Source organism: Oncorhynchus kisutch, unplaced genomic scaffold, assembly GCF_002021735.2.
Source record: "Oncorhynchus kisutch isolate 150728-3 unplaced genomic scaffold, Okis_V2 Okis01b-Okis20b_hom, whole genome shotgun sequence".
Taxonomy (NCBI): Eukaryota; Metazoa; Chordata; class Actinopteri; order Salmoniformes; family Salmonidae; genus Oncorhynchus; species Oncorhynchus kisutch.
The window spans coordinates 4,595,736-4,658,223 of record NW_022261978.1 but is presented as its reverse complement, the minus strand read 5'-3'; the positions used below and the strand labels follow the sequence as shown (position 1 = coordinate 4,658,223).

At 43.5% G+C, this 62,488-nt stretch overlaps 5 protein-coding genes across 8 annotated transcripts in view; 4 read left to right on the top strand and 1 right to left on the bottom strand.

The window, feature by feature from the left end:
* The first annotated feature begins 2,340 nt into the window (after window positions 1–2,340).
* On the top strand, window positions 2,341–14,867 carry LOC109884331 (afadin- and alpha-actinin-binding protein). 2 transcript variants are annotated; one of them, XM_031811632.1, is made up of 12 exons: window positions 2,341–3,859; window positions 4,943–5,205; window positions 6,267–6,335; window positions 6,431–6,554; window positions 8,423–8,492; window positions 8,663–8,783; window positions 10,467–10,620; window positions 10,769–10,872; window positions 11,803–11,964; window positions 12,326–12,437; window positions 14,104–14,287; window positions 14,630–14,867. In XM_031811632.1, exons 1-12 carry the CDS (start codon window positions 3,796–3,798, stop codon window positions 14,727–14,729), a joined length of 1,527 nt encoding a protein of 508 aa, XP_031667492.1. In that variant the 5' UTR covers window positions 2,341–3,795; the 3' UTR covers window positions 14,730–14,867. The 2 variants fall into 2 exon arrangements, with proteins under 2 accessions (XP_031667492.1, XP_031667493.1); XM_031811633.1 differs by having other exon boundaries at window positions 3,473–3,859; window positions 14,113–14,287.
* A 357-nt stretch (window positions 14,868–15,224) lies between these two features.
* LOC109884332 (nanos homolog 3-like) lies at window positions 15,225–17,086 on the top strand. The gene has a single exon (XM_031810988.1). It carries the CDS (start codon window positions 15,400–15,402, stop codon window positions 16,048–16,050), a length of 651 nt encoding a protein of 216 aa, XP_031666848.1. The 5' UTR covers window positions 15,225–15,399; the 3' UTR covers window positions 16,051–17,086.
* Window positions 17,087–26,305: 9,219 nt separating this feature from the next.
* LOC116358795 (nanos homolog 1-like) lies at window positions 26,306–27,286 on the top strand. The gene has a single exon (XM_031810982.1). It carries the CDS (start codon window positions 26,342–26,344, stop codon window positions 26,945–26,947), a length of 606 nt encoding a protein of 201 aa, XP_031666842.1. The 5' UTR covers window positions 26,306–26,341; the 3' UTR covers window positions 26,948–27,286.
* Window positions 27,287–46,310: 19,024 nt separating this feature from the next.
* Window positions 46,311–47,553, top strand: LOC116358993 (putative uncharacterized protein DDB_G0290521). 2 transcript variants are annotated; one of them, XM_031811571.1, is made up of 2 exons: window positions 46,311–47,200; window positions 47,255–47,553. In XM_031811571.1, exons 1-2 carry the CDS (start codon window positions 46,415–46,417, stop codon window positions 47,447–47,449), a joined length of 981 nt encoding a protein of 326 aa, XP_031667431.1. In that variant the 5' UTR covers window positions 46,311–46,414; the 3' UTR covers window positions 47,450–47,553. The 2 variants fall into 2 exon arrangements, with proteins under 2 accessions (XP_031667431.1, XP_031667430.1); XM_031811570.1 differs by having other exon boundaries at window positions 46,311–47,553.
* Window positions 47,554–54,199: 6,646 nt separating this feature from the next.
* LOC109884333 (uncharacterized) overlaps window positions 54,200–62,488 on the bottom strand; it is a 10,565-nt gene continuing 2,276 nt past the window's right edge. For both annotated transcript variants that reach the window (XM_031811224.1, XM_031811222.1), the window contains exons 4-7: window positions 61,821–62,488; window positions 61,634–61,746; window positions 55,968–56,054; window positions 54,200–54,782 (exon numbers count right to left, since the gene is read on the bottom strand). The exon at window positions 61,821–62,488 is cut by the window's right edge and continues 788 nt beyond it. In XM_031811224.1, the coding sequence (XP_031667084.1) occupies window positions 61,972–62,488 (517 nt within the window). In that variant the 3' untranslated portion in view covers window positions 54,200–54,782; window positions 55,968–56,054; window positions 61,634–61,746; window positions 61,821–61,971. The remainder of the gene's footprint in view (window positions 54,783–55,967; window positions 56,055–61,633; window positions 61,747–61,820) is intronic.

Sequence of the window (62,488 nt, the reverse complement as noted above, 5' to 3'; positions counted from 1 at the left end):
CATGTTGGTGGTTCCCCTCTAATCGGGGACTTAGTTAGCCCTGGGACACCATGTGGGTGGTTCCCTTCAAATCAGGGACTGAGTTAGATCTGGGACACCATGTGGGTGGTTCCCCTCTAATCGGGGACTGAGTTAGACCTGGGACACCATGTGGGTGGTTCCCCTCTAATCAGGGACTGAGTTAGACCTTGGACACCATGTGGGTGGTTCCCCTCTAATCAGGGACTGAGTTTGACCTGGGACACCATGTGGGTGGTTCCCCTCTAATCAGGGACTGAGTTAGCTCTGGGACACCATGTGGGTGGTTCCCCTCTAATCAGGGACTGAGTTAGACCTGGGACATCATGTGGGTGGTTCCCCTCTAATCGGGGACTTAGTTAGCCCTGGGACACCATGTGGGTGGTTCCCCTCTAATCGGGGAGTGAGTTAGCCCTGGGACACCATGTGGGTGGTTCCCCTATAATCAGGGACTGAGTTAGACCTGGGACACCATGTGGGTGGTTCCCCTCTAATCAGGGACGGAGTTAGATCTGGGACACCATGTGGGTGGTTCCCCTCTAATCAGGGACTGAGTTAGACCTTGGACACCATGTGGGTGGTTCCCCTCTAATCAGGGACTGAGTTAGATCTGGGACACCATGTGGGTGGTTCCCCTCTAATCAGGGATTGAGTTAGACCTGGGACACCATGTGGGTGGTTCCCCTCTAATCAGGGACTGAGTTAGACCTGGGACACCATGTGGGTGGTTCCCCTCTAATCAGGGACTGAGTTAGATCTGGGACACCATGTGGGTGGTTCCCCTCTAATCAGGGACTGAGTTAGACCTGGGACACCAAGTGGGTGGTTCCCCTCTAATCAGGGACTGAGTTAGACCTGGGACACCATGTGGGTGGTTCCCCTCTAATCGGGGACTTAGTTAGCCCTGGGACACCATGTGGGTGGTTCCCCTCTAATCGGGGACTGAGTTAGACCTGGGACACCATGTGGGTGGTTCCCCTCTAATCGGGGACTGAGTTAGACCTGGGACACCATGTGGGTGGTTCCCCTCTAATCAGGGACTGAGTTAGACCTGGGACACCATGTGGGTGGTTTCCCTCTAATCAGGGACTGAGTTAGACCTGGGACACCATGTGGGTGGTTCCCCTCTAATCAGGGACTGAGTTAGATCTGGGACACCATGTGGGTGGTTCCCTTCTAATCAGGGACTGAGTTAGACCTGGGACACCATGTGGGTGGTTCCCCTCTAATCTGGGACTGAGTTAGACCTTGGACACCATGTGGGTGGTTCCTCTCTAATCGGGGACTGAGTTAGATCTGGGACACCATGTGGGTGGTTCCCCTCTAATCAGGGACTGAGTTAGACCTGGGACACCATGTGGGTGGTTCCCCTCTAATCAGGGACTTAGTTAGCCCTGGGACACCATGTGGGTGGGTCCCCTCTAATCAGGGACTGAGTTAGATCTGGGACACCATGTGGGTGGTTCCCCTCTAATCAGGGACTGAGTTAGACCTGGGACACCATGTGGGTGGTTACCCTCTAATCGGGGACTGAGTTAGATCTGGGACACCATGTGGGTGGTACCCCTCTAATCAGGGACTGAGTTAGATCTGGGACACCATGTGAGTGGTTCCTCTCTAATCATGGACTGAGTTAGACCTGGGACACCAAGTGGGTGGTTCCCCTCTAATCGGGGACTGAGTTCGACCTGGGACACCATGTGGGTGGTTCCCCTCTAATCGGGGACTGAGTTAGACCTGGGACACCATGTGGGTGGTTCCCCTCTAATCAGGGACTGAGTTAGACCTGGGACACCATGTGGGTGGTTCCCCTCTAATCAGGGACTGAGTTAGACCTGGGACACCATGTTGGTGGTTCCCCTCTAATCGGGGACTTAGTTAGCCCTGGGACACCATGTGGGTGGTTCCCTTCAAATCAGGGACTGAGTTAGATCTGGGACACCATGTGGGTGGTTCCCCTCTAATCGGGGACTGAGTTAGACCTGGGACACCATGTGGGTGGTTCCCCTCTAATCAGGGACTGAGTTAGACCTTGGACACCATGTGGGTGGTTCCCCTCTAATCAGGGACTGAGTTTGACCTGGGACACCATGTGGGTGGTTCCCCTCTAATCAGGGACTGAGTTAGACCTGGGACACCATGTTGGTGGTTCCCCTCTAATCGGGGACTTAGTTAGCCCTGGGACACCATGTGGGTGGTTCCCTTCAAATCAGGGACTGAGTTAGATCTGGGACACCATGTGGGTGGTTCCCCTCTAATCGGGGACTGAGTTAGACCTGGGACACCATGTGGGTGGTTCCCCTCTAATCAGGGACTGAGTTAGACCTTGGACACCATGTGGGTGGTTCCCCTCTAATCAGGGACTGAGTTTGACCTGGGACACCATGTGGGTGGTTCCCCTCTAATCGGGGACAGAGTTAGCCCTGGGACATCATGTGGGCGCAATTCATTATTAGGTAGAACAGAAAACCATCAGGCTCCTCGTAGGGTAAGAGTTGAATACGTCTGCCCTAGAATATAAAGCAGGGTGCCGAACTCAATTCCTGGAGGGCAGAGTGTCTGCTGCTTTTCACTCCTCCCTTGTACTTTACTGCCCTCCAGGATTTGAGTTTTTGTCATCCTTGATATAGATAATCAACATTTACATTACACACTATTATAGGCCTACATCTTTTTATTCCAAGACATTTTAAATGGATTGTCAGTAATCAAAATGGCTACCATTTCTCCAATCCTTTTACACATATAGGTCGTGTTCCCCTGATCAGATGTTGCATGCATCAACCAATGGTTGCGAGCTATGTCATCGACTGTGCTCGGGTACCAGATTGCTATAACGTGGTTAGCTGATAAGCATTGTATTCTGTAGTGTTAAGAATTCCCTTCAGTTCAACTAAGGGGCATGGCTCAAACCATGAAAAACAGCCCCAGACCATTATTCCTCCATCAAACATTACAGTTGTCACTCTGCATTCAGGCAGCGTTCTCCTGGCATCCGGCAAACCCAGATTTGACCTGAGAGAGCTTTACACCTCTCCAGCCGACGCTTGGCATTGTGTACTCGGCCATTGGAACCCATTTCATGAAGCTCCCGACGAACAGTTATTGTGCTGACGATGCTTCCAGGGACAGCTTGGAACTCGTTCGCGTTGCAACCGAGGACAGACGATTTTCACGCACTTCAACACTCAGGGGTCTCGTTCTGTGAGCTTGTGTGGCCTACCACTTCGTGGCTGAGTCGCTGTTGTTCCTAGAGGTTTCCACTTCACAATAACAGCACACGCAGCTCTAGCAGAGCAGAAATTTGACGAACTGACTTGTTGGAAAGGAGGCATCCTGTGTGGAAAGTCACTGAGCTCTTCGGTAAAGGCCATTCTACTGCCAATGTTAAGCTATGGAGATTGCATGGCTGTGTGCTCAATTGTATACACCGGTCAGCAACCGGTGTGGCTGAAATAGCCAAATCCACTAATTTGGGTGTCCACATACTTTTGTATAGCGTACGTAAAATACCTATCCAGGCATTGTAAGATCTGTTATGCGTCGGCAACGTCTGAGCCGAGGAACGCGACCAAACAGTATGAAAAAAGAGTGGCGTGAGCATGTCAATCAATGAGGTTATTGATTAGCTGAAATGCTAGCACCTGGTTGCACTTGCCAGCTGGTAATTAAAGATGGCTGCCAAGTGAAGTAACAAACCTCTGTGCTCAGGTAGGTCGGCCAACACAACACACACACCTGAATACCTGTTAAGCTCGTTACCATTCGTTAACACAGATGGCGTCTAGATGTGGGCAGGGACGGGCAGCAGGGTCCCAGAGGAGACGACAGGAGAGCTCAGGTAAATCTTTATATTAACTCACACCTGCTGTTCCTCTTCTAGAATATTAGCTCAGACGTATTGTGGAGCTCCTGCACCTACATATAAACAGTACTGTCACCCATAATGAGAACCGGAACCTATTTCAGTCCAAGTCCACTGTCTATACCTCTTTCCCTCATCTCACTGGAAATGATTGGGAGTCCCACAGGGCGGTGCTCATTGGCCCAGCGTCGTCTGGGTTTGGCAGGTGGAGGCCATCATTGTAAATAATTGTTTGTTCTTAACTGACTTGCCTAGTTAAATAAAAAATTATCTCTTACCACCTCTGCCCCTCCCTCTCTCTACTCATACCTGCCCCTCCCTCTCTCTACTCATACCTGCCCCTCCCTCTCTCTACTCATACCTGCCCCTCCCTCTCTCTACTCATACCTGCCCCTCCCTCTCTCTACTCATACCACCCCCTCCCTCCCTCTACTCATACCACCCCCTCCCTCTCTCTACTCATACCACCCCTTCCCTCTCTCTACTCATACCACCCCTTCCCTCTCTCTACTCATACCACCCCTTCCCTCTCTCTACTCATACCACCCCTTCCCTCTCTCTACTCATACCACCCCCTCTCTACTCATTCCACCCCCTCTCTACTCATACCACCATCCAACCCCCTCCCTCTCTCTACTCGTACCACCCCCTCCCCCTCTCTACTCATACCACCATCCAACCCCCCTCTCTCTCTACTCATACCACCATCCAACCCCCTCCCTCTCTCTACTCGTACCACCCCCTCTCTACTCATACCACCATCCAACCCCCTCCCTCTCTCTACTCGTACCACCCCCTCCCCCTCTCTACTCATACCACCATCCAACCCCCCTCCCTCTCTCTACTCATACCCCCCCCTCCCTCTCTCTACTCATACCACCCCCTCCCTCTCTCTACTCATACCACCCCCTCTCTACTCATACCACCATCCAACCCCCTCCCTCTCTCTACTCGTACCACCCCCTCCCCCTCTCTACTCATACCACCATCCAACCCCCTTCCCTCTCTCTACTCATACCACCATCCATCCCCCTCCCTCTCCTCTCTCTCTGTCTCCAGACCTCCAGGACACATACCTCCTCCATGGGGAGCCCAGCCTTGCTCTCAGTAACCTGTCTCTCCATGCCTCCTGGTGGTCTGGCAGGGACGAGCACAGAGAGACAGGGCCCTCTCTTGGCAGGGACGAGCACAGAGAGACAGGGCCCTCTCTTGGCAGGGACGAGCACAGAGAGACAGGGCCCTCTCTTGGCAGGGACGAGCACAGAGAGACAGGGCCCTCTCTTGGCAGGGACGAGCACAGAGAGACAGGGCCCTCCCTTGGGGTAAGCTTGTGCGTGTGGTGTGTACTTAACAAATGAACATTGTGGGTTTGAGAGTCAGTCAGGTGAGAATGTGAGTGACAGAATAGTGTGTTTTATTGTGTTAGCAACTCATGCCAGCAGCATAGCACCCTGCATCCCTGGCTTCCCTGCATAGCACCCTGCATCCCTGGCTTCCCTGCATAGCACCCTGCATCCCTGGCTTCCCTGCATAGCACCCTGCATCCCTGGCTTCCCTGCATAGCACCCTGCATCCCTGGCTTCCCTGCATAGCACCCTGCATCCCTGGCTTCCCTGCATAGCACCCTGCATCCCTGGCTTCCCTGCATAGCACCCTGCATCCCTGGCTTCCCAGCATAGCACCCTGCATCCCTGGCTTCCCAGCATAGCACCCTGCATCCCTGGCTTCCCTGCATAGCACCCTGCATCCCTGGCTTCCCTGCATAGCACCCTGCATCCCTGGCTTCCCTGCATAGCACCCTGCATCCCTGGCTTCCCTGCATAGCACCCTGCATCCCTGGCTTCCCTGCATAGCACCCTGCATCCCTGGCTTCCCTGCATAGCACCCTGCATCCCTGGCTTCCCTGCATAGCACCCTGCATCCCTGGCTTCCCTGCATAGCACCCTGCATCCCTGGCTTCTCAAGCATCTGGTCCCTGGATGGGAGACCAGATGCTGCTGAAGTGGTGTTGGAGGACCAATAGGCCCCACTCTTTCTTCTGGTCTAAAAAAATATCCCAATTCCCCAGGGCAGTGATAGGGGACATTGCCCTGTGCTGTCTTTCGGATGGGATGTATGTACCTCGGCCTAAACATCAGCGCCAATCAAGGCAAGAAGATCCCATGGGACTCATCGTAAGAGTAGAGGTTTTAACCCTGGTGCCCTGGCTAAATTCCCAATCTGGCCCTCATACCATCATGGCCCCCCTAATCATCCCCAGTTTAGAAAGGGCTCATTCATACCCCCCTCCATTCCCCAGGTCATTGCTGTAAATGAGAATGTGATCTCTTAACTTACCTGGTAAAATATGGGTTGATTAAAAAATATAGTGTTTTGTTCACAGGAGCAACTGGTTGAGAGAAATCAGCACGTTGCCAGACTACAGGATGCACTGAGACGCGAGAGAGAGAAGGTGTGTCTCATGTATCATGAGTTTGATGGAAAATATCAACCATGTTGATGAATAACCATTTCCCTCTTTATCTATTTCACACACACACTCTGAAGGGTTCCAGCCTGCAGTGTCGGTGTAATCAGCAGGGGTCAGAGTTGAGGCGTAGAGAGCAGCACAGCGCCAGACTGAAGGAGAGACTAACCCAACTTGCAGAGAGACACAGAGAGAGAGGCGCCTGTAAGGATCTCTGTCTAACCATCTCTCCTACACTTAATGTGCCCTCTCATATTCTATCCCACTCCAGCTTTCTCTCTAAATGTCTCCTAATCTTAAACCCACACACCATTCTGCCACTCTCCTTCTACCTACCTATTGTAATGACCTCTGCACAGAGGGAGAGGGCTTCAAGGGCCTCTGTATTTGGGTGGGGGAGGCTGTGAAACTCTCCTGCTGTTGTTGGGCTCATGAGCTTTGACACCTCACGTCACACCTCAGTGCTAATTGAAGTTGCTAGCAACCAAGGTAACCTTAGCATTCAGTCCTTTATAAATAAATTACAGTAGTATATTAAACTTTTTCTTATTGGCTTGAAGGATCTTCAACTTTTTTTTAAATTTTTGCCTAAAATGACCCAAATGTAACTGGCTGTAGCTCAGGTCCTGAAGGATTTGCATATTCCTGATACCAACTGAAAGGAAACGCTTTGTGGACATGTGGAATGAATGTAGGAGAATATAACACATTAGATCTGGTAAAAGGTAATACAATGGATAATTTTTTTTTTTTTTTTTACTAGCTTTGAAATGCAAGAGAAAGGCCATAATGTATTATTCCAGCCCAGGTGCAATTTAGATTATGGCCACTAGATGGCAGCGGTGTATGTAAAGTTTGACTGATCCAATGAATCATTGAATTTCTGTTCAAAATGTTGTATCAAGACTGCCCAAATGTACCTAATTTGTTTAACAACTTTTCCAGTTCAAAAATGTGCACTCTTCTCACAATACCATGGTATTCTTTCACTGTCTTAGCAACTGTAAAGTGGACAGTGCAGTTAGATTAACAAGAATTTAAGCTTTCAGCCAATATCAGATATGTCCTGGGAAATGTTCTTGTTACTTACAACCTCATGCTAATTGCATTAGCCTACGTTAGCTCAACTGTCCTGCGGGGGACCCACCAATCCTGTAGAGGTTAATTAAGAGGTTTTTAAAGTAACTTCAAACTAAACATGATTAGCTCTCTCTCAATTCAATTGAAGGGGCTTTATTGGCATGGAAAACATGTTCACATGTGAAATAGATACAGTACAGTAAACATTACACTCACAAGTTAGACATTTCAAAAGGGAAAATAAACGCCTCTTCTGAATTTTGATAATTGGCGGGTATCAACCTAATTCTGCTCTGCATACATTTTATTTGGTGTTTGACGTTGTACACGGAGGGTATTTTTGCAGAATTCTGCATGCAGAATCTCAATTTTGCGTTTGTCCCATTTTGTGAATTCTTGGTTGGCGAGCGGACCCCAGACCTCACAAGCATAAAAGGCAATGGGTTTTATAACTGAATCCAGTATTCTTTGCCAGATCCTAATTGGTATGTCGAATTGAGTTTCTTTTGATGGCATAAAGGCCCTTGCCTTGTCTCTCAGGTTGTTCACAGCTTTGTGGAAGTTACCTGTGGCGCTGATGTTTAGGCCAAGGTATGTATAGTTGTCTGTGTGCTCCAGGACAACGGGGTCTAGATGGAATTTATATTTGTGGTCCTGGCAACTGGACTTTTTTTGGAACACCGTTATTTTTGTCTTACTGAGATTTACTGGCAGGGCCCAGGTCTGGCAGGGCCCAGGTCTGGAAGGGCCCAGGTATGGCAGGGCCCAGGTCTGGCAGAATCTGTGCAGAAGATCTAGGTGCTGCTGTAGGCCCTCCTTGGTTGGTGACAGAAGCACCAGGTCATCAGCAAACAGTTGACGTTTGACTTTGGATTCTAGTAGGGTGAGGCCGGGTGCTGCAGACTGTTCTAGTGCCCTCGCCAATTTGTTGATGGATATGTTGAAGAGGGCGGGGCTTAACTGCATCCTTGTCTCTCTCCCTCTTTCTGTAGCCATGGAGCTGTTGAACCCGGTGCCCAGAGGTCAGGTGAAGAGGGACAGACCAGCCAGGACCAACGGAAGGTAGAGGGAGTCCAAAATGGCACCCTATTCCCTTTATAGTGCACTACTGTTGACTACTGGGGCTGTGGACTCCGGTTGGAACCCCATAGATCACCTATTCTGATCCAGGAAATTGAGACGCAGGCTTCTGTTCCAGCCCAGCACTAATGCACCTGATTTACCCCCAACAGGAAGGAGGAGGCAGCGCTACGTGTGATGCTGGAGCGGCGAGAGGCGGAGTTAAGGGAGGCCATGAAGCTCCGACACAAACTCACCACGCTACTGCACGCGCTCAGAGCAGACATGGAACGGGTTAGACGGCTCCTATAGCTCAGAGCAGGGTGACGGTGGCCCTAGACACTGTTTTGCATTTCCTCCACTAATGATTTAAGGTTATGATTGGGGGAGGGGATGCTGGTCCAAGACCTGTACCTAGGGGAACCCCTCCCGGTGTGTTTCCTGGTCCTAGGGAGAGGTTTCCACCAAAGGGGTGCCTTAGTACGAACACATCCTGGTTCCCAGGACCAAATGGCGGGGCGGGGTCTTGGGGTGGGGGAAGGGGCACGGTCTTGGGAAGGGGCTACAGAAGGGGCGGGTCTTGGGGTGGAGGAAGGGGCTACGGAAGGGGCGGGGACTTGGGGTGGAGGATGGGGCAGGGTCTTGGGATGGAAGGAAGGGGCTACGGAAGGGGCAGGGTCTTGGGAGGAAGGAAGGGGCTACGGAAGGGGCAGGGTCTTGGGGTGGGAGGAAGGGGCTACGGAAGGGGCGGGGTCTTGGGGTGGAGGACGGGGCAGGGTCTTGGGGAGGAAGGAAGGGGCTACGGAAGGGGCAGGGTCTTGGGGTGGAGGACGGGGCAGGGTCTTGGGGAGGAAGGAAGGGGCTACGGAAGGGGCAGGGTCTTGGGGTGGAGGAAGGGGCACGGTCTTGGGGAAGGGGCTACGGAAGGGGCGGGGCCTTGGGGTGGAGGACGGGGCTACAGAAGGGGCAGGGTCTTGGGGTGGGAGGAAGGGGCTACAGAAGGGGCAGGGTCTTTGGGTGGAGGAAGGGGCTATGGAGGGGCGGGGTCTTGGGGTGGAGGAAGGGGATATGGAAGGGGCGGGGTCTTGGGGTGGAGGAAGGGACTACGGAAGGGGCAGGGACTTTGGGTGGAGGACGGGGCAGGGTCTTGGGGTGGAAGGAAGGGGCTACGGAAGGGGCAGGGTCTTGGGGTGGAGGACGGGGCACGGTCTTGGGGAGGAAGGAAGGGGCTATGGAAGGGGTGGGTCTTGGGGTGGAGGAAGGGGCAGGGACTTGGGGTGGAGGACAGGGCAGGGTCTTGGGGTGGAAGGAAGGGGCTACAGAAGGGGCAGGGTCTTGGGGTGGGAGGAAGGGGCAGGGTCTTGGGGTGGAGGACAGGGCAGGGTCTTAGGGTGGAAGGAAGGGGCTACGGAAGGGGCAGGGTCTTGGGGTGGAGGAAGGGGCGGGGTCTTGGGGTGGAGGAAGTGGCTATGGAAGGGGCAGGGTCTTGGGGTGGAGGAAGGGGCAGGGTCTTGGGGTGGGAGGAAGGGGCAGGGTCTTGGGGTGGAGGGCAGGGTCAAGGTCTTGGGGTGGAGGGCAGGGTCTTGGGGTGGGAGGCAGGGTCTTGGGGTGGAGGACGGGGCAGGGTCTTGGGGTGGAGGACGGGGCAGGGTCTTGGGGTGGGAGGACGGGGCAGGGTCTTGGGGTGGGAGGACGGGGCAGGGTCTTGGGGTGGGAGGACGGGGCAGGGTCTTGGGGTGGAGGACGGGGCTACTGAAGGGAAGTGAAACTTGGGCACGGTCAGCAGGGGAGTACATTTTGGAACATTCAGCTATAAACATGTTATGTAGAACTAACATGCCTCTCGATGCTGGAATCATGTCAGCTCTATTCATGGCATTTCCATCTGCAATATTTGGCAACTGAACCCAACCCTGGGTATGGTGAGAGGATTGAGCTGATTGGCCGAAAGCTACTACTTTGTCACTTTTCCCACAGACCCTATTGGACACTGTGGGTGACCAGGAAGAGGACCCAGACAGCGCCAAGATGCTGGTCCAGTCAGAGGAGGCCCTGGGCGAACATGTGACAGGGGGTGTGTTCCAGGGATGGAAGAGTGTGCAGAGGAGACTAGGGGACCTCCTGAGTCAGGGTGAGAGGGGATGAAGCGGCACCGTGTTCCCTACGTAGTGCACCACTTATGAACATAGGGCCATTTTGGACGGACACAGCGACTTGTAGGAGATAAACATGGATGTTTTTATGACTAAAGAAATATTCAGTGGTTTTTGTGTGTATAGGTCACGTGGCTGTGGGGACTGACCAGGATAAGCTCTTGGCCCAGCTAGAGACAGAGTTGGATCAGAGTCAACAGTTGGTCAAACTGCAGCAGCATCTACTACAGGTGGACTATACCCGCTACAATGTTACGGCTCGTTACTGAAGAAACCGACACGCTACAATGTTATCGCTAGTTACTAAAGAAACCGACCCGCTACAATGTTACGGCTCGTTACTAAAGAAACCGACACACCCTACAATGTTATGGCTCCTTACTATAGAAACCGACACGGGCTAAAATGTTATGGCTAATTACTATAGAAACCGACACACGCTAAAATGTTGCGGCTAATTACTATAGAAACCGACACGCGCTAAAATGTTGTGGCTAATTACTATAGAAACCGACACGCGCTACAATGTTACAGCTAGTTACTAAAGAAACCGACACGGGCTACAATGTTATGGCTAGTTACTATAGAAACCGATACACGCTACAATGTTGCGGCTAATTACTATAGAAACCGACACGCGCTACAATGTTACAGCTAGTTACTAAAGAAACCGACACGCGCTACAATGTTATGGCTAGTTACTATAGAAACCGATACACGCTACAATGTTGCGGCTAATTACTATAGAAACCGACACGCGCTACAATGTTACAGCTAGTTACTAAAGAAACCGACACGCGCTACAATGTTACGGCTCGTTACTAAAGAAACCGACACACACTGGCGTTCATAGAAACACACGTATGTGACCAACTGGGTTCAAACCTGTGAAACACAGGAATGTTAATCCGCTGAGCTAGTCTAGGCATTAATTTGGCAGCTAAGGCAAGAGTCTCGGGGTGGGAGAAGGGGGCGGGGTCTTGGGGTGGGAGGAGGGGCTTTGAAATTTTCGACAAAGTTACATAGTTATCTTTCTCTCCGGTTCTCCATGTCATCCCCCTTCTTCCATGCCCTCTCTCTCCCCACACCCCTCTTTCTCCTCTCCTCCATCTCTACCTACCTTCCCTCCCCATTTCCCCATGTAATCTCCCCCTCCCCAGGACAGTGTGATCACTCCGGTCCCGGCCGCTCTGACAGACTGCTACTTCCTGGAAGAGTGGGAGCGGCTTCAGGACAGCTGGGCGGAGCTAGAACACCAGAAGCGGAGCTTCCATAGGGAGAGACGGGCCTTCACCGACGCCGCCATCCGATTGGGCCACGAGGTGAGGGACGGGAGAGACAGGAAAGGGGGAGGGAGTGAAAACGGACTCCTTGGATTGAAAGAAACATTAGAGGGATGGGTGGTTGGGGAAAGAGGGAAACCAAGTCAGTTGTACAACTGAATGCAGTCACCTGAAATGTGTCTTCCGCATTTAACACAACCCCTCTTAGTAACGTGTTTGACTGTGGTTATTTTATTACGTACTTAGTGTCTCAAATCAATTCAAATTTGTATTGGTCACATACATGGTTAGCAGATGTTATTGCAAGTGTAGTGAAATGCTTGTAATACATTAGAAAAAATGTGTGGTGTGTGTGTGTGTGTGTGTGTGTGTGTGTGTGTGTGTGTGTGTGTGTGTGTAGAGACGTGAGTTTGAGCAGCAGAGGGCCTGTGTGGTGAAGCAGCAGTATCTGTTTGACTCTCCGTTGGGGAGGACGTTGCAGCGTCACAACAGGAGAGAGAGCACCGTCCTCAGTGAGTCAGCATAAATCTTGTTCTATACGTCTACTGTATATACATGACATGACCAGAAGTATGTGAACACCTGTTGGTCAAACATCTCATTCCAAAATCATGGGCATTAAAATGGAGTTGGTCCCCCTCCAGTCTTCTGGGAAGGCTTTCCAATAGATGTTGGAACATTGCTGCAGGGACTTACTTCCATTCACCCATGAGCATTAGTGAGGTCGGGCTCTGTTGGACAATTAGGCCTGGCTCATAGTCATAAATTTTCCCTAAGGTGTTCAATGAGGTTAAGGTCAGGGCTCTGAGCAGGCCAATCAAGTTCTTCCACACTGATCTCGGCAAACCATTTCTGTATGGACCTTACTTTGTGCACAGGGGCATTGTCATGCTGAAACAGGAAAGGGCCTTCCCCAAACTGTTGCCACAAAGTTGGAATTGAAGAATCGTCTAGAATGTCATTGTATGCTGTAGCATTAAGATTTCCCTTCACTGGAACTAAGGCACCTAGGCCGAACCATGAAAAACAGCCCCAGAACATTATTCCTCCTCCACCAAACTTTACAGTTGGCCCTATACATTGGGGCTGGTAGCGTTCTCCTGGCATCCTCCAAACCCAGATTCGTCTGTCGGACTGCCAGATGGTGAAGCGTGATTCATCACTCTAGAGAAGGCGTTTCCACTGCTCCAGAGTCCAATGGCAGTGAGCTTTACCCCACTGTGTATGGTGATCCGAAGCTTGTGTGCGGCTGCTCGGCCATGGAAACCCACTTCATGAAGCTCCTGACGAACAGTTATTGTGTTGATGTTGCTTCTAGAGGCAGTTTGGAACTTATTAGTGACTGTTGCAACCGAGGACAGACTATTTTTACTCGCTACGTGCCTCAGCACTCGGTGGTCCCGTTCTGTGAGCTTGCGTGGCCTACCACTTTGCGGCTGAGCCGTTGTTGCTCCTAGATGTTTCCACTTCACAATAACGGCACTTAGTTGACAGGAGCAGCTCTGGCAGAGCAGAAATTTGATGGACTGACTTGTTGGAAAGGTGGCATCAAATCACTGTGCCATGTTGAAAGTCAGTTGGGCCATTCTACTGCCAATGTTTGTCTATGGAGATTGCATGGCTGTGTGCTCAATTTTATACAGCTGTCAGCAACGAACGTGGCGTAAAAAGCCGAAGCTACTAATTTGAAGGGGTGTCCACATACTTTTGTCATGTAGTGTATATTGGGGATTCCCGAGTGGCGCAGGGGTCTAAGGCACTGCATCTCAGGGCTGATGCGTCACTACAGACACCCTGGTTTGATTCCAGGCTGTATCACAACCGGCCGTGATTGGGAGTCCCATAGGATGGCGCACAATTGTCCCAGCGCTGTCCGGGTTTGGCCGCGGTAGGCCGTCCATTGTAAATAAGAATTTGTTCTTATCTGACTTGCCTAGTTAAATTTAAAATATTGGCCATATACCACCCATGGTACATGTCTGATATACCATGGCTTTCAGCCAATCAGTATTTAGGCTCCAACTACCCAGTTTATAATCAACAATGAACACTACATACTGCTAGATATCTGCAAAAGCGTTACTAGTTTGTTTTCAACTATAGGTATTGCTTTACTAATGGGTTTTACTATAGCATTGTATTTTAGTCACTTCAGGGGATTCCTGTGTGCACTCGCAGATCTCTCAGATTCTGATCACATGATCTTGTCCGGCTGCCGGCCGGCCACGCCCTCCTCTGCCGAGTCTGGGATCATACCCTGGTTAGGGTCATCGGGGTCTCTGCAGGTTCATGGCAAGGTCAAAGTTCACACGCCCAGCACCCCAGAGCTCTACTCTGCCCTCCAACTGCCCTACAGCTGCAGGTCAGGCCCAGACATGTCCTGGCTCAGTTCCAAATGGCCCCCTATTCCCTATTTGTTGCTCTGTTATTGACCAGGGCCTGGTCAGAAGTAGGCCACTATATAGGGAATGGGGTGTCATTTAAGATGTGGACCTAGTTACTAAACTGTTAAATCCATCCAGTCTTTCATCTTTCTTCAGTAAGATATTTTATTAATCACCCCCAAAGGGAAAATCATTATTGGTGATTGAGGTAATCACAGATCTTATATGATTACAGATGGATTTTTGTTGTAGATTGGTGTGTGTGATATATATAGAAATAAATTCTGCCATTACCCCGCCCTGTCCCTCCAACTCTGCAGGTCCAGTGAGAGTGATGCCCAGTCAGAGTGCTGGGATGTGGGGGCAGAGAGGCTCCAGTTTGCCCCCCCTGGTCCTCACCTGGACGGGTCATTTCAGTAGTATTGCTGTTTATATGTCGTTTCCATTGTGTGTTTTTTTATAATTTTGTCTGTTTCAGTTGTATGTCGTTTCTATTGTGTTTTATGAAATCGTTTTTCAATGTGATTAATAAAGATGAATTGTTTGACACGTTCCTTCTCTACTACTGTTCACTGGAATGACTCGATGAGCCAGGAGAAATGCTACAATAACGTAATGGTGGTAGTAGTGAACAGCGAGGAAGTCGAAGCAGTTTTGAATTTTAACAGAGAAAGAAGGCGACCCGCTAAGTGATATTTTATTAAAATAGGCTATTATAAAACATCTTCTTATAACTAAGAATTATAATCTAAATCCTATCAATTTAGACCCTAGAATAGATTAAACAGTTATATTTGAAGTTTTTAATATTGTTGAGGTGTAAAATTGTATCCCAAATAGTTGATCTTCTAAAATGGGCAATTTAGCTGTTGTCAGTTTGAAACGATTTGATTGGCTGTTGTCGCGTGCCACGGACTCCGCACTGCTGGCGCACGACACCATCTGATTGGCTGCTTTCCAAAACACGGAAAAGCCCAAAGATGCATGTTGTCAAGCTTGTCTTCAGTCGAGTTCTCAATTAATTGAAGTTTAGACACCGCTTTCTTTATTCTGGCACATTCTGATTGTCAGACACTAGTCTGTTGGGAATATGAACGCTATGATTTGTCAACTCCAACAGCTACCGTGTTACATGGAGTCCGAAAACAGGAGATTCCAACCCTGGCGGGACTACATGAAGCTAGCGGACGCAGTGCGGGAGATGCAGTTAGGGAACTTCACATCAGAACCGTCAACCGTTGAGGGTCATGACTCCGGGATATGCTCGACTATGGTGGAATTTGAAGAATTTCCGCCACGAGCCTTGCTGTTCCCGATAACACCCGTGCCGACACAACCCTTATGGCACGAAATGGAACCCCTGGATTCCGAAATCGTCCCCTTGCATAAACACGCTACTTTACGTCCGAGCAGCACCAAGGGTCCCGAGCCCCCTACAGCAGCGTCCAGATCCTTCGCGGGCACCCGGGGCCAGAAGGAGAGAATGAAGGCGACCCGCTCTAAGACGCCGGAGGAGGTGTCATCACCTGAGCGCAAGATCTGCAGCTTCTGCAAACACAACGGGGAGTCTGAATCTGTGTTTGGGTCCCACAGTCTAAAGGACCAGGATGGGGACGTGGTATGCCCGTACCTGCGGCAATATATCTGCCCTCTCTGCGGGGCCACCAAGGCCAAAGCCCACACCAAGCGCTTCTGTCCCCAAGTCGAAACCACCTACAGCTCGGTCTATGTCAAGTCATAGAAGCGCTAGCTCTGGTCCAGGCCGTTACTGCGCTACCCTCTAAGACCTACTAACATAGTCAACTTGTTGTTGCGAGATGGGTGGGACCAGAGCTAGAGAGGCGCTGGAGAGACTTCAGGCTGTTGTTGTGCAGACTTTCTTGAGCGTCTCTAGCGCACTGTATGCGGACAATTGTAAGAGGATTTACGAGTGGATATTCAGCTGAGACGCAGTTTGGAACAGGCTGACAAGTTTGTAGACTGTGTAATAGGCTGACTAGTTTGTAGAATGTGTAATAGGCTGACTAGTTTGTAGACTGTGTAATAGGCTGACTAGTTTGTAGAATGTGTAATTTCCTGTTAGTCGTGTGATTTTTATTATTTATTTCCTTGACTTTTTCTTGTTTGTTTTCAACCTGTCGCGTATTTTTATGTATTTATGACGTGTGATTATTTGCATTTATTTTCTACACATTTTGGGGTTTGAGTTGTTTTCTTTAAAGTGTAAATGTCTCTGTCTGTCTGTGACCAAACTAACTACGTCTTTACATGTTGGTATGAGATTTTGTAAAACCTCAACCTCTTAATGTGTCGCCTACTGAACCGCCCTTATCAACAAACTCTCATTGCAGAATTCGACGTTTTTCCACGTTTCTCCCTGCTACTTTGGGGAGGAAAAAACGAAAGTGTTGTTTTCCTGACTTTAAAACGACATGCTCTAATTAATCTAACTGTACATCTGCAAGTCTACAGGCCTAAAATAACTATTATAAGAAAATGACTATTGACAAGACAACTGCTATTTTATGATGTGGTGTGCAGAGCTACTTTGTGTTTCTCATTTACCATGCTAGCTACTATTAAGAACTGTTATACTTGAATTACTTTAATAGATCTAGAAGTGTTCTTTTTTTTTTTTTTTTTCAACCTCGATGCATCTTACATTGGCTGTACAGGACTTTAATGTCTGTCACTTTACAGAACTGCTCTACCCCATGTTGAATAGTATGTTTGTTTATTATGATACATGTCTTCTATAATAATAACAATAATATCTGCATTGGCTACTCCTGTGTGTCTTAATTATCAGCGAGGTGTCCCTAAAAAGGTGTCCCTGTCTGCACATCATGTTGGTGTCCCACATGGCATTGTATTTCTTAAATAGTGCCCTACTTTTGATCAGGGGCCATAGGGCTGTGGTGAAAAGTAGTGCACTAAATAGGGCTGTGGTCTAAAGTAGTGCACTATATAGGGCTGTGGTCTAAAGTAGTGCACTATATAGGCCTGTGGTCTAAAGTAGTGCACTATATAGGTCTGTGGTCTAAAGTCGTGCACTAAATAGGGCTATGGTCTAAAGTAGTGCACTATACAGGGTTGTGGTCTAAAGTAGTGCACTATGTAGGGCTGTGGTCTAAAGTAGTGCACTATATAGGGCTGTGGTCTAAAGTAGTGCACTATACAGGGCTGTGGTCTAAAGTAGTGCACTATACAGGGCTGTGGTCTAAAGTAGTGCACTATGTAGGGCTGTGGTCTAAAGTAGTGCACTATGTAGGGCTGTGGTCTAAAGTAGTGCACTATATAGGGCTATGGTCTAAAGTAGTGCACTATATAGGGCTGTGGTCTAAAGTAGTGCACTATGTAGGGCTGTGGTCTAAAGTAGTGCACTATATAGGGCTATGGTCTAAAGTAGTGCACTATATAGGGCTGTGGTCTAAAGTAGTGCACTATATAGGGCATTGTCTACAGGTGGACTTTAGGTCTTAGTGTTAAAGGTGATATTTATGCTGGTAATCTTTAGACTGGTTAGTTATTCAAAAGGCAATCGCACATGTGAGCTGTCTTTGTTGCAGATGCCTGGTAACAGTTGAATAAGAGAACATAATAAACCTGCCACTGCTCTTCATTAAGCTTTAAGCTTCGAGGCCTTGCTCAGAGATGTTTTTCATTTGCACCCTTATTTAGACATTGCTCCGCCCACATCCGTTCAATGCATCGAATGGGATTGGAGTAGAGGGAACACAGGCGTATGTTACCACATATAACAATGTGCATTTCATCAGTATTCTAATAAAATGTGTATATAAAGTATTAAAAGATACTGTAAAACCACAACGATGACATGACCCGTCAAGTAAGTTTTTATAAATCATTGCGTACTGTGCAGGATAAACCGTCAGAGTAATATGAAGTGGAGGCATTAACTCATGTTCACATTTACAGCATCATATGCATTTAATTATTAAGACCTTTAGGCAATATTGTCTGGAGAGGGAAAATCCCAAAACATTTATCTTTTACAAAGAGTATTATTTCTATCACCTCCCCTGTCTGATATCTTGACTTTCTCTATGCCACCAGATCTTAAGGTCACGGGAGAAGAGCTGTCAGTCTGTATGGCATTACTCAATGACACTGACCCCAATCTCAAATTCACTATGGAATGTGACACTAAACGTGTTCATTACCTCGATATGTGGATTGAGAAATCAAACGGAACCCTGTTGACAACTCTGTATAGAAAATAAATGCCTGTTCATGTTATGTTGAAAACTTCAAATGACTCTGATGCTATTTCTTGCACTCTACCCGACGATTTATGAAAACTTACTTCCACGTCCTCGTTGTGGTTCTACAGTCATGTTTAATACCTTTAACGTCCTCGTTGTGGTTCTACAGTCATGTTTAATACCTTTAACGTCCTCGTTGTGGTTCTACAGTCATGTTTAATACCTTTAACGTCCTCGTTGTGGTTCTACAGTCATGTTTAATACCTTTAACGTCCTCGTTGTGGTTCTACAGTCATGTTTAATACCTTTAACGTCCTCGTTGTGGTTCTACAGTCATGTTTAATACCTTCCACGTCCTCGTTGTGGTTCTACAGTCATGTTTAATACCTTTAACGTCCTCGTTGTGGTTCTACAGTCATGTTTAATACCTTTAACGTCCTCGTTGTGGTTCTACAGTCATGTTTAATACCTTTAACGTCCTCGTTGTGGTTCTACAGTCATGTTTAATACCTTTAACGTCCTCGTTGTGGTTCTACAGTCATGTTTAATACCTTTAACGTCCTCGTTGTGGTTCTACAGTCATGTTTAATACCTTTAACGTCCTCGTTGTGGTTCTACAGTCATGTTTAATACCTTTAACGTCCTCGTTGTGGTTCTACAGTCATGTTTAATACCTTCCACGTCCTCGTTGTGGTTCTACAGTCATGTTTAATACCTTTAACGTCCTCGTTGTGGTTCTACAGTCATGTTTAATACCTTTAACGTCCTCGTTGTGGTTCTACAGTCATGTTTAATACCTTCCACGTCCTCGTTGTGGTTCTACAGTCATGTTTAATACCTTTAACGTCCTCGTTGTGGTTCTACAGTCATGTTTAATACCTTCCACGTCCTCGTTGTGGTTCTACAGTCATGTTTAATACCTTTAACGTCCTCGTTGTGGTTCTACAGTCATGTTTAATACCTTTAACGTCCTCGTTGTGGTTCTACAGTCATGTTTAATACCTTTAACGTCCTCGTTGTGGTTCTACAGTCATGTTTAATACCTTTAACGTCCTCGTTGTGGTTCTACAGTCATGTTTAATACCTTTAACGTCCTCGTTGTGGTTCTACAGTCATGTTTAATACCTTTAACGTCCTCGTTGTGGTTCTACAGTCATGTTTAATACCTTCCACGTCCTCGTTGTGGTTCTACAGTCATGTTTAATACCTTTAACGTCCTCGTTGTGGTTCTACAGTCATGTTTAATACCTTTAACGTCCTCGTTGTGGTTCTACAGTCATGTTTAATACCTTCCACGTCCTCGTTGTGGTTCTACAGTCATGTTTAATACCTTTAACGTCCTCGTTGTGGTTCTACAGTCATGTTTAATACCGTCCTCGTTGTGGTTCTACAGTCATGTTTAATACCTTTAACGTCCTCGTTGTGGTTCTACAGTCATGTTTAATACCTTCCACGTCCTCGTTGTGGTTCTACAGTCATGTTTAATACCTTTAACGTCCTCGTTGTGGTTCTACAGTCATGTTTAATACCTTTAACGTCCTCGTTGTGGTTCTACAGTCATGTTTAATACCTTTAACGTCCTCGTTGTGGTTCTACAGTCATGTTTAATACCTTTAACGTCCTCGTTGTGGTTCTACAGTCATGTTTAATACCTTTAACGTCCTCGTTGTGGTTCTACAGTCATGTTTAATACCTTTAACGTCCTCGTTGTGGTTCTACAGTCATGTTTAATACCTTCCACGTCCTCGTTGTGGTTCTACAGTCATGTTTAATACCTTTAACGTCCTCGTTGTGGTTCTACAGTCATGTTTAATACCTTTAACGTCCTCGTTGTGGTTCTACAGTCATGTTTAATACCTTCCACGTCCTCGTTGTGGTTCTACAGTCATGTTTAATACCTTTAACGTCCTCGTTGTGGTTCTACAGTCATGTTTAATACCTTTAACGTCCTCGTTGTGGTTCTACAGTCATGTTTAATACCTTTAACGTCCTCGTTGTGGTTCTACAGTCATGTTTAATACCTTTAACGTCCTCGTTGTGGTTCTACAGTCATGTTTAATACCTTTAACGTCCTCGTTGTGGTTCTACAGTCATGTTTAATACCTTTAAAGTACACATTTTATTAGAATACTGATGAAATACACATTGTTATGTTTGGTAACATACGCCTGTGTTCCCTGTACTCCAACCCCATTCGATGCATTGAACGGATGTGGGCGGAGCAATGTCTAAATAAGGATGCAAATTATAAACAGCTCTGATGAAGCTCTGGAAGAGCAGTGATACTATCAAGAGCGGTGTGAGGGTTTCTTCTGTCTTCTTCATCTCAGACTGGTTAGTTATTAATGCCGCATGTTTCATAGAGACACGACTGAGATGAGGAGATGTACAATAACCAAAGATTCACCTTAGTGGTAATTTATTTTATAACACATTCTACAAAACACAGTAACTACATACTGTTCCAAACTGATGTCCTCAGCATTAGGAAAGGCAGAGGAGAAGAAAATAACCCTTAAACCGGGTGGTACCTTTTTTTATGCCAATAAAGCTACCACCCGGTTACTCAACCCTGTACCTTAGAGACTGCTGCACTATATACATAGACATGGAATCACTGGCCACTTTAATAATGGAACACTAGTCATTTTAATAATGTTTACATACTGCTTTACTCATATCATATTCTACTGTATTCTATTCTACTGTATTCTTTCTACTGTATTCTATTCTACTGTATTCTATTCTACTGTATTCTATTCTACTGTATTTTAGTCAATGCCACTCCGACATTGCTCATCCTAATAGTTATATATTTCTTAATTATATTATTTTACTTTTAGATTTGTGTGTTTTGTTGTGAATAGTTAGATACTACTGCAGTGCTGGAGCTAGGAACACAGGCATTTCACTACACCCACAATAACATCTGCTAAATATGTGAATGTGACACGATAAAACTTGATTTGATTTATAGACCGGCTTTATTATTATAACGTTGTGTCCATATAACTTGACAAACATTCAGTTCTCATCTGGGTTGATACTTTGGATCATTGTTCTCAAACTGATCTGGAGTATTCAAGTCAAAACATAAACATAAAATAACTTCAAGTGAGCCTCCGCTATGTGAAGACTATTACCCATGAGCCTTTGGGGGCGTTGGGATGATGGTTCGGTGTGTTTCCCCAATTTAATTTCCCTTTTGTAGTTGAACTATTTGCACATCATTACAACACTGTATAGAGACATCATATGACAATTGAAATGTATTTATTATTTTGAAATGTTGTGTAATGTTTACTGTTCATTTTTTATTTCACTTGAAACATTGAATTGAGAGAGAGAAGAGATGGAGGAGGGCTTGGAGAGATTAGAACCTCATCCCCTGTTCTCCTCCTCTCCTGTGTTAACTAAGGAGAGTTTTTTATCTGTGTGTCCATCTGAGCAGACAGCCATCTAGCCAATCAGAGCTCAGAGATCTGTGGGGCGGATCAGGCTGACTTCTAAAGTTCATTAGGTCAAATGTCATCACTAGGAGAAAGTGGTGAAGCAGTAGAAGGATGGAGGGAGAAGAGACGAAGACTCACTTTAGGTAGGAGAGTTCTCTGATCGCCTGATCCACAGACCAGTTCTGTAGCGTCTTCATGCCCTTCCTCTTTCTCCTCTTCCTCTTTCTCACTAGTTAAGGGGAAGAGAGAGACAGAGAATGGCACCATTCCCTATATAATGCACTACTTTCGACCAGGGCCACATGTGCACTATATGGGGAATACGGGTTCATCGTAGGCTTCAAAACAAGCCAATACAAAGTTATAAAATAGTGTACTGATTCTAGGAAGATGGATAAATGTATCTGACCAGTAATGTTACTGAAACCAGATGAAATATCTAGATCAGTGGTTATCGCTGGGTACTGCAGGTGGTATATCTAGATCAGTGGTTATCGCTGGGTACTGCAGGTGGTATATCTAGATCAGTGGTTATCGTTGGGTACTACAGGTGGTATATCTAGATCAGTGGTTATCGCTGGGTACTGCAGGTGGTATATCTAGATCAGTGGTTATCGCTGGGTACTGCAGGTGGTATATCTAGATCAGTGGTTATCGCTGGGTACTACAGGTGGTATATCTAGATCAGTGGTTATCGCTGGGTACTGCAGGTGGTATATCTAGATCAGTGGTTATCGCTGGGTACTGCAGGTGGTATATCTAGATCAGTGGTTATCGCTGGGTACTACAGGTGGTATATCTAGATCAGTGGTTATCGCTGGGTACTACAGGTGGTATATCTAGATCAGTGGTTATCGCTGGGTACTACAGGTGGTATATCTAGATCAGTGGTTATCGCTGGGTACTACAGGTGGTATATCTAGATCAGTGGTTATCGCTGGGTACTACAGGTGGTATATCTAATATCTAGATCAGTGGTTATCGCTGGGTACTACAGGTGGTATATCTAGATCAGTGGTTATCGCTGGGTACTGCAGGTGGTATATCTAGATCAGTGGTTATCGCTGGGTACTGCAGGTGGTATATCTAGATCAGTGGTTATCGCTGGGTACTACAGGTGGTATATCTAGATCAGTGGTTATCGCTGGGTACTGCAGGTGGTATATCTAGATCAGTGGTTATCGCTGGGTACTGCAGGTGGTATATCTAGATCAGTGGTTATCGCTGGGTACTGCAGGTGGTATATCTAGATCAGTGCTTATCACTGGGTACTACAGGTGGTATATCTAGATCAGTAGTTATCACTGGGTACTACAGGTGGTATATCTAGATCAGTGGTTATCGCTGGGTACTGCAGGTGGTATATCTAGATCAGTGGTTATCGCTGGGTACTACAGGTGGTATATCTAGATCAGTGGTTATCGCTGGGTACTGCAGGTGGTATATCTAGATCAGTGGTTATCGCTGGGTACTGCAGGTGGTATATCTAGATCAGTGGTTATCGCTGGGTACTACAGGTGGTATATCTAGATCAGTGGTTATCGCTGGGTACTACAGGTGGTATATCTAGATCAGTGGTTATCGCTGGGTACTACAGGTGGTATATCTAGATCAGTGGTTATCGCTGGGTACTACAGGTGGTATATCTAGATCAGTGGTTATCGCTGGGTACTACAGGTGGTATATCTAATATCTAGATCAGTGGTTATCGCTGGGTACTACAGGTGGTATATCTAGATCAGTGGTTATCGCTGGGTACTGCAGGTGGTATATCTAGATCAGTGGTTATCGCTGGGTACTGCAGGTGGTATATCTAGATCAGTGGTTATCGCTGGGTACTACAGGTGGTATATCTAGATCAGTGGTTATCGCTGGGTACTGCAGGTGGTATATCTAGATCAGTGGTTATCGCTGGGTACTGCAGGTGGTATATCTAGATCAGTGGTTATCGCTGGGTACTGCAGGTGGTATATCTAGATCAGTGCTTATCACTGGGTACTACAGGTGGTATATCTAGATCAGTAGTTATCACTGGGTACTACAGGTGGTATATCTAGATCAGTGCTTATCGCTGGGTACTACAGGTGGTATATCTAGATCAGTGGTTATCGCTGGGTACTGCAGGTGGTATATCTAGATCAGTGGTTATCGCTGGGTACTACAGGTGGTATATCTAGATCAGTGGTTATCGCTGGGTACTGCAGGTGGTATATCTAGATCAGTGGTTATCGCTGGGTACTACAGGTGGTATATCTAGATCAGTGGTTATCGCTGGGTACTGCAGGTGGTATATCTAGATCAGTGGTTATCGCTGGGTACTGCAGGTGGTATATCTAGATCAGTGCTTATCGCTGGGTACTACAGGTGGTATATCTAGATCAGTAGTTATCACTGGGTACTACAGGTGGTATATCTAGATCAGTGGTTATCGCTGGGTACTACAGGTGGTATATCTAGATCAGTGGTTATCGCTGGGTACTGCAGGTGGTATATCTAGATCAGTGGTTATCACTGGGTACTACAGGTGGTATATCTAGATCAGTGGTTATCGCTGGGTACTACAGGTGGTATATCTAGATCAGTGGTTATCGCTGGGTACTACAGGTGGTATATCTAGATCAGTGGTTATCGCTGGGTACTGCAGGTGGTATATCTAGATCAGTGGTTATCGCTGGGTACTGCAGGTGGTATATCTAGATCAGTGGTTATCGCTGGGTACTGCAGGTGGTATATCTAGATCAGTGGTTATCGCTGGGTACTGCAGGTGGTATATCTAGATCAGTGGTTATCGCTGGGTACTGCAGGTGGTATATCTAGATCAGTGGTTATCACTGGGTACTGCAGGTGGTATATCTAGATCAGTGGTTATCGGTGGGTACTGCAGGTGGTATATCTAGATCAGTGGTTATCGCTGGGTACTGCAGGTGGTATATCTAGATCAGTGGTTATCACTGGGTACTGCAGGTGGTATATCTAGATCAGTGGTTATCGCTGGGTACTGCAGGTGGTATATCTAGATCAGTGGTTATCGCTGGGTACTACAGGTGGTATATCTAGATCAGTGGTTATCGCTGAGTACTGCAGGTGGTATATCTAGATCAGTGGTTATCGCTGGATACTGCAGGTGGTATATCTAGATCAGTGGTTATCGTTGGGTACTACAGGTGGTATATCTAGATCAGTGGTTATCGCTGGGTACTACAGGTGGTATATCTAGATCAGTGGTTATCGCTGGGTACTGCAGGTGGTATATCTAGATCAGTGGTTATCGCTGGGTACTGCAGGTGGTATATCTAGATCAGTGGTTATCGCTGGGTACTACAGGTGGTATATCTAGATCAGTGGTTATCGCTGGGTACTACAGGTGGTATATCTAGATCAGTGGTTATCGCTGGGTACTACAGGTGGTATATCTAGATCAGTGGTTATCGCTGGGTACTGCAGGTGGTATATCTAGATCAGTGGTTATCACTGGGTACTGCAGGTGGTATATCTAGATCAGTGGTTATCGCTGGGTACTACAGGTGGTATATCTAGATCAGTGGTTATCACTGGGTACTGCAGGTGGCCGCAATTTCTGGGGGGATAAAAAACAACAATCTTCCACAAATAATAACAGTTGAGGTTACTGAGCTCTTCAGTAAGGCCATTCTTTATTTTGTTTTACTTTTTACCCCCTTTTCTTCCCAATTTCGTGACATCCAATTGGTAGTTACAGTCTTACCCCATCGCTGCAACTCCAGTACCGACTCCGGAGAGGCGAGGTTCGAGAGCCATGCGTCCTCCGAAACATTACCCGCCAACCTCTCCTTCGCCCCCATTCCCTCCACCCATCCCTCCAACTCCGCAGTACCAATACTAATGATTACTGGAATGACTCGATGAGCCAGGAGAAATGCTACAATAACTTAATGGTGGTAGTAGTGAACAGCGAGGAAGTCGAAGCAGTTTTGAATTTTAACAGAGAAAGAAGGCGACCCGCTAAGTGATATTTTATTAAAATAGGCTATTATAAAACATCTTCTTATAACTAAGAATTATAATCTAAGTCCTAACAATTTAGACCCTAGAATAGATTAAACAGTTATATTTGAAGTTTTTTAATATTGTTGAGGTGTAAAATTGTATCCCAAATAGTTGATCTTCTAAAATGACCAATTTCGCAGTTGTCCGTTTGAAACCATTTGATTGGCTGTTGTCACCTCCCACCGCCTCCGCACAACACCATTTGATTGGCTGCTTTCCAAAACGCGGACAGGTCAAAACGTGCGTATTGTCCAACTTGCACTCAGTTTAGTTCTCAATTCATTGAACCATGGCATCGTTTAGTTATCAACTCCAACACCTACCGAAAATGGAGTCCGAAAATAAGAGTTTCCAACCGTGGCGGGACTACATGAAGCTAGCGGACGCAGTGCGGGAGATGAAGTTAGGGAACTTCACATCAGAACCGTCAACTGTTGACGGTCATCACTCCAGTATATGCGCGACCATGGTGGAATTTGAACAGTTCCCGTCGCGAGCCTTGCTGTCACCGATAGCACCGGTGGCGACACCACCTCTACGGCACGAAAAGGAACCCCTGAATTCCAAAAGTGTCCCCTTGCGTAAAGCCGCTCCTTTACATCCGAGCAGCAGCGAGGGTCCCACGACTCCTACAGCAGCGTCCAGACTCTCCGTGGGGACCCGGGTTCAGAGGGAGAGAAAGAAGGCGACCCGCTCCAAGATGCCGGAGGGAGCGCCATCACCTGAGCGCCTGTCCTGCAGCTTCTGCAAACACAACGGGGAGTCTGAATCTGTGTTTGGGTCCCACAGTCTAAAGGACCAGGATGGGGCCGTGGTGTGCCCGTACCTGCGGCAGTATGTCTGTCCTCTCTGCGGGGCCACCGGGGCTCAAGCCCACACCAAGCGCTTCTGTCCCCGGGTGGAAACCACCTACAACTCTGTCTATGTCAAGTGATAGAAGCGCTAACTCTGGTCCAGGCCGTTACTGCGCTACCCTCTAGACCTACTAACATAGTCAACTTGTTGTTGCGAGATGGGTGGGACCAGAGCTAGAGAAGCGCTGGAGAGACTTCAGGCTGTTGTTTTGCAGACTTTCTTTGATCGTCTCTAGCGCACTGTATGCGGACAATTGTAAGAGGATTTAGGTGTGGATATTTAGTTTAGACGTCGTTTGGAATAGCCTGACTAGTTTGTAGACTGTGTAATAGCCTGACTAGTTTGTAGAATGTGTCATAGCCTGACTAGTTTGTAGAATGTGTCATAGCCTGACTAGTTTGTAGAATGTGTCATAGCCTGTTTATCGTGTGATTTGATTTATTTATTTATTAACTTTTTCTCGTGTGTTTTCAACTTTTTTCACTTATTTCAATGTATTTATGACGTGTGGTTTTTCATTATTTGCATGCCCGTGCACTTGTTTTCTGGTTTAACTTTAAAGTGTAAATGTCTCTGTCTGTCTGTGACCAAACTAACTACGTATTTATATGTTGGTGTGAGATTTTGTAAAATCTCCCAACCTCTGATACCGTGTCGGACGAATAAACCGACCTTATCAACAAACTCTCACTGCAGAATTAGACGTATATCCACGTTTCTCCCTGCTACTTTGGGGAGGGAAAAAAACCTGGATTCCAAAATTGTTCCCTTGTGTAAAGACGCTCCTTTACATCCGAGCAGCAGCAAGGGTCCCAAGACCCCTACAGCAGCCTCCAGACCCTCCGTGGGCACCCGGGTCCAGAGGGAGAGAAAGAAGGCGACCCGCTCCAAGACACCGGAAGGAGCGCCAGTCCTGCAGCTTCTGCAAACACAACGGGCAAAACTCAACGTTTCTCCCTGCTACTTCGGGGAGGAAAAAACGGAAGTGTTGTCTTGTTTTGAGACTTGTTTTCCTGACTTTAAAACGACATGCTCTAATCTAACTGTACATCTGCAGGTCTACAGGCCTAAAATAACCATTATAAGAACATTGCTATTGACATCAAGACAACTTCTGTTTTATGACGTGGTGTGCAGAGCTACTTTTGTGTCATTGTAATTTGCCGTGCTAGCTACTATTTTAGTGTTATACTTGTTTTTTAAAGATCTAGAGGTGTGGCTTTTTGTTTGTTTTTGAACTTTTATAACTTACCAGTCTAAAACAGATTAGGGCACTATTTAGGAAATACAATGCCATTTGGGACACAAACATGATGTGCAGACAGGGACAACTTTTTAGGGACACCTCGCTGATAATTAAGACACACAGGAGTAGCCAATGCAGATATTATTGTTAGTATTATATAAGACATGTATAATAATAAACAAACATACTATTTAAACATAAGGTTCTGTAAAGTGAGATTAGATTTAACATTAAAGTCGTATACAGCCAATCAAATTACATCACATTTTATTCGTCACATGCGCCAAATGCAACAGGTGTAGGTAGATCTTACCGTGATTTAATTACTTACAAGCCCTTAACTAAATAGGCAGTTTAAGAAATATAGTTAAGAAAATATTTACTAAATAAAAGAAACAATCAAATAAAAAGTAACAGAATACAATAACAATAAATGAGGCTATATACAGGGGATACCGGTACCGAGTCAATGTGCGGGGGTACAGGTTCAGTCAAGGTCATTTGTACATGTAGGTAGGGGTGAAGTGTCTATGCATTGATAATAAACAGCGAGTAGCAGAAGTGTAAACACAAAGGGCGGAGGGTGTGTGACTGTAAATAGTCCGGGTGGCCACGTGATTCATTGTTCAGCAGTCTTATGACTCGGGTGTAGGAGCTGTTATGGAACCTTTTGGACCTAGACTTGGCGCTCTGGTATCGCTTGCAGTGGCATGATTTGGATGCTTCAACCATTTGATGGGCCTTCCTCTCCAATCTAAGCATCATACACTGTTTCATAGAGACACGACTGACATGAGGAGATGTACAATAACCAAAGATTCACCTTAGTGATCATTTATTTTAAAATAAAGTACTTTCGTGAAATACTTGAAAGTACTACTTAAGTATTAAGTAGTTTTGGGGGTATCTGTACTTTACTTGGGCTTACGAGCGGCGCAGCGGTCTAAGGCGCTTGAAGCGTCACTACAGACACCTTGGTTCGAATCTCAACCGGTCGTGATTGGGACTCCCATAGGGTATTGCACAATTGGCCCAGCGTCGTCCGGGTTTGGCTGTCATTGTAAATACGAATTTGTTCTTAATTGACATCCCTAATCAAATGAAGGTTTTTACTTCACTACATTCCTAAAGAAAATGGTGTACTTTTTACTCCGTAGATTTTCCCTGATACCCAAAACTATTCTTCAGATTTTGAATGCTTATCGGGACACGACAGTTGTGAATTCACACACTTATCAAGAGAACATCCCTACGTGCTTCTACACCTGCATTGCTTGCTGTTTGGGGTTTTAGGCTGGGTTTCTGTACAGCACTTTGAGATATCAGCTGATGTACGAAGGGCTATATAAATAAATTTGATTTGATTTGATTAACTGCATCTGATCTGGCCGACTCACTAAACACATGCTTCGTTTGTAAATGATGTCTGAGTATTGGAGTGTCAAATCAAATTGTATTTGTCACATACACATGGGTAGCAGATGTTAATGCGACTGTAGCGAAATGTTTGTCGTGTTCCTGGCTTTCTGTGAGTTAATAAAGAACAACAAAAAGGTGCCATCTGGTTTGCTTTACTTTTTTACTTTTGATACCTAAGTATATCTTAGCAATTACATTTACTTTAGATACTTAAGTATATTTTAAACCATTTACTATTAGACTTTTACTCAAGTGGTATTTTACCGGGTGACATTCAATTATACTTGAGTCATTTTATATTAAGGTATCTTTTACTCAAGTATGAGAGGTGGGTGCTTTTTCCACCACTGGTTCAAGTCGGAAAAACCCTAACTCTGGTCCAGGCCGTTGGTACACTACCCCAGGCCTGAGGATACTTGTTGCGAGATGGGTGGGACCGGAGCTAGAGACGCGCTGAAGAGACTGTTCAGGCTGTTGTGTTGGCGACTTCCTTTAGCGTCTCTAACATACTGTATGCGGACAATTGTAAGAGGGTTTAGGAGTGGATATTTAGCTTAGAAGTCGTTTGGAACAGGCTGACTAGTTTTGTAGACTATGATGTGGTGGCAGTTAATCATCCATGTCATCTACAAGACCCTGCTAGGTAAAGTCCCCCCTTATCTCAGCTCGCTGGTCACCATAGCATCTCCCACCTGTAGCACACGCTCCAGCAGGTATATCTCTCTAGTCACCCCCAAGACCAATTCTTTCTTTGGCCGCCTCTCCTTCCAGTTCTCTGCTGCCAATGACTGGAACGAACTACAAAAATCTCTGAAACTGGAAACACTTATCTCCCTCACTAGCTTTAAGCACCAACTGTCAGAGCAGCTCACAGATTACTGCACCTGTACATAGCCCACCTAAAATTTAGCCCAAACAACTACCTCTTTCCCAACTGTATTTAATTTTTATTTATTTATTTATTTTGCTCCTTTGCACCCCATTATTTTTTTATTTCTACTTTGCACATTCTTCCATTGCAAAACTACCATTCCAGTATTTTACTTGCTATATTGTATTTACTTTGCCATCATGGCCTTTTTTGCCTTTACCTCCCTTCTCACCTCATTTGCTCACATTGTATATAGACTTGTTTATACTGCATTATTGACTGTATGTTTGTTTTTACTCCATGTGTAACTCTGTGTCGTTTTATCTGTCGAACTGCTTTGCTTTATCTTGGCCAGGTCGCAATTGTAAATGAGAACTTGTTCTCAACTTGCCTACCTGGTTAAATAAAGGTGTTCTCAACTTGCCTACCTGGTTAAATAAAGGTAAAATAAATAAATAAATAAAAATCCACCCTCAATGAGTTGAATCAGCTGAGTTTGTCCGGGGCTTCAACAACAATATGTGCTGTTGGGGGACTGGAGTTGGGAAACACTGATGTAAAGAAACAGACACCGTTTCAATGTTGTCAACAGGCAATCTTTTACTCCGAAATGAACAAACTAAGTAGGGCAGCACAAGACACACAACCAGCTTTCTGGATCAGCCCAGTCCTTCTAGAATGCTCCACAGATGGACAATCATCAAACCATTGTTGTTTAGGCTCCAATGACAATATGAGTCTCGTACCCTGAAATGGGCCATTAATCATCATTATCATTCTGTAAATCAAGGTTAGTGACCCAACCCTGGCCGTCTCCCGTGAATTGATGTGTGCTCAATTGCCTTGAGTGGTTTGCTATTATTCTGTAAATTGATTGTAAATAAATTGTAAATGGTCACTCAAAACCGGTTCAGGCCAATTTCACAACACAATCTCACATTCAATTCGTGCGTTTACATAATGTATTTCAGCAGATGTCGTGCGTTTTTTTGTGGCTTAATTCGTGAGAAAATACAATATTTTAAACACGACAGCCTATATTTATATTTCTGCATTATTGAACGTTATGAATATACCTTAATGTTGTATTTATTGCATCCCGTTTTATAAATGGAGTTTGTATTGCTATATATACTGTTTTCGATTTTTCTGAGCAGACATTCTGATCAGAATTTCTGAGAAAAGACACAAATTTATGTGCGACTTAATCCGTGGGGAAAACATTTGTATTAATACCACTGCTGTTTTCTATGCTTGATTTCGTTTAATACTTTGGGATACTGGTGCACTTGTTGTAGTCAGAAAGACCCTTTTTTTCGTGAAGGCAACAGTACACGATATTCTTCATAACGCATTTCATATTTCGTGGAGCCTAAATCACACAATGTTCTTCATAATGCATTTAATACAAGTTAAACAGGTTAATGTAAAATAATGAATTATGTTGGTTGACACTTATGGCTCTTACAAGGCCGTATCATTACGATTATTACGGTGTCAATCATGTTAGCAAGTCAGAAGTGTTCGTTTCCTAGCACCTACTAGCACTTGACTGCTGTATTATGCTGGCTTCATATTCTCCTGGGACACTAGAAAATTTGAAGTCGTAACTCCGACATGATTGTGTTCAAGTTATTTTCAAGTTGGAACAATTAATAAACCAATAGATTGCCAACAACATTTTCTCTGTTTCCCACTTGTAATTCCAATTTTGAGGGTTATTCAAGTGAAACTTCCCAGTCGGAACTAGGAATTTCCGATAACTCCGATTAGTATGTGTGATCGACAACAGTAGGGGCTGGTTCGCGGTGTGTCCAGCCCCAAAACGCATTCCCGACCATTGCGGACTGAGTTTCAGTATCCTGCTTTGTGTCCGTTCAGTCAACTAGTAGAATTATTGTCTGTGACGTAAGTGTGATGATTATCATTAAGGTTCTGGTCGTCTGAGACACCAGCAAATAGGCTATACAATAAACAAGATAACTTTAGTACTAAGAAACTAAAGTCATATTAATTAAACAATAAAATAATATATATATATACAATTATCATATGTTTGGTTGCTTTGAGACTGAGTCGTGTCTACACAATATTATTTACAACAAGCGGTTCCAATCCTTTTCAAGTAGACTAAATCTGTCTGCAAGTTGTATGTTATGGGTGATCTTTTCCATTAAATACAGTTCTTTGAGTCTACCTCTCCACTCTTCCGTAGTATGAATGTCCTCCTTTAACCAATGCTCTATAATTAACAATGTCTACACTGTATTTCTGATCAATTTGATGTTATTTTAATGTACAAAAAAATGTGCTTTTCTTTCAGAAGCAACATTTCTAAATGACCCCAAAATTTTGAATGGTAGTGTAATAACTTATCTAGGATCAGCTTTCTCTCCCCAAGCCGACCAGAAAATGATGGAAAACTGACCCAAGATCAGTGCTGTACATGGGCAACTTTCAACCCAACGTAATGCAGAGCGCGTTCCAGCTCGTCAACACAATCGGCTGCAGGGGAGGCAACTTTCTGCCTTGTTCTGCATATCAAATAAATCACATTTTATTGGTCCATATTTAACAGATGTTATGGGTCCATATTTAGCAGATGTTATTGGTCCATACACATATTTAACAGATGTTATTGGTCCATATTTAACATATGTTATTGGTCCATATTTAACATATGTTATTGGTCCATACACATATTTATCAGATGGTATTGCGGGTGTAGCGAAATGCTTGTGTTCCTCGCTCCAACAGTGCAGTAATATCTAACAATTCACAACAAAACACACAAATCGAAGTAAAATAATGTACTTAAGAAATATGTACACATTAGAACAATGCCGGGAGTGACATTTTCAAAAAATACTGTAGTATAGAATACAGCATATACATATGAGATGAGTAAAGCAGCATGTCAACATTATTACAGTGACTAGTGGCCCATTATTGAAGTGGCCAGTGATTCTAAGTCTATGTATATGGGGCAGCAGCCTCTAAGGTGCAGGGTTGAGTAACCGGGTGGGAGCCGACTAGTGATGGCTATTTACCAGTCTGATGGCCTTAAGATAGAAGCTATTTTTTTGTCTCTCGGTCCCAGCTTTGATGCACCTGTACTGACCTCGCCTTCTGGATGATAGCGGGGTGAACAGGCCGTGGTTGATGTGGTTGATGTTCTTGATGATCTTTTTGTCCTTCCTGTAACATCGGGTGCTGTAGGTGTCCTGGAGGGCAGGTAGTTTGCCCCTGGTGATGTGTTGGGCAGACAACACTACCCTCTGGAGAGTCTTGTGGTTGAGGGAAGTGCACTTGCCTAATCAGGTGGTGATACAGCCCGACAGGATGCTCTCAGGGCGGGGTTCAGACACAGGGCCACGAGCTTAATGATGAGCATGGAGGGTACTATGGTGTTGAATGCTGAGCTATAGTCAATGAACAGCATTCTTACATAGGTATTTCTCTTGTCCAGATGGGATAGGGCAGTGTGCAGTGTGATGGCGATTGCATCGTCTGTGGACCAATTGGGGTGGTATGCAAAATGTAGGGGGTCTAGGGTGTCAGGTAAGGTAGAGGTGATATAATCCTTAACTAGCCTTTCAAAGCAAAGTGAGTATCCTCAAAGCGGAGGTCCCTGTCTGCACATCATGTTTGTGTCCCAAATGGCATTGTATTTCATAAATAGTGCCCTACTTTTGATCAGGGGCCATAGGGCTGTGGTGAAAAGTAGTGCACTATATAGGCCTGTGGTCTAAAGTAGTGCACCATATAGGACTGTGGTCTAAAGTAGTGCACCATATAGGACTGTGGTCTAAAGTAGTGCACTATATAGGGCTGTGGTCGAAAGTAGTGCACTATATAGGGCTGTGGTCTGAAGTAGTGCACTATATAGGTCTGTGGTCTAAAGTAGTGCACTATATAGGACTGTGGTCTAAAGTAGTGCACCATATAGGACTGTGGTCTAAAGTAGTGCACTATATAGGGCTGTGGTCTAAAGTAGTGCACTATATAGGCCTGTGGTCTAAAGTAGTGCACTATTTATTTATTTATTTATTTATTTATTTATTTATTTATTTTACCTTTATTTAACCAGGTAGGCAAGTTGAGAACAAGTTCTCATTTACAATTGCGACCTGGCCAAGATAAAGCAAAGCAGTTCGACAGATAAAACGACACAGAGTTACACATGGAGTAAAAACAAACATACAGTCAATAATGCAGTATAAACAAGTCTATATACAATGTGAGCAAATGAGGTGAGAAGGGAGGTAAAGGCAAAAAAGGCCATGATGGCAAAGTAAATACAATATAGCAAGTAAAATACTGGAATGGTAGTTTTGCAATGGAAGAATGTGCAAAGTAGAAATAAAAAATAATGGGGTGCAAAGGAGCAAAATAAATTAATTAATTAAAATTAAATACAGTTGGGAAAGAGGTAGTTGTTTGGGCTAAATTATAGGTGGGCTATGTACAGGTGCAGTAATCTGTGAGCTGCTCTGACAGTTGGTGCTTAAAGCTAGTGAGGGAGATAAGTGTTTCCAGTTTCAGAGATTTTTGTAGTTCGTTCCAGTCATTGGCAGCAGAGAACTGGAAGGAGAGGCGGCCAAAGAAAGAATTGGTTTTGGGGGTGACTAGAGAGATATACCTGCTGGAGCGTGTGCTACAGGTGGGAGATGCTATGGTGACCAGCGAGCTGAGATAAGGGGGGACTTTACCTAGCAGGGTCTTGTAGATGACATGGAGCCAGTGGGTTTGGCGACGAGTATGAAGCGAGGGCCAGCCAACGAGAGCGTACAGGTCGCAATGGTGGGTAGTATATGGGGCTTTGGTGATAAAACGGATTGCACTGTGATAGACTGCATCCAATTTGTTGAGTAGGGTATTGGAGGCTATTTTGTAAATGACATCGCCAAAGTCGAGGATTGGTAGGATGGTCAGTTTTACAAGGGTATGTTTGGCAGCATGAGTGAAGGATGCTTTGTTGCGAAATAGGAAGCCAATTCTAGATTTAACTTTGGATTGGAGATGTTTGATATGGGTCTGGAAGGAGAGTTTACAGTCTAACCAGACACCTAAGTATTTGTAGTTGTCCACGTATTCTAAGTCAGAGCCGTCCAGAGTAGTGATGTTGGACAGGCGGGTAGGTGCAGGTAGCGATCGGTTGAAGAGCATGCATTTAGTTTTACTTGTATTTAAGAGCAATTGGAGGCCACGGAAGGAGAGTTGTATGGCATTGAAGCTTGCCTGGAGGGTTGTTAACACAGTGTCCAAAGAAGGGCCGGAAGTATACAGAATGGTGTCGTCTGCGTAGAGGTGGATCAGGGACTCACCAGCAGCAAGAGCGACCTCATTGATGTATACAGAGAAGAGAGTCGGTCCAAGAATTGAACCCTGTGGCACCCCCATAGAGACTGCCAGAGGTCCGGACAGCAGACCCTCCGATTTGACACACTGAACTCTATCAGAGAAGTAGTTGGTGAACCAGGCGAGGCAATCATTTGAGAAACCAAGGCTGTCGAGTCTGCCGATGAGGATATGGTGATTGACAGAGTCGAAAGCCTTGGCCAGATCAATGAATACGGCTGCACAGTAATGTTTCTTATCGATGGCGGTTAAGATATCGTTTAGGACCTTGAGCGTGGCTGAGGTGCACCCATGACCAGCTCTGAAACCGGATTGCATAGCAGAGAAGGTATGGTGAGATTCGAAATGGTCGGTAATCTGTTTGTTGACTTGGCTTTCGAAGACCTTAGAAAGGCACGGTAGGATAGATATAGGTCTGTAGCAGTTTGGGTCAAGAGTGTCCCCCCCTTTGAAGAGGGGGATGACCGCAGCTGCTTTCCAATCTTTGGGAATCTCAGACGACACGAAAGAGAGGTTGAACAGGCTAGTAATAGGGGTGGCAACAATTTCGGCAGATAATTTTAGAAAGAAAGGGTCCAGATTGTCTAGCCCGGCTGATTTGTAGGGGTCCAGATTTTGCAGCTCTTTCAGAACATCAGCTGAATGGATTTGGGAGAAGGAGAAATGGGGAAGGCTTGGGCGAGTTGCTGTTGGGGGTGCAGTGCTGTTGTCCGGGGTAGGAGTAGCCAGGTGGAAAGCATGGCCAGCCGTAGAGAAATGCTTATTGAAATTCTCAATTATGGTGGATTTATCAGTGGTGACAGTGTTTCCTATCTTCAGTGCAGTGGGCTATACAGGGCTGTGGTCTAAAGTAGTGCACTATATAGGTCTGTAGTCTAAAGTAGTGCACTATACAGGGCTGTGGTCTAAAGTAGTGCACTATACAGGGCTGTGGTCTAAAGTAGTGCACTATACAGGGCTGTGGTCTAAAGTAGTGCACTATATAGGACTGTGGTCTAAAGTAGTGCACTATATAGGGCATTGTCTACAGGTGGACTTTAGGTCTTAGTGGTAAAGGTGATCTTTATGCTGGGAATCTTTAGACTGGTTAGTTATTAAAGCCACATGTTTCATAGAGACACGACTGAGATGAGGAGATGAACAATAACCAAAGATTCGCCTTAGTGGTCATTTATTTTTATAGCACATTCTACAAAACACAGTAACTACATACTGTTCCAAACTGATGTCCTCAGCATTAGGAAAGGCAGAGGAGAAGAAAATAACCCTTAAGTTATACTCTTACACCGGGTGGTAGCTTTTTTATGCCAGTTAAACTGCACGTTAGAGGCTGCTGCACTATATATACAGACATGGAATCACTGGCCACTTTAATAATGGAACATGAATCACTTTAATAATGGAACTCTAGTCACTTTAATAATGGAACTCTAGTCACTTTAATAATGGAACTCTAGTCACTTTAATAATTTAAACTCTAATCACTTTAATAATGGAACTCTAGTCACTTTAATAATGGAACATGAATCACTTTAATAATGGAACATGAATCACTTTAATAATTTAAACTCTAGTCACTTTAATAATGGAACTCTAGTCACTTTAATAATGGAACTCTAGTCACTTTAATAATGGAACATGAATCACTTGAATCAATACTGTCTCAGCCTCCAGTATTTATGCTGCAGTAGTTTGTGTCGGGGGGCTGGGGTCAGTTTGTTATATCTGGAGTACTTCTCCTGTCCTATTCGGTGTCCTGTGTGAATCTAAGTGTGCGTTCTCTAATTCTCTCCTTCTCTCTTTCTTTCACTCTCTCGGAGGACCTGAGCCCTAGGACCATGCCCCAGGACTACCTGACATGATGACTCCTTGCTGTCCCCAGTCCACCTGGCCATGCTGCTGTTCCAGTTTCAACTGACCTGAGCCCTAGGACCATGCCCCAGGACTACCTGACATGATGACTCCTTGCTGTCCCCAGTCCACCTGGCCATGCTGCTGCTCCAGTTTCAACTTCCACCTGACTGTGCTGCTGCTCCAGTTTCAACTGTTCTGCCTTATTATTATTCGACCATGCTGGTCATTTATGAACATTTGAACATCTTGGCCATGTTCTGTTATAATCTCCACCCGGCACAGCCAGAAGAGGACTGGCCACCCCACATAGCCTGGTTCCTCTCTAGGTTTCTTCCTAGGTATTGGCCTTTCTAGGGAGTTTTTCATAGCCACCGTGCTTCTACACCTGCATTGCTTGCTGTTTGGGGTTTTAGGCTGGGTTTCTGTACAGCACTTTGAGATATCAGCTGATGTACGAAGGGCTATATAAATAAATTTGATTTGATTTGATTTGATCACTTTAATAATGGAACTCTAGTCACTTTAATAATTTAAACTCTAGTCACTTTAATAATGGAAAATTAATCACTTTAATAATGGAACTCTAGTCACTTTAATAATGGAACATTATTCACTTTAATAATGGAACTCTAGTCACTTTAATAATGGAACTCTAGTCACTTTAATAATGGAACATGAATCACTTTAATAATTTAAACTCTAGTCACTTTAATAATGGAACTCTAGTCACTTTAATAATGGAACTCTAGTCACTTTAATAATGGAACTCTAATCACTTTAATAATGGAACTCTAGTCACTTTAATAATGGAACTCTAGTCACTTTAATAATGGAACTCTAGTCACTTTAATAATGGAACTCTAGTCACTTTAATAATGGAACTCTAGTCACTTTAATAATGGAACATGAATCACTTTAATAATGGAACATGAATAACTTTAATAATGGAACATGAATCACTTTAATAATGGAACAATCACTTTAATAATGGAACATGAATCACTTTAATAATGGAACATGAATCACTTTAATAATGGAACATTAATCACTTTAATAATGGAACATTAATCACTTTAATAATGGAACTCTAGTCACTTTAATAATTTAAACTCTAGTCACTTTAATAATGGAACTCTAGTCACTTTAATAATGGAACATGAATCACTTTAATAATGGAACATTAATCACTTTAATAATGGAACTCTAGTCACTTTAATAATGGAACATTAATCACTTTAATAATGAAACTCTAGTCACTTTAATAATTTAAACTCTAGTCACTTTAATAATGGAACTCTAGTCACTTTAATAATGGAACATGAATCACTTTAATAATGGAACATGAATCACTTTAATAATGGAACTCTAGTCACTTTACTAATTTAAACTCTAGTCACTTTAATAATGGAACTCTAGTCACTTTAATAATGGAACTCTAGTCACTTTAATAATGGAACATTAATCACTTTAATAATGGAACTCTAGTCACTTTAATAATGGAACATTAATCACTTTAATAATGGAAAATGAATCACTTTAATAATGGAACTCTAGTCACTTTAATAATTTAAACTCTAGTCACTTTAATAATGGAACTCTAGTCACTTTAATAATGGAACATGAATCACTTTAATAATGGAACATGAATCACTTTAATAATGGAACATTATTCACTTTAATAATGGAACATGAATCACTTTAATAATGGGACATGAATCACTTTAATAATGGAACTCTAGTCACTTTAATAATTTAAACTCTAGTCACTTTAATAATGGAACTCTAGTCACTTTAATAATGGAACTCTAATCACTTTAATAATGGAACATGAATCACTTTAATAATGGAACAATCACTTTAATAATGGAACATGAATCACTTTAATAATGGAACATGAATCACTTTAATAATGGAACATGAATCACTTTAATAATGGAACTCTAGTCACTTTAATAATTTAAACTCTAGTCACTTTAATAATGGAACTCTAGTCACTTTAATAATGGAAAATGAATCACTTTAATAATGGAACTCTAGTCACTTTAATAATTTAAACTCTAGTCACTTTAATAATGGAACTCTAGTCACTTTAATAATGAAACTCTAGTCACTTTAATAATGGAACATGAATCACTTTAATAATGGAACATGAATCACTTTAATAATGGAACATGAATCACTTTAATAATGGAACATGAATCACTTTAATAATGGAACATGAATCACTTTAATAATGGAACTCTAGTCACTTTAATAATGGAAAATGAATCACTTTAATAATGGAACTCTAGTCACTTTAATAATTTAAACTCTAGTCACTTTAATAAGGGAACTCTAGTCACTTTAATAATGGAACTCTAGTCACTTTAATAATGGAACATGAATCACTTTAATAATGGAACATGAATCACTTTAATAATGGAACATGAATCACTTTAATAATGGAACATGAATCACTTTAATAATGGAACTCTAGTCACTTTAATAATTTAAACTCTAGTCACTTTAATAATGGAACTCTAGTCACTTTAATAATGGAACTCTAGTCACTTTAATAATGGAACATGAATCACTTTAATAATGGAACAATCACTTTAATAATGGAACATGAATCACTTTAATAATGGAACATGAATCACTTTAATAATGGAACATGAATCACTTTAATAATGGAACTCTAGTCACTTTAATAATTTAAACTCTAGTCACTTTAATAATGGAACTCTAGTCACTTTAATAATGGAAAATGAATCACTTTAATAATGGAACTCTAGTCACTTTAATAATTTAAACTCTAGTCACTTTAATAATGGAACTCTAGTCACTTTAATAATGAAACTCTAGTCACTTTAATAATGGAACATGAATCACTTTAATAATGGAACATGAATCACTTTAATAATGGAACATGAATCACTTTAATAATGGAACATGAATCACTTTAATAATGGAACATGAATCACTTTAATAATGGAACTCTAGTCACTTTAATAATGGAAAATGAATCACTTTAATAATGGAACTCTAGTCACTTTAATAATTTAAACTCTAGTCACTTTAATAAGGGAACTCTAGTCACTTTAATAATGGAACTCTAGTCACTTTAATAATGGAACATGAATCACTTTAATAATGGAACATGAATCACTTTAATAATGGAACATGAATCACTTTAATAATGGAACATGAATCACTTTAATAATGGAACTCTAGTCACTTTAATAATTTAAACTCTAGTCACTTTAATAATGGAACTCTAGTCACTTTAATAATGGAACTCTAGTCACTTTAATAATGGAACATGAATCACTTTAATAATGGAACATGAATCACTTTAATAATGGAACTCTAGTCACTTTAATAATGGAACATGAATCACTTTAATAATGGAACATGAATCACTTTAATAATGGAACTCTAGTCACTTTAATCATTTAAACTCTAGTCACTTTAATAATGGAACTCTAGTCACTTTAATAATGGAACTCTAGTCACTTTAATAATGGAACATTAATCACTTTAATAATGGAACATTAATCACTTTAATAATGGAACTCTAGTCACTTTAATAATGGAACATTAATCACTTTAATAATGGAACTCTAGTCACTTTAATAATGGAACTCTAGTCACTTTAATAATGGAACATGAATCACTTTAATAATGGAACATGAATCACTTTAATAATGGAACATGAATCACTTTAATAATTTAAACTCTAGTCACTTTAATAATGGAACTCTAGTCACTTTAATAATGGAACATGAATCACTTTAATAATGGAACATGAATCACTTTAATAATGGAACATGAATCACTTTAATAATGGAACATGAATCACTTTAATAATGGAACTCTAGTCACTTTAATAATTTAAACTCTAGTCACTTTAATAATGGAACTCTAGTCACTTTAATAATGGAACTCTAGTCACTTTAATAATGGAACATGAATCACTTTAATAATGGAACATGAATCACTTTAATAATGGAACTCTAGTCACTTTAATAATGGAACATGAATCACTTTAATAATGGAACATGAATCACTTTAATAATGGAACTCTAGTCACTTTAATCATTTAAACTCTAGTCACTTTAATAATGGAACTCTAGTCACTTTAATAATGGAACTCTAGTCACTTTAATAATGGAACATTAATCACTTTAATAATGGAACATTAATCACTTTAATAATGGAACTCTAGTCACTTTAATAATGGAACATTAATCACTTTAATAATGGAACTCTAGTCACTTTAATAATGGAACTCTAGTCACTTTAATAATGGAACATGAATCACTTTAATAATGGAACATGAATCACTTTAATAATGGAACATGAATCACTTTAATAATTTAAACTCTAGTCACTTTAATAATGGAACTCTAGTCACTTTAATAATGGAACTCTAGTCACTTTAATAATGGAACATTAATCACTTTAATAATGGAACATTAATCACTTTAATAATGGAACTCTAGTCACTTTAATAATGGAACATGAATCACTTTAATAATGGAACTCTAGTCACTTTAATAATTTAAACTCTAGTCACTTTAATAATGGAACATTAATCACTTTAATAATGGAACATTAATCACTTTAATAATGGAACTCTAGTCACTTTAATAATGGAACATTAATCACTTTAATAATGGAACTCTAGTCACTTTAATAATGGAACTGTAGTCACTTTAATAATGGAACATGAATCACTTTAATAATGGAACTCTAGTCACTTTAATAATGGAACTCTAGTCACTTTAATAATGGAACTCTAATCACTTTAATAATGGAACATGAATCACTTTAATAATGGAACAATCACTTTAATAATGGAACATGAATCACTTTAATAATGGAACATGAATCACTTTAATAATGGAACATGAATCACTTTAATAATGGAACTCTAGTCACTTTAATAATTTAAACTCTAGTCACTTTAATAATGGAACTCTAGTCACTTTAATAATGGAAAATGAATCACTTTAATAATGGAACTCTAGTCACTTTAATAATTTAAACTCTAGTCACTTTAATAATGGAACTCTAGTCACTTTAATAATGAAACTCTAGTCACTTTAATAATGGAACATGAATCACTTTAATAATGGAACATGAATCACTTTAATAATGGAACATGAATCACTTTAATAATGGAACATGAATCACTTTAATAATGGAACATGAATCACTTTAATAATGGAACTCTAGTCACTTTAATAATGGAAAATGAATCACTTTAATAATGGAACTCTAGTCACTTTAATAATTTAAACTCTAGTCACTTTAATAATGGAACTCTAGTCACTTTAATAATGGAACTCTAGTCACTTTAATAATGGAACATGAATCACTTTAATAATGGAACATGAATCACTTTAATAATGGAACATGAATCACTTTAATAATGGAACATGAATCACTTTAATAATGGAACTCTAGTCACTTTAATAATTTAAACTCTAGTCACTTTAATAATGGAACTCTAGTCACTTTAATAATGGAACTCTAGTCACTTTAATAATGGAACATGAATCACTTTAATAATGGAACATGAATCACTTTAATAATGGAACTCTAGTCACTTTAATAATGGAACATGAATCACTTTAATAATGGAACATGAATCACTTTAATAATGGAACTCTAGTCACTTTAATCATTTAAACTCTAGTCACTTTAATAATGGAACTCTAGTCACTTTAATAATGGAACTCTAGTCACTTTAATAATGGAACATTAATCACTTTAATAATGGAACATTAATCACTTTAATAATGGAACTCTAGTCACTTTAATAATGGAACATTAATCACTTTAATAATGGAACTCTAGTCACTTTAATAATGGAACTCTAGTCACTTTAATAATGGAACATGAATCACTTTAATAATGGAACATGAATCACTTTAATAATGGAACATGAATCACTTTAATAATTTAAACTCTAGTCACTTTAATAATGGAACTCTAGTCACTTTAATAATGGAACTCTAGTCACTTTAATAATGGAACATTAATCACTTTAATAATGGAACATTAATCACTTTAATAATGGAACTCTAGTCACTTTAATAATGGAACATGAATCACTTTAATAATGGAACTCTAGTCACTTTAATAATGGAACATTAATCACTTTAATAATGGAACATTAATCACTTTAATAATGGAACTCTAGTCACTTTAATAATGGAACATTAATCACTTTAATAATGGAACTCTAGTCACTTTAATAATGGAACTGTAGTCACTTTAATAATGGAACATGAATCACTTTAATAATGGAACTCTAGTCACTTTAATAATGGAACTCTAGTCACTTTAATAATGGAACTCTAGTCACCTTAATAATGGAACATGAATCACATTAATAATGGAACATGAATCACTTTAATAATGGAACATGAATCACTTTAATAATGGAACATGAATCACTTTAATAATGGAACAAGAATCACTTTAATAATGGAACATGAATCACTTTAATAATGGAACATGAATCACTTTAATAATGGAACATGAATCACTTTAATAATGGAACAAGAATCACTTTAATAATGGAACATGAATCACTTTAATAATGGAACATGAATCACTTTAATAATGGAACATGAATCACTTTAATAATGGAACTCTAGTCACTTTAATAATGGAACATTAATCACTTTAATAATGGAACATTAATCACTTTAATAATGGAACTCTAGTCACTTTAATAATGGAACATGAATCACTTTAATAATGTTTTCATGCTGCTTTACTCATTTCATGTATATACTATACAGCGTAGCCTAGTGGTTAGAGCTGACAAGGTACAAATCTATCGTTTCTGACCCTGAACAAGGCAGTTCCACTGTTCCTAGGCCGTCATTGAAAATAAGAATTGGTTCTTAACTGACTTGCCTAGTTTAATAAATTAAAAAAATGATATTCTACTGTATGTAAGTCAATCCCCGAGCTGACAAGGTACACATCTGTCGTTCTGCCCCTGAACAGGCAGTTAACCCACTGTTCCTAGGCCGTCATTGAAAATAAGAATTTGTTCTTAACTGACTTTCCTAGTAAAATAAAGGTACACATTTTTTTTTACAAAAAAGCCTATTTTTTAAATATATTTCATAATTTCATACTTTTAGATTTGTGTGTATTGTTGTGAATAGTTAGATACTACTGCACTGTTGGAGCTAGGAACACAGGCATTTCGCTACACCCACAATAACATCTGCTAAATATGTGTAAATAAAAATAAAATGTGATATACAGACCTGCATTATTATTATAACGTTGGGCCCATATAACTTCACATACTTTCAGTTCACATCTGGCTTGATACTTTGGATGGGAATGTGGTGTCATTTATCACGCAGACCTAGTTACTAATCTGTTTAAATCCTTCCTTCTTTGTCATCTTTCTTCAATTCGAGTGATTTTAACGTAACTTTATTAAATCATCCCCAAAGGGAAAATCGTTATTGGTGATTGAGGTAATCATTGATCTTATATGATAACAGAAGGACTTTTGTGTAGATTGTTGCGTGTGTATTTATTTGACTGTAACTAAATTCCTCCATCTCCCCATTCCTCTGATGCCGGTATTCCCCTCCGTCCCCCATCCCTCTCTCCAAACCCCGATTACCCCAACTCCCGTCCCTGCCTGGACGGGTCATTTCAGTAGGATGCCTGTTTATGTAGTTTCCATTGTATGTTTTATAATATTGTCTGTTTAAGTTGTTGTTCCTTTGTCATTTCCATTGTGTTATAAAATCGTTTTGGTAGTAGTGAACAGCAAGGACGTCGAAGCATAGTAAACAGCAAGGACGTCGAAGCATAGTAAACAGCAAGGACGTCGAAGCATAGTGAACAGCAAGGACGTCGAAGCATAGTAAACAGCAAGGACGTCGAAGCATAGTAAACAGCAAGGACGTCGAAGCATAGTAAACAGCAAGGACGTCGAAGCATAGTAAACAGCAAGGACGTCGAAGCATAGTAAACAGCAAGGACGTCGAAGCATAGTAAACAGCAAGGACGTCGAAGCATAGTAAACAGCAAGGACGTCGAAGCATAGTAAACAGCAAGGACGTCGAAGCATAGTAAACAGCAAGGACGTCGAAGCATAGTAAACAGCAAGGACGTCGAAGCATAGTAAACAGCAAGGAAGTTCACTGTATATAGACTTTTTTCTATTATGTTATTGACTGTACGCTTGTTTATTCCATGTGTAACTCTGTGTTGTTGTTTGTGTCGCACTGCTTTGCTTTATCTTGACCAGGTTACAGTTGTAAATGAGAACTTGTTCTCAACTGGCCAATCTGGTTAAATAAAGATGAAATAAAATAATATTAAAAAAAGAAAAAAGCAGTTTTGAATTTAACGGTTATTTTACTGATATTTTCTTATTAAAATAGGCTATTATCAAACAGCTTCCTATAACTAAGAATTAGAAGTCCTATCAATTTAGACCCTAGAATAGATTAAACAGTTATATTTGACGTTTTTAATATTGTTGAGGTGTAAAATTGTATCCCAAATAGTTGATCGTCTAAAATGACCAATTCAGCAGTTGTCCGTTTGAAACCATTTGATTGGCTGTTGTCAGGTTCCACGGACTCCGCACAACGCCATGTGGTTGGCTGGTAAACAAAACACGGACAGGTTAAAAGGTGAACGTTGTCAAATTTGCCTTCAGTTGAGTTGTCAGTTCAGACCCAACGTTCTTTATTCTGGTACATTCTGATCGTTATCAGACACTAGTCTGTTGGGCTATAAAAAATACAAGCGGGAGAATGAACGCTATGATTTGTCAACTCCAAGACCTACCGCCTTACATGGAGTCCGAAAACAAGAGTTTCGAACCGTGGCGTGACTACCTGAAGTTAGCTGACCTAGTGCGTGAGATGCAGTTAGGTAGGTTCACCCCGGAACCGTCAACCGTTGAGGGTCATGACTCCGGGATATGGTCGACCATGGTGGAATTTGAAGAGTTTCCGCCGCGAGCCTTGCTGTTACCGATAACACCCGTGGCGACACCACCCCTATGGCACGAAATGGAACCCCTGGATTCCGAAATCGTCCTCTTGTTTGAAGACGCTCCTTTATCGCCGAGCAGCACCGAGGGTTCCGAGCCCCCTACAGCACCGTCCAGATCCCCCGCTGGCACCTGGGACCAGAGTGGGAGAAACACGCCGGAGGAGGTGCCATCACCCGAGCGCACCTGGGACCAGAGTGGGAGAAACACGCCGGAGGAGGTGCCATCACCCCAGCGCACCTGGGACCAGAGCGGGAGAAACACGCCGGAGGAGGTGCCATCACCCGGGCGCACCTGGGACCAGAGTGGGAGAAACACGCCGGAGGAGGTGCCATCACCCGAGCGCACCTGGGACCAGAGTGGGAGAAACACGCCGGAGGAGGTGCCATCACCCGAGCGCACCTGGGACCAGAGTGGGAGAAACACGCCGGAGGAGGTGCCATCACCCGAGCGCACCTGGGACCAGAGTGGGAGAAACACGCCGGAGGAGGTGCCATCACCCCAGCGCACCTGGGACCAGAGTGGGAGAAACACGCCGGAGGAGGTGCCATCACCCCAGCGCACCTGGGACCAGAGTGGGAGAAACACGCCGGAGGAGGTGCCATCACCCGAGCGCAAGTTCTGCAGCTTCTGCAAATACAACGGGCAGCCTGAGTCGGTGTTTCTGTCCCACAGCATCAAGAACCAGGATGGGGACATGATGTGCCGGTACCTGCAGCTAAGTCTTTGCCCTCTCTGCGGGGTCACCGGGGCCCAAGCCGCCACCAAGCACCATTGTCCACCATTGGTGTAAAGTAAATTACTTCTTAAGTAGTTTTTGGGGTATCTGTCCATTAATTGGGCTTCACAGTGGCACAGCGGTCTAAGGCACTGCAACTCAGTGTTTGAGGCGTCACTACAGACACCTTGTTTCGAATCCAGGTTGTATCTTAACCGGCCGTGATTGGGATTCCCATAGGGTATCGCACAATTGGCCCAGCGTCGTCCTGGTTTGGCCGTCATTGTAAATACGAATTTGTTCTTAATTGACATCCCTAATTAAATGACTGGTTTTTACTTTTACTTCACTACATTCCTAAAGAAAATGATGTACTTTTTACTCCGTAGATTTTCCCTGATACCCAAAACTATTCTTCAGATTTTTAATGCTTATCGGGACACGACAGTTGTGAATTCACACACTTATCAAGAGAACATCCCTACTGCATCTGATCTGGCCGACTCACTAAACACATGCTTCGTTTGTAAATGATGTCTGAGTATTGGAGTGTCAAATCAAATTGTATTTGTCACATACACATGGGTAGCAGATGTTAATGCGACTGTAGCGAAATGCTTGTCGTGTTCCTGGCTTTCTGTGAGTTAATAAAGAACAACAAAAAGGTGCCATCTGGTTTGCTTTACTTTTTTACTTTTGATACCTAAGTATATCTTAGCAATTACATTTACTTTAGATACTTAAGTATATTTGAAAACATTTAGGATTGTTTTTGCGAGAAAGCCTAACTCTGGTCCAGGCCGTTGGTACACTACCCCAGGCCTGAGGATACTTGTTGCGAGATGGGTGCTAGAGACGCGCTGAAGAGACTGTTCAGGCTGTTGTGTTGGCGACTTCCTTTAGCGTCTCTAGCATACTGTATGCGGACAATTGTAAGAGGGTTTAGGAGTGGATATTTAGCTTTAGTTTGGAACAGGCTGACTAGTTTTGTAGACTATGATGTGGTGGCAGTTAATCATCAAGCCCTCAATGAGTTGAATCAGCTGAGTTTGTCCGGGGCTTCAACAACAATATGTGCTGTTGGGGGACTGGAGTTGGGAAACACTGATGTAAAGAAACAGACACCGTTTCAATGTTGTCAACAGGCAATCTTTTACTCCCAAATGAACAAACTAAGTAGGGCAGCACAAGACACACAACCAGCTTTCTGGATCAGCCCAGTCCTTCTAGAATGCTCCACAGATGGACAATCATCAAACCATTGTTGTTTAGGCTCCAATGACAATATGAGTCTCGTACCCTGAAATGGGCCATTAATCATCATTATCATTCTGTAAATCAAGGTTAGTGACCCAACCCTGGCCGTCTCCCGTGAATTGATGTGTGCTCAATTGCCTTGAGTGGTTTGCTATTATTCTGTAAATTGATTGTAAATAAATTGTAAATGGTCACTCAAAACCGGTTCAGGCCAATTTCACAACACAATCTCACATTCAATTCGTGCGTTTACATAATGTATTTCAGCAGATGTCGTGCGTTTTTTTGTGGCTTAATTCGTGAGAAAAGACAATATTTTAAACACGACAGCCTATATTTATATTTCTGCATTATTGAACGTTATGAATATACCTTAATGTTGTATTTATTGCATCCCGTTTTATAAATGGAGTTTGTATTGCTATATATACTGTTTTCGATTTTTCTGAGCAGACATTCTGATCAGAATTTCTGAGAAAAGACACAAATTTATGTGCGACTTAATCCGTGGGGAAAACATTTGTATTAATACCACTGCTGTTTTCTATGTTTGATTTCGTTTAATACTTTGGGATACTGGTGCACTTGTTGTAGTCAGAAAGACCCTTTTTTTCGTGAAGGCAACAGTACACGATATTCTTCATAACGCATTTCATATTTCGTGGAGCCTAAATCACACAATGTTCTTCATAATGCATTTAATACAAGTTAAACAGGTTAATGTAAAATAATGAATTATGTTGGTTGACACTTATGGCTCTTACAAGGCCGTATCATTACGATTATTACGGTGTCAATCATGTTAGCAAGTCAGAAGTGTTCGTTTCCTAGCACATACTAGCACTTGACTGCTGTATTATGCTGGCTTCATATTCTCATGGGACACTAGAAAATTAGAAGTCGTAACTCCGATATGATTTGTGTTTAAGTTATTTTCAAGTTGGAACCATTAATTAACCATTAGATTGCCAACAACATTTTCTCTGTTTCCCACTTGTAATTCCAAATTTGAGGGTCCCAGTCGGAACTAGGGATTTCCGATAACTCCGATTGCACGTGAACGTGGCATTAGTATGTGTGATCGACAACAGTAGGGGCTGGTTCGCGGTGTGTCCAGCCCCAAAACGCTTTCCCGAACATTGCGGACTGAGTTTCAGTATCCTACTTTGTGTCCGTTCAGTCAACTAGTAGAATTATTGTCTGTGACGTAAGTGTGATGATTATCATTAAGGTTCTGGTCGTCTGAGACACCAGCAAATAGGCTATACAATAAACAAGATAACTTTAGTACTAAGAAACTAAAGTCATATTAATTAAACAATAAAATAATATATATATATACAATTATCATATGTTTGGTTGCTTTGAGACTGAGTCGTGTCTACACAATATTATTTACAACAAGCGGTTCCAATCCTTTTCAAGTAGACTAAATCTGTCTGCAAGTTGTATGTTATGGGTGATCTTTTCCATTAAATACAGTTCTTTGAGTCTACCTCTCCACTCTTCCGTAGTATGAATGTCCTCCTTTAACCAGTGCTCTAATTCCTTTCTTGGCTGCAGACGAGGATATTCAACAGGTTTGGTCGGCCAACATATGTTTTATGACGAGTATATTCAACAGGTTTTGGTCGGCCAACATATGTTTTATGACGAGTATATTCAACAGGTTTTGGTCGGCCAACATATGTTTTATGACGAGGATATTCAACAGCATTTTGAAACCGTTTAGGATTTACTCCAAGTAATGGTCCTCTTTGGGCTCTCTGCCAGGGAATATTTATATACATATATGTGAATATATATTTTTTAATCAATGGCAATACTGTTTAATAAGCTTGATTTCACTTAATTTTTGTGGGTATTGTTGCGCTCATTGCAGTCATAAAACACATGTTGGCCGACCAAAACACTTGTCGGTGATATGCAGTCATAAAACACATGTTGGTAGACCAAAACCCTTGTCGGTGATGTGCAGTCATAAAACACATGTTGGTAGACCAAAACCCTTGTCGGTGATGTGCAGTCATAAAACACATGTTGGTAGACCAAAACCCTTGTCGGTGATGTGCAGTCATAAAACACATGTTGGTAGACCAAAACCCTTGTCGGTGATGTGCAGTCATAAAACACATGTTGGTAGACCAAAACCCTTGTCGGTGATTGTTTTTTATAAGAAAAGCACATTTTTTATCCATTAAAATAACATCATTGCTCAGAAATACAACGTAGACATGGCTAATGTTGTAATGTTGGATTAGCTAACACAATGTGCCATTGGAACACAGGAGTGATGGTTGCTGATAATGGGCCTCTGTACGCCTCTGTAGATATTCCATAAAAAAATCAGCCGTTTCCAGCTACAATAGTCATTTACAACATTAACAACGTAATTCTCTCTCATTAGAGAATTAGACGTTTATCCACGTTTCTCCCTGATACTTTGGGGAGGAAAAAACAGAACTGTTGTCCCCCTTCACCCCTACCTACACCAACAAATGACCTCAACTAACCTGTACCCCCGCACATTGACTCTATATCGGTACAGACTCCTTATTGTTATTTTACCTTGTTACTTTTTATTTGATCTGTTTTACTTTAGTTTATTCAGTAAATATTTACTCTATTTAACTGCATTGTTGGTTATTAAGGGCTTGAATGTGTCAGTAAGCATTTCACTGTAAGGTCTACTACACCTGTTGTATTCAGCATTTCACTGTAAGGTCTACTACACCTGTTGTATTCAGCATTTCACTGTAAGGTCTACTACACCTGTTGTATTCAGCATTTCACTGTGAGGTCTACTACACCTGTTGTATTCAGCATTTCACTGTAAGGTCTACTACACCTGTTGTATTCAGCATTTCACTGTAAGGTCTACTACACCTGTTGTATTCAGCATTTCACTGTGAGGTCTACTACACCTGTTGTATTCAGCATTTCACTGTGAGGTCTACTACACCTGTTGTATTCAGCATTTCACTGTAAGGTCTACTACACCTGTTGTATTCAGCATTTCACTGTGAGGTCTACTACACCTGTTGTATTCAGCATTTCACTGTAAGGTCTACTACACCTGTTGTATTCAGCATTTCACTGTGAGGTCTACTACACCTGTTGTATTCAGCATTTCACTGTAAGGTCTACTACACCTGTTGTATTCAGCATTTCACTGTAAGGTCTACTACACCTGTTGTATTCAGCATTTCACTGTGAGGTCTACTACACCTGTTGTATTCAGCATTTCACTGTAAGGTCTACTACACCTGTTGTATTCAGCATTTCACTGTGAGGTCTACTACACCTGTTGTATTCAGCATTTCACTGTAAGGTCTACTACACCTGTTGTATTCAGCATTTCACTGTAAGGTCTACTACACCTGTTGTATTCAGCATTTCACTGTGAGGTCTACTACACCTGTTGTATTCAGCATTTCACGGTAAGGTCTACTACACCTGTTGTATTCAGCATTTCACTGTGAGGTCTACTACACCTGTTGTATTCAGCATTTCACTGTGAGGTCTACTACACCTGTTGTATTCAGCATTTCACTGTAAGGTCTACTACACCTGTTGTATTCAGCATTTCACTGTGAGGTCTACTACACCTGTTGTATTCAGCATTTCACTGTGAGGTCTACTACACCTGTTGTATTCAGCATTTCACGGTAAGGTCTACTACACCTGTTGTATTCAGCATTTCACTGTGAGGTCTACTACACCTGTTGTATTCAGCATTTCACTGTGAGGTCTACTACACCTGTTGTATTCAGCATTTCACGGTAAGGTCTACTACACCTGTTGTATTCAGCATTTCACGGTAAGGTCTACTACACCTGTTGTATTCAGCATTTCACGGTAAGGTCTACTACACCTGTTGTATTCAGCATTTCACTGTGAGGTCTACTACACCTGTTGTATTCAGCATTTCACTGTAAGGTCTACTACACCTGTTGTATTCAGCATTTCACAGTAAGGTCTACTACACCTGTTGTATTCAGCATTTCACTGTAAGGTCTACTACACCTGTTGTATTCAGCATTTCACGGTAAGGTCTACTACACCTGTTGTATTCAGCATTTCACGGTAAGGTCTACTACACCTGTTGTATTCAGCATTTCACTGTGAGGTCTACTACACCTGTTGTATTCAGCATTTCACGGTAAGGTCTACTACACCTGTTGTATTCAGCATTTCACGGTAAGGTCTACTACACCTGTTGTATTCAGCATTTCACTGTAAGGTCTACTACACCTGTTGTATTCAGCATTTCACGGTAAGGTCTACTACACCTGTTGTATTCAGCATTTCACGGTAAGGTCTACTACACCTGTTGTATTCAGCATTTCACAGTAAGGTCTACTACACCTGTTGTATTCAGCATTTCACGGTAAGGTCTACTACACCTGTTGTATTCAGCATTTCACGGTAAGGTCTACTACACCTGTTGTATTCAGCATTTCACGGTAAGGTCTACTACACCTGTTGTATTCAGCATTTCACAGTAAGGTCTACTACACCTGTTGTATTCAGCATTTCACGGTAAGGTCTACTACACCTGTTGTATTCAGCATTTCACGGTAAGGTCTACTACACCTGTTGTATTCAGCATTTCACTGTAAGGTCTACTACACCTGTTGTATTCAGCATTTCACGGTAAGGTCTACTACACCTGTTGTATTCAGCATTTCACGGTAAGGTCTACTACACCTGTTGTATTCAGCATTTCACGGTAAGGTCTACTACACCTGTTGTATTCAGCATTTCACGGTAAGGTCTACTACACCTGTTGTATTCAGCATTTCACGGTAAGGTCTACTACACCTGTTGTATTCAGCATTTCACAGTAAGGTCTACTACACCTGTTGTATTCAGCATTTCATGGTAAGGTCTACTACACCTGTTGTATTCAGCATTTCACGGTAAGGTCTACTACACCTGTTGTATTCAGCATTTCACGGTAATGTCTACTACACCTGTTGTATTCAGCATTTCACAGTAAGGTCTACTACACCTGTTGTATTCAGCATTTCACGGTAAGGTCTACTACACCTGTTGTATTCAGCATTTCACGGTAAGGTCTACTACACCTGTTGTATTCAGCATTTCACAGTAAGGTCTACTACACCTGGTGTATTCAGCAAATGGCATTATATTTCATAAATAGTGCCCTACTTTTGATCAGGGGCCATAGGGCTGTGGTCAACAGTAGTGCACTATATAGGGCTGTGGTCAACAGTAGTGCACTATATAGTGCTGTGGTCTAAAGTAGTGCACTATACAGGGCTGTGGTCTAAAGTAGTGCACTATACAGGTCTGTGGTCTAAAGTAGTGCACTATACAGGGCTGTGGTCTAAAGTAGTGCACTATATAGGACTGTGGTCTAAAGTAGTGCACTATATAGGGCTGTGGTCTAAAGTAGTGCACTATATAGGGCATTGTCTACAGGTGGACTTTAGGTCTTAGTGGTAAAGGTGATCTTTAGGTTGGGAATCTTTAGACTGGTTAGTTATTAAAGCCACATGTTTCATAGAGACACGACTGAGATGAGGAGATGTACCAATAACCAAAGATTCACCTTCCTGATCATTTATTTTATAACACATTCTACAAAACACAGTAACTACATACTGTTCCAAACTGATGTCCTCAGCATTAGGAAAGGCAGAGGAGAAGACAATAACCCTTAAATGGTATTATAGACCAGCTTTATTATTATAACGTTGTGTCCATATAACTTAACAAACATTCAGTTCTCATCTGGGTTGATACTTTGGATCATTGTTCTCAAACTGATCTGGAGTATTCAAGTCAAAACATAAATACAAATCAACTTTCAAGTGAGCCTCCGCTATGTGAAGAATATTAACCATGAGCCTTTGGGGGCGTTGCGATGATGGTTCGCTGTAGGTTCCAAATGGCACCTTGTTTCCTATATAGTGTACCACTGTTGACCAGAGCCTTATTCCCTATATAGTGTCTATGGGCCCACGTCAAAAGTAGGGCACTATATAGGGAATAGGGTGCTATTTGGGAGGCATTCTAGATCTCAGAGCGTCGTGGGGGGAAGACGCGGCGTGGGGGAGGCCTCACGGTCTTGTTGCCACGGCGAAGAGACTCTAGCTCCCGATGGGTAGCCATCACTACCCGACTGAAAGAGAGGGATGAAGGAGGGAGAGATGGAGGGAGGAAAGACAAGAGGGAGAGAAAAGGAGAAGAGAGAAGGATAGGGGAGGGAGGAAGAGATGCATTGGGAGAGAATGATATTATTTTCAGTTGCTATTTGTCTGTTTTTACTACTACTTACAAAACATCTGATCACCACTGTCATGCAGCTAACAGTAGTGAAGGAGGAGAGAGAGGGACACATGGTACAGCTAACAGTAGTGAAGGAGAAGGAGGAGGGAGAGGCACACATGGTACAGCTAACAGTAGTGAAGGAGGAGGGAGAGGAACACATGGTACAGCTAACAGTAGTGGAGGAGAAGGAGGAGGGAGAGGAACACATGGTACAGCTAACAGTAGTGAAGGAGGAGAGAGAGGAACACATGGTACAGCTAACAGTAGTGAAGGAGGAGGGAGAGGAACACATGGTACAGCTAACAGTAGTGGAGGAGAAGGAGGAGGGAGAGGAACACATGGTACAGCTAACAGTAGTGAAGGAGGAGAGAGAGGAACACATGGTACAGCTAACAGTAGTGAAGGAGGAGAGAGAGGAACACATGGTACAGCTAACAGCAGTGGAGGGAGAGGAACACATGGTACAGCTAACAGTAGTGAAGGAGGAGGGAGAGGAACACATGGTACAGCTAACAGCAGTGGAGGGAGAGGAACACATGGTACAGCTAACAGTAGTGAAGGAGGAGGGAGAGGAACACATGGAACAGCTAACAGTAGTGAAGGAGGAGGGAGAGGAACACATGGTACAGCTAACAGTAGTGAAGGAGGAGGGAGAGGAACACATGGTACAGCTAACAGTAGTGAAGGAGGAGGGAGAGGAACACATGGTACAGCTAACAGTCGTGAAGGAGGAGAGAGAGGAACACATGGTACAGCTAACAGTAGTGAAGGAGGAGGGAGAGGAACACATGGTACAGCTAACAGCATAATTTAGAACCTCATCCCCTCTTCTCCTCCTCTCCTGTATTAACTAAGGAGGTGAGATCCTAATCTATGTCCATCTGAGCAGACAGCCATCTAGTCAATCAGAGCTCAGAAATCTGTGGGGCAGATCAGGCTGACTTCTAAAGTCCATTAGGTCAAAGGTCATCACTTGGAAAAAGTAGTGAAGCAGTAGAAGGATGGAGGGAGAGGAGGGAAAGAGACAAAGACTCACTTTAGGTAGGAGAGTTCTGTGATCAGGCCACAGACCAGTTCTGTAGCGTCTTCATGCCCTTCCTCTTTCTCCTCTTCCTCTTTCTCACTAGTTAAGGGGAAGAGAGAGACAGAGAATGGCACCATTCCCTATATAATGCACTACTTTCGACCAGGGCCAAATGTGCACTATATGGGGAATACGGGTTCATCGTAGGCTTCAAAACAAGCCAATACAAAGTTATAAAATACTGTACTGGTTCTAGGAAGATGGATAAATGTATCTGACCAGTAGTGTTACTGAAACAAGATGAAATATCTAGATCAGTGGTTATCGCTGGGTACTGCAGGTGGTATATCTAGATCAGTGGTTATCGCTGGGTACTGCAGGTGGTATATCTAGATCAGTGGTTATCGCTGGGTACTGCAGGTGGTATATCTAGATCAGTGATTATCGCTGGGTACTGCAGGTGGTATATCATGTCAGTGGTTATCGCTGGGTACTGCAGGTGGTATATCTAGATCAGTGGTTATCGCTGGGTACTGCAGGTGGTATATCTAGATCAGTGGTTATTGCTGGGTACTGCAGGTGGTATATCTAGATCAGTGGTTATCGCTGGGTACTGCAGGTGGTATATCTAGATCAGTGGTTATTGCTGGGTACTGCAGGTGGTATATCTAGATCAGTGGTTATCGCTGGGTACTGCAGGTGGTATATCTAGATCAGTGGTTATCGCTGGGTACTGCAGGTGGTATATCTAGATCAGTGGTTATCGCTGGGTACTGCAGGTGGTATATCATGTCAGTGGTTATCGCTGGGTACTGCAGGTGGTATATCTAGATCAGTGGTTATCGTTGGGTACTGCAGGTGGTATATCTAGATCAGTGGTTATCGTTGGGTACTGCAGGTGGTATATCTAGATCAGTGGTTATCGCTGGGTACTGCAGGTGGTATATCTAGATCAGTGTTTATCGTTGGGTACTGCAGGTGGTATATCTAGATCAGTGGTTATCGCTGGGTACTGCAGGTGGTATATCTAGATCAGTGGTTATCGCTGGGTACTGCAGGTGGTATATCTAGATCAGTGGTTATCGCTGGGTACTGCAGGTGGTATATCTAGATCAGTGGTTATCGCTGGGTACTGCAGGTGGTATATCTAGATCAGTGGTTATTGCTGGGTACTGCAGGTGGTATATCTAGATCAGTGGTTATCGCTGGGTACTGCAGGTGGTATATCTAGATCAGTGGTTATCGCTGGGTACTGCAGGTGGTATATCTAGATCAGTGGTTATCGCTGGGTACTGCAGGTGGTATATATAGATCAGTGGTTATCGCTGGGTACTGCAGGTGGTATATCTAGATCAGTGGTTATCGCTGGGTACTGCAGGTGGTATATCTAGATCAGTGGTTATTGCTGGGTACTGCAGGTGGTATATCTAGATCAGTGGTTATCGCTGGGTACTGCAGGTGGTATATCTAGATCAGTGGTTATTGCTGGGTACTGCAGGTGGTATATCTAGATCAGTGGTTATTGCTGGGTACTGCAGGTGGTATATCTAGATCAGTGGTTATTGCTGGGTACTGCAGGTGGTATATCTAGATCAGTGGTTATCGCTGGGTACTGCAGGTGGTATATCTAGATCAGTGGTTATCGCTGGGTACTGCAGGTGGTATATCTAGATCAGTGGTTATCGCTGGGTACTGCAGGTGGTATATCTAGATCAGTGGTTATCGCTGGGTACTGCAGGTGGTATATCTAGATCAGTGGTTATTGCTGGGTACTGCAGGTGGTATATCTAGATCAGTGGTTATCGCTGGGTACTGCAGGTGGTATATCTAGATCAGTGGTTATCGCTGGGTACTGCAGGTGGTATATCTAGATCAGTGGTTATCGCTGGGTACTGCAGGTGGTATATCTAGATCAGTGGTTATCGCTGGGTACTGCAGGTGGTATATCTAGATCAGTGGTTATTGCTGGGTACTGCAGGTGGTATATCTAGATCAGTGGTTATCGCTGGGTACTGCAGGTGGTATATCTAGATCAGTGGTTATTGCTGGGTACTGCAGGTGGTATATCTAGATCAGTGGTTATTGCTGGGTACTGCAGGTGGTATATCTAGATCAGTGGTTATTGCTGGGTACTGCAGGTGGTATATCTAGATCAGTGGTTATTGCTGGGTACTGCAGGTGGTATATCTAGATCAGTGGTTATCGCAGGTGGTCGCAATTTTTTGACTGCCAAGATAGTTAATGTTAAAAACATTCTGCGACTCTGTGAAAGATGGTCCTCAAAAGCTTTTGACTGATTTGCTCTCGGGAACAGAAGAGGCTGGGAACCGCTGTTCTAGATAGAAACAATGATTTACTCTCAGGAACAGAAGAGGCTGGGAACCGCTGTTCTAGATGGAAACAATGATTTACTCTCAGGAACAGAAGAGGCTGGGAACCGCTGTTCTAGATAGAAACAATGATTTGCTCTCAGGAGCAGAAGAGGCTGGGAACCGCTGTTCTAGACAGAAACAATGATTTACTCTCAGGAACAGAAGAGGCTGGGAACCGCTGTTCTAGATGAGATTTGAGATTTGAAATGATACAATGACTATGAGGGTATTTGAGGGTATTTTCATCCATATCTGGTGAACCGTTTAGAAATTACAGCCCTTTTTTTACACAGTCCCCTCATTTTAGGGGACCAAAAGTATTGGGACAAAATCACTTATATACACTACATATACAAAAGTATGTGGACACCCCTTCAGATTAGTGGATTCGGCTACAGAAATGGTTTGCCGAGATCGGTGTGGAAGAACTTGACTGGCCTGCACAGAGCCCTGACCTCAACCCCATTGAACACCTTTGGGATGAATTGGAACGCCGACTGCAAACCAGGCCTAATCGCCCAACATCAGTGCCCAACCTCACTAATGCTCTTGTTGCTGAATAGAAGCAAGTCCCCACAGCAAAGTTCCAACATCTAGTAGAAAGCCTTCCCAGAAGAGTGGAGGCTGTTATAGCAGCAATGTTCCAACATCTAGTGGAAAGCCTTCCCAGAAGAGTGGAGGCTGTTATAGCAGTAATGTTCCAACATCTAGTGGAAAGCCTTCCCAGAAGAGTGGAGGCTGTTATAGCAGTAATGTTCCAACATCTAGTGGAAAGCCTTCCCAGAAGAGTGGAGGCTGTTGTAGCAGCAAATGAGGGGGATCAACTTCATATTAATGCCCATGACTGTGGAATGAGATGTTTGACAAGCAGGTGTCCACATACTTTTGGTCATGTAGTGGCTGTATTAAAGTAGTAAAAGTATTTGTTCCCATATTCATAGCACACAATAACTACATCAACAATTGTACAGACGCACAAATATCATCCCCCCATCAAAAATAATGCCAACCTCCCAAAGTGCTGGAGTACAGAGCCTAAAATACTGCCAACCTCCCAAAGTGCTGGAGCACAGAGCCTAAAATACTGCCAACCTCCCAAAGTGCTGGAGCACAGAGCCTAAAATACTGCCAACCTCCCAAAGTGCTGGAGTACAGAGCCTAAAATAATACTACTTTTGGAGCTCACTATATGTCCCAAATGGCACCCTTTTCCCTTTATAGTGCACTACTTTTGACCATGGTCCCTGGTCTATAGTAGTGCACTATATAGGGCTGTGGTCTAAAGTAGTGCACTATATAGGGCTGTGGTCTATAGTAGTGCACTATATAGGACTGTGGTCTAAAGTAGTGCACTATATAGGGCTGTGGTCAACAGTAGTGCACTATATAGGGCTGTGGTCTAAAGTAGTGCACTATATAGGGCTGTGGTCTATAGTAGTGCACTATATAGGGCTGTGGTCTAAAGTAGTGCACTATATAGGGCTGTGGTCTAAAGTAGTGCACTATATAGGGCTGTGGTCTAAAGTAGTGCACTATATAGGGCTGTGGTCTAAAGTAGTGCACTATATAGGGCTGTGGTCTAAAGTAGTGCACTATATAGGGCTGTGGTCAACAGTAGTGCACTATATAGGGCTGTGGTCTAAAGTAGTGCACTATATAGGGCTGTGGTCTAAAGTAGTGCACTATGTAGGGAATAGGGTGCCATTTGAGAGGCCTCCAGCAGATGATCTAGAAGCAGTGACCTGGCAGGGGATCTTCTCTGATGTTTGTTTTTGAACACTGAGAAAACACAACTCGTCTGTCTCCAGACCCAGAGGTAAAGATGGAGATATCTCTTCATCGACTCTCATCTCTGTCTCCAGACCCAGAGGTAAAGATGGAGATATCTCTTCATCTACTCTCATCTCTGTCTCCAGACCCAGAGGTAAAGATGGAGATATCCCTTCATCTACTCTCATCTCTGTCTCCAGACCCAGAGGTAAAGATGGAGATATCCCTTCATCGACTCTCATCTCTGTCACACTCATCCTTTACCATCACTTCTCATCCCTCTCTCTCCCATCCCTCTCTCTAACTCTCACATCCCTCCTTCTCATCCCTCTCTCTCTCACTCGTATTTTCTAATTTCCTCATCTACCTGCATCTCATCTACCTCACCTGCATATCAGCACTTCTCTCCTCCCCCCATGCCTGCATCTACCTCCTATACCCCCCTCCTTCCTCCCCCAAGCCTGCGTCTACCTCCTATACCCCCCTCCTTCCTCCCCCCATGCCTGTGTCTACCTCCTATACCCCCCTCCTTCCTCCGCCCATGCCTGCGTCTACCTCCTATACCCCCCCCCTTCCTCCTCCCATGCCTGTGTCTACCTCCTATACCCCCCCCATGCCTGTGTCTACCTCCTATACCCCCTCCTTCCTCCCCCCCATGCCTGGGTCTACCTCCTATACCCCCCTCCTTCCTCCCCCCATGCCTGCGTCTACCTCCTATACCCCCCTCCTTCCTCCCCCCCATGCCTGCGTCTACCTCCTATACCCCCCTCCTTCCTCCCCCCCATGCCTGCATCTACCTCCTATACCCCCCTCCTTCCTCCCCCCATGCCTGCGTCTACCTCCTATACCCCCCTCCTTCCTCCCCCCATGCCTGCGTCTACCTCCTATACCCCCCTCCTTCCTCCCCCCATGCCTGTGTCTACCTCCTATACCCCCCTCCTTCCTCCCCCCCATGCCTGGGTCTACCTCCTATACCCCCCTCCTTCATCCCCCCATGCCTGCGTCTACCTCCTATACCCCCCTCCTTCCTCCCCCATGCCTGTGTCTACCTCCTATACCCCCCTCCTTCCTCCCCCCCCATGCCTGCGTCTACCTCCTATACCCCCCTCCTTCCTCCCCCCCATGCCTGCGTCTACCTCCTATACCCCCCTCCTTCCTCCCCCCATGCCTGCATCTACCTCCTATACCCCCCTCCTTCCTCCCCCATGCCTGCATCTACCTCCTATACCCCCCTCCTTCCTCCCCCCATGCCTGTGTCTACCTCCTATACCCCCCTCCTTCCTCCCCCCATGCCTGTGTCTACCTCCTAGACCCCCCTCCTTCCTCCCCCCATGCCTGTGTCTACCTCCTATACCCCCCCCATGCCTGTGTCTACCTCCTATACCCCCCTCCTTCCTCCCCCCATGCCTGTGTCTACCTCCTATACCCCCCTCCTATACCCCCCCATGCCTGTGTCTACCTCCTATACCCCCCTCCTTCCTCCCCCCATGCCTGCGTCTACCTCCTATACCCCCCTCCTTCCTCCCCCTCTCTCACGTCAGAGTGATGGTGTTGAGTTGAGAGTCAGACAGGTCGTCCAGAGGCAGCACTCCAAACGGATCAACGACAGCAGCATCATCGTTGTCTCTGGTCAGGTCTGGGGTGGTGGACTGAAATACACAAACAATCAGGACTCAAACAAACAAGCAAAGTAACAAACAAAGACGTCAACAAAAACACTCACGTGGTTGTTCTCCTCCGAGCCACCAGGTGTCACTGGAGCCTGGTTGTGCCCCTCCCTTCCAGGACCTGGCTTTGTGGTGGACTCTCCTCTGTCAGCCGGAGCCAGAATGAGTGCCCGGGGGTCGGCCACAGTCCCAGTCCCAGCCCCATCTTCAGCCCCCCCCCTCTCTCTGTGTAGGTGAGCTCTGAACCTCTCTGTGGTGCTCCCTCTCTGTCCCATCCTCCAGAGGGATAGAGGTAGGGGTGGTGGTGGAGGATGGTGTAGGGGCCCTAGGGGGGCTCTCCTCTGGCTCATTAGACCCACAGCCCCCCCTGTCCCCCTCCTGGTTCTTCTCCACAACCTCCTCTGTGTCTAGCTCTTCTTCCACCAACACCACAGGCTGCTCACTCAGTGGGTCCACCTCCAGGCCGGTCCGGAGACCCTCTCCTGTGACCTGCTCTGTCCCAGAATAAGCCACTTCGCTGGGGTCTGCATGGCTGGCCTCTCCCCCTGACTGAAGCTGCACCTCATCTAACTTCTCCCCCTCTTCCTTCTCCTCTTCCTTCCTCTGCTCAGTGGTACTCCCCAGAGGAGCGGATGGAGGGATGAATGAAAGGAGGGACGGATCAGAGGATGATGCTGCTGTAGTTCCCTCTACAGCCACCAGGTTGGCACAACCACCACCACTA

Excerpts from the sequence above, each read along its gene's own strand:
- LOC109884331 (XM_031811632.1), top strand. The coding sequence starts at position 3,796 with ATGGCGTCTAGATGTGGGCAGGGACGGGCAGCAGGGTCCCAGAGGAGA. Across the intron at positions 8,493-8,662 it reads CCAGCCAGGACCAACGGAAG|GAAGGAGGAGGCAGCGCTAC; the intron begins GTAGAGGGAGTC and ends TACCCCCAACAG. Across the intron at positions 10,873-11,802 it reads TGCAGCAGCATCTACTACAG|GACAGTGTGATCACTCCGGT; the intron begins GTGGACTATACC and ends CCCCCTCCCCAG.
- LOC109884332 (XM_031810988.1), top strand. The coding sequence starts at position 15,400 with ATGAACGCTATGATTTGTCAACTCCAACAGCTACCGTGTTACATGGAG.
- LOC116358795 (XM_031810982.1), top strand. The coding sequence starts at position 26,342 with ATGGAGTCCGAAAATAAGAGTTTCCAACCGTGGCGGGACTACATGAAG.
- LOC116358993 (XM_031811570.1), top strand. The coding sequence starts at position 46,415 with ATGAACGCTATGATTTGTCAACTCCAAGACCTACCGCCTTACATGGAG.